Source organism: Maylandia zebra, linkage group LG4, assembly GCF_041146795.1.
Source record: "Maylandia zebra isolate NMK-2024a linkage group LG4, Mzebra_GT3a, whole genome shotgun sequence".
Classification (NCBI taxonomy): Eukaryota; Metazoa; Chordata; class Actinopteri; order Cichliformes; family Cichlidae; genus Maylandia; species Maylandia zebra.
In genome coordinates, this window is record NC_135170.1 from 494,602 (window position 1) to 566,690 (window position 72,089).

At 43.2% G+C, this 72,089-nt stretch overlaps 2 protein-coding genes across 2 annotated transcripts in view; one reads left to right on the forward strand and one right to left on the reverse strand.

Moving 5' to 3' along the window:
- Positions 1–1,537, reverse strand: part of LOC101475139 (uncharacterized) — a 16,620-nt gene extending 15,083 nt beyond the window's left edge. Inside the window, exon 1 of the mRNA XM_024802159.2 lies at positions 561–1,537. Within this exon, the coding sequence (XP_024657927.1) occupies positions 561–1,110 (550 nt within the window). The 5' untranslated portion in view covers positions 1,111–1,537. The remainder of the gene's footprint in view (positions 1–560) is intronic.
- A 23,243-nt stretch (positions 1,538–24,780) lies between these two features.
- zgc:86896 (actin-related protein 2/3 complex subunit 1A-A) lies at positions 24,781–47,038 on the forward strand. The gene is made up of 10 exons (XM_004573123.2): positions 24,781–24,893; positions 25,317–25,447; positions 26,891–26,995; positions 42,309–42,531; positions 42,644–42,751; positions 44,735–44,941; positions 45,092–45,167; positions 45,454–45,644; positions 46,268–46,358; positions 46,877–47,038. The coding sequence occupies exons 2-10, from the start codon at positions 25,384–25,386 to the stop codon at positions 46,880–46,882; spliced, it is 1,071 nt and encodes a 356-aa protein (XP_004573180.1). The 5' UTR covers positions 24,781–24,893; positions 25,317–25,383; the 3' UTR covers positions 46,883–47,038.
- The last annotated feature ends 25,051 nt before the right edge of the window (positions 47,039–72,089 follow it).

Consider the following 72,089-nt stretch of genomic DNA (forward strand, 5'->3'; position numbering starts at 1 on the left):
TACGAAGGACTTCGGACAGTTGGACTTCAGATGGGCCAGTTCAATTTCCCAAGAGTGCTCATAACTCTAGTTAAGCAGGGAAAAGAACACAGTGTCAGAGACAGCAAGGGAAATGGACAGCTGGAAAGAGGTGGAGGAGGCACTTTTATTACCAATGAGCTCTGAGACATTAAATAAATATGGACAAAGAGATGATCAGGTTGTAAGAATCTTAACAAGGGGAGTGGCTAACATTTTAGCTCCTCCCCTTTTGTACACTGTCCTGCACTGAACATGCAAACATTTGACCCCTGAAACATTGTGATAAGCACTACCTCTCAATGGCACTTAAATATTCAGTCTGCTTTGACTGGTGGCTACTTTGCTATTTTATTCCCCTGTTCTGACAATTTGTGTAGTCATTCGTAGCCTGAAAAAACTGTCTGAAAAGACAAGTCATAACAGGTAATGCTCAGATGGATTACAGTTTCCAGTATGTTACATGGGCAAATGGCTGCGTATATGAAAAATCAAAGCAATATGAGAACACACGTCCCCTAACTTCCATTAAAAAGACTGACCTTCATGATCGTCATCATCATCGTCGTCATCGTCGTCGTCATCGTCGTCGTCATCGTCATCATCGTCGTCGTCATCATCATCGTCGTCATCGTCATCGTCATCATCATCGTCATCATCATCATCATCATCATCATCATCATCATCGTCGTCATCATCATCGTCGTCGTCGTCATCATCATCGTCGTCATCATCATCGTCGTCATCATCATCGTCGTCATCATCATCGTCATCATCATCATCATCGTCGTCATCATCGTCGTCGTCATCGTCATCATCGTCGTCATCATCGTCGTCATCGTCGTCGTCATCATCGTCGTCGTCATCATCGTCGTCGTCATCATCGTCGTCATCATCGTCGTCATCATCATCGTCGTCGTCATCATCATCGTCGTCGTCGTCATCATCGTCGTCGTCATCATCGTCAGCCATCAGACCCTGCTCAGAAGGGAATGGCAGATCCTGTGCCTTGGCAGTAGGTGCCAGCGGGGTGTGGAAAGAGCAGAGCAGCGCCAACAACAGTGCAAGAATCAAACTTCTCAATGATGCCATGGTTACAGTTAAGAAAGAGCAAACTAAGGAGTAATTAACCTAGAATGACTGCAGGAGTCCACCGCTGAAGCTCTTTGCACCTGCTCACACAAGTTAATCAATTCAAACCCACTCTGACGTAGACACTTCAGACAGACTCTTGCAGTACGGAATGGACACCAGTAAAAATGGCATCCAATGGACACAGTCCAATGCAGAGAAGATATTCCAAAGTGAAATCCAAATACTTGTTCCCAAGTTGTGACAAAAATGATCCTTAGAAAAATTGGTGTCCTACCGTTTTAATCTGGGATCACAATAAGACTGTGTCTTTTAGTCCAATTGTAACACTTGTGTGAACAGTTAAGACTGCAGGAAAAAGTGGAGAGGAGTAAGTGGCCAATGCTGAAGGCACATTCAGAACTAATGTGTGAGCGACAGAAAAAGAGTGAGACTGACCTATGGGGTAAGCTGAGAGGTTGGAGGGTGGGGTGGGGGTGGCAGTCAGGGTGACTGACAGGGGCAAATGCTGGAGGTTAGGCCTGCACCATCCATAAGTTAAGTTCATGATGAAGAGGGGAATGACTGTAGGAGGTATATGAAACAAATGGAACGTATTTTCCATCATCAACTGTTCAACTGTAGAACAAATGTTAGAGAGACACATATGAGGAGAAAGTCTGGCCAATCATGACAATACACTGTGGCAGAAAGGAAGATGACACATTATGTTAGACCTGGCAGGATATTGACAATGTTGTTGTACACGGTACTGACTGACCCGGCTAGTTGGGAAGTTAGTGTGTTTGTACGTACACTGTGTACTAATACCACTCTGAGCTTTGGTAATAATTGTAATTGTAGGTACTTGATAAACTTTCTTCTAAAGTATTGGAGGGAAAATGTTTGCCACAGGCTCACCCTCTGATTGAGTTAAAATGAAACAAAAGACAACAGCAAAAAACAAACAAGCTGTGTGGTTAAACTTCACATCAATACACACTTTGCTTTCATTTAGCCCCCATTACGTTGAAGACAAGCTAAAATATTGTTGATTTATACCCTTAAATGCACAGTCTGACATGAAATTTGGATATGCCAAAGTTCATGTAGATCCATAACAATAATATCAGTAACTGAAACAATGATGTTACAAATGGTCACAGCTACTGCCAGAGTGGGGACCAAAATATAACATTGACTAAAAGGACTTTTATTTTTGTTTACATGTTGGTCTCTTTTAGTTTGTGGTCTAAAGCTTTGAGACATTATTTATTCATATTTGATACTTGGATAAATCCAATACTGTCTATGTGTTCTGATATATACACATATATAAATTAAGTATATATTGTCATATATATATTTTGTACATGGTTTCTGAGTGGAAGTAACATGAAAATGGGACCATTGTATTTCACTTCTAGTTCATCCTCAGTAATATTGTGTGAAGTGGTGTCTAGAGCACACTGATATCATTGCCATCCACCTTCCTACTCTCCTAACTGCACTGGACATAGCTACAGAACACTATTGTTGTTCTGTAAAATGGAAGAAATATCATTCTTAGAGCAAACGGCCTCATGATGATTGCCATAATCGTGTGTTTGATCTTGTGTAAATAAATCCATTGGTTTTTAATGACTCTATACCCTTACACTGCCCTCAGGAAATATTTTTAGCTCTGAGAATAGCTGAATCATCACATCAAAACATTTAATTGTGTAGGTGCTGCACACAAAAACTCATACTAATTGTTTTTAATTAATATTGTGTGTTATTGAGCCAGGATCAATGCATGTGGTTTGTTGAAAAATAATGTGTTATACCTCCAGATATACACAACTGACACTAAACTCTTAGCTCATCGATTTGCCTGTCCCTCCCCCTACATGCTGTCCCCAGAATAGATGGATTTCTGCAGGGAGGAGTTGACAGCCGTTCTATTTTAAAACACACACTGTAAGAGTCAGTGTAATGTGAGCCTTCCTGGCTCTGTTAGTGGTACCAAAACAGTTTCCCACATCCTCTGTCAATTCTCACCTCTACATGCATCAAGAAAGAGGTTGGTGACAGGAACCTCTGATATACCTCCTAAACTAAGCTTAAAGACGTGATTATAGTGAATAAATATACTTATTATACTCTTTTTGGCCACTGTTGTGATGCCGGTGACGCAGACAACACAAAAGCTGGTTGCATTTTTGGGAAGGTCTTTATACGTGTGTGTGTAATAAGAAAAGCAGGGCAGAAGACTGAATGAGCAAAGGTCAGTCTCTGCAGTGTGTCAGTGTTTTTAATATCAACATGTAATTTATAGATGGAAGTCATAGCATGCATGATGTTGGCAACAAATGTTGGCAACAAATCCCAGCCCTGCACACTCAATAAAAAGGAGAATTAACCTTAAAGCCTTGTAGAGAATCAAATGTACAGTAATCAGCAAAGTTTGAGAACAAGTTCCCATGAAGTTCTGAATACTGATTAGATCGTGGCAGTGAGAAACAGCTGAGCTGCAAAGAGTTAAGGACAGAATGAGCGAAGAGACCAAACTGAAATGAGGAGTGCAAAGTGGTTGAAAGTGGAGATGAGCTCAGACATACCAGAGACATTTCTTCTATCTTAGTTTGGCCCGTGGTTGTCGCTGCAGTGACCCATTTATACCTCAACTGTTAATTTTCTTATTCCCGTATTGTAATGAAAAAAAACCCTCAACTCAGTTCAGTTTTATTTATATTGCACTGAATCACAACAACAGCTGCCTCGATGCGTTTCAGTTATAAGACTGGAAAACACGCGTTGGACACTTCTTCCACAGAATGAGGCAGAGAGCACATACCGATCCAACAGGTCTTGGTAAAGGAAAAAAAAGGTGTTATTGGAGGTGTTGGGCAGGGAATAGCAGTGAATTAGAGAGGTGACAGTTAATACACTTCTTCTGCTCATTAATCACCTAGATATGACATTCCCCAGCTGGATTGATTTTCCTCTATGAATTTAGTCCAGTGCCAAATTCATCCCAAGCTCTTTCCATGTAAGGACTGTCTAAAGAAGGAAATCGGTTTCCATGATACAGTTACTGAAGGGGAGTGGTGCATGTGTATGTGGGTGTACGAGCGAAAGCTAAAATATTCAACTTAACACTTTAAAGCCTGAACTGTGAAATTAATTGACAGAACATTAAAATGTTTTGGAGAGGGAGTAATTATGGATCCTCACATTCAAATGACGTATCAGTGTCATCATTTATTCATTTATAGATTACATTTTTGCCAGTCATCTTTATAATTCTTGACCAATAGAAGGAAAATAGGAAAAAAGTGATATTTTTGAAGCAACTGGTATATAATGCGTGTATCTGAAGAACAGCATAGGACACTTCCCTGCAACTGTGCAACTGTCAAAAAATGAGCATTGCTTAAAGGAGTGAATAAATCTGGAGAAATGTGATGTTTATAGACTGCTATCCTCAGAGACTGGCTGAGACATTTTCTTCTCAAAGGTAAAAAACGTCTTAGATGCTACGAAAAATCTGTGACGGCCCTAGGAAGCCAGGTTCCTCCCTGACATGACATTTTGTTTAGTTTTGCTGAGTTCATTCTTTGTTTAAGCCATGTGTAGTTTAAAGTTACACATCTACACAGAGAGAAAAGAGAAAGCACAAAGCAGACGATGACGACCCCAGTTTAAACTACATATGTTTCCAGCCCGTTCTCACTCCCGAGGCGTAATATAATGACGATTTGTCACCTAGCTAAAAATGTTACGCTTTAGGAGTGAGAACGTGTTGAGGTTTCTGTTTTGCATTTGTGCACAGAAACATTTCCATTTTCATTCTTGGAGGCACAATGTTGTTTTCTCGCCGGAGAATATGATATGATACTGAAAGCAATATTTGCAGTCACGTGCTACATGTTTTAAAAGTTTCTCCTTAGCTAGCTAAGTGTAGACCTAATGCTAAATCTTTATTTAATGTGCAAGTCTCTTAACATGATGTTGTTCTGTGTTGTTTGGTGTCTTTCTTACATTCACTTCTATTTCAGCAGCTTAAAAAATCCCTTAACACATCATTCACTATGGCTTGTAAAACAGCAGGGCTGCTCGTTAACCCAAAAGGCGCTACCAAGTACTTGAAGTGACCAAGAGGCGTGTCGTATGCAGTTTAATACTCGTCCTCTTCGTGAATGTGGACGAGGTGGTAAGCAATGTGAAGATCAAGTTTGTGAACATGGTGGCGTAGTGGATGGGTTCAAAAGCTGAGTTTATTAGTGTCAAAGGATATATATGTTTTTACAGTGATGTCGTTTAGGCCTAGATAATCAATACATCCTTCTTCCCTAAGAACAAGAATTCAGCCTCAACTGGAGAAGAAGATAGCCAAATGATTCCTGCCACGAGAGACTCCCAAATGTAATCTCCAGTGCGGCCAGCATTCAGGTGAGCAAAAGGCAAACTGCAAACGTTGAGTATGATGAATCCGAAGAGATACTAGGAGCACAAGGAAAACAAGGTGAGGAAAAAGAAACAAAGCATGGAGAGTTAAGGCGGCCTATACTAACAGGGGTTTTGGACGAACTGGTGAAGAATAGTTGACAACCCTGGCCTTAAATACCGCTGGTTGATTACCAGCGGTATTTAAGGTCACCCACTCACCCAGCCCATGACAGGTGGTGGTGGTGAAGATGAAGCCTGAACCTTGAACAGAGCTCTAGCTAAGGTGCCTGAGGTGGAGATGGGGAGGAGGTAGGTTACATGAAGGACGGAGAGCACAGATTTACAGTGGGGCAAAAAAGTATTTAGTCAGCCACCGATTGTGCAAGTTCCCCCACTTAAAATGATGACAGAGGTCAGTAATTTGCACCAGAGGTACACTTCAACTGTGAGAGACAGAATGTGAAAAAAAAATCCATGAATCCACATGGTAGGATTTGTAAAGAATTTATTCGTAAATCAGGGTGGAAAATAAGTATTTGGTCATTAACAAAAATACAACTCAATACTTTGTAACATAACCTTTGTTGGCAATAACAGAGGTCAGTGCATATGAGAGCATGAGGGTGGGAATGGATGTTTGTATATGTGTGTGCCTGTATGTCTGTGTCTATATGTCAGGTTGGGTGTCAGACGCCACCTCTCTGGGGACATCTCAGGCCCTCCAAGGTTTGGAGGTCTATCTCCTCCCACCACCACTCCCCCTGCCAGTGGCGGACTCCCTCAGACATCGGTGCGTTGGTGGTTCTTTGTGTCTGGGGATGGGCGTCCAGTTACACACCGGCTCACTCCTTGGCGGCCGCTTATCGGGGCCTGGAGCCTGGGGCTCGCTCGGGCCACTTCGGAGGTGGGGTGCCCCCGGCCTCTCGGCCTGGGGCTCGGTCACTCAGGCACGGCTGGCTGCCGGCGGAGCTCACGGGCGCGTCACTGCAACCCCCCCTGGCTTCTGCTCCGCGGCTGCTGAGTGAGCCCTCATCTGGGACTCTCCTCAGCTCTTTCTGGGACAGTGGCGCGGCTGCCCCTCTGTTGGTCTTCCTTGGTCTCTTGTGTTCTGGGGGCCTCTGGATGTCTGGAGTTTTGATCTCCTCCATACCTGCTTCATGCCCTGGAGGATGGGGCTGTGGCCCCCCCACACCCTCTAGCAGATCATTACATGAAGGAACCTTTTAAAAACAAGCGCGTCCATGTTCACAGGTGTACACACTAGAGATGGACCGATCCGATATTACGTATCGGTATCGGTCCGATACTGACCTAAATTACTGGATCGGATATTGGAGAAAAATAAAAAATGTAATCCGATCCATTAAATATCACGAAAGCACCTCACAAAACTTGCAACACGCCGTAACTCACCTCAGAACGTTAGCACGTCGGAGCAGTATGCATCACGTGATAGAGCAGCTGTGGCATGCGGGACCTGTCGGTGGTCTGGATAGCATTTGGAGCTTCGCTAGCAACCCGGCATTTCATCTCCGACAAAGTTATCCCGAGAGAAGTAAAGCAAGTGTGTAAGTCCATCTCTGAATGTTTGTAAAGCATTCCTGCGTTAATCTTAACAAGCGACTGCCTCTCGCTCTCCGGCTGCTACTTCAATCGTGAAACTGCTTAACGATCAGCTGATCGGCTTTTCTGTCGCGAGTCCGTGTCTCTAGTTTGCTTTTGGCCCACTTTGCACCAGAAAGAGGAAACCAGTGGCTGAACAACAGCAGCACGTTTAAGCTTGATCAGCTGTTGTTAGAATTTATTTATTATTACTTTCTACTCGAGGATCTTTTTCTACGTAGCTGACGCTGGTAACTGTGCAGGGGCGGATCTAGCAAAGTTTAGCCAGGGGGGCTGATAGGGCATTAACAGGGAAAAGGGGGCACAAAGACATACTTTTCTTTCTTATTCTCATTTAAAATGTCGAGCTTTTAATAAATAATTATCTGACACCCAAAGTTTTAATTTGATGTAAAATGAATAGAAGTCAATTACTGTATATAGTGACTATTAACTCTAATATACCCTAGTAAGCTATAGTACTTTTTCCTTTGGGAAGGTACCATCTGTGCAGTCTGCAATTTTGTTGAGGAAAGATGTTGAATCTATTTAATATTTCTTGAAAAATAATTGATTTCTGTGCTTTTTTTTTTTCACACTTCATCAAATTAAGGTTGATTACGTTGATTAAGCATCATGAGGTGGAGCGTGAGGGGTGGTTCCCTATTTTTTATTTATTTATTTTTGTTGTTGCTGGGAGTTGGAACCCTATTAGTTAGGTTGCTTAATATTTACGCTAAGTACTCTTTAAAATACCAGAATAGGGAGGATGGTGTAGGTCTAAGTTTATTAGATTGATCAGTATTGCTGAACTATGAAATATTTTTTTTGTATACAGGTATAACAGAATAGCTTTAGTGTAGTTGTTGTTTTAAACTTGAGTATGAACTTGCAGACTTGCAAAATGCAGCAAGATATTTTAAAAAACAGTTTTGTTGATTAAAAAACACTATATCGGATTCATATCGGTATCGGCAGATATCCAAATTTATGATATCGGTATCGGTATCGGACATAAAAAAGTGGTATCGTGCCATCTCTAGTACACACGGGTGATCACACCCACAAACTACACCCTTTTTGGCTCCTACCTCAAAGCACACTGTGTTCTGTTGATCTTATGTGCTGCACAATAATGTTTAATATTTAGTATTTACTGTCATATTCCCATAGATCATTGTGATGTTGTTTATTCTGTTACTCTTGTTCTCTTCTGCTTGTTTTCTTTTTTCTTTCTCAGCAGGTGATCCAGGTGATCGATATATGCATTTTTTTTCTCTGCCCGTTCTGTTGGTTTTTGTCTTTTGCCCTTCTCCCCCGTCCCTCTTCTCAGCTGTTTCTCTTTCCCTCTTTCTTTCTCCCCTTCTTTCCCCCAGTCAAGTCTGTCCCGTATTCAGTAAGTGAAAATAAAATGAACAATAAAAGGTGAATCAAATGGACCATTACGGCAAAGCCGGGATGGTCAATTTGGTAAAGTAAATCCGTTGGGCATCTTTCTTTGCCTTTAGACAACAATTCTGATGGCAAAAGAGCCAAACGGGACAGGCAAAAAAATAAATAAAAAAAATAACAGAGGTTAAACGTTTACTATAGGTCTTTACCAGGTTTGCACACACAGTAGCTGGTATTTTGGCCCATTCCTCCATGCAGATCTTCTCGAGAGCAGTGATGTTTTGGGGCTGTCGCCGAGCAACACGGACTTTCAACTCCCGCCACAGATTTTCTATGGGGTTGAGGTCTGGAGACTGGCTAGGCCACTCCAGGACTTTCAAATGCTTCTTACGGAGCCACTCCTTTGTTGCCCGGGCGGTGTGTTTTGGATCATTGTCATGTTGGAAGACCCAGCCTCGTTTCATCTTCAAAGTTCTCACTGATGGAAGGAGGTTTTGGCTCAAAATCTCACGATACATGGCCCCATTCATTCTGTCGTTAACACGGATCAGTCGTCCTGTCCCCTTGGCAGAAAAACAGCCCCATAGCATGATGTTTCCACCCCCATGCTTCACAGTAGGTATGGTGTTCTTGGGATGCAACTCAGTATTCTTCTTCCTCCAAACATGACGAGTTGAGTTTATACCAAAAAGTTCTACTTTGGTTTCATCTGACCACATGACATTCTCCCAATCCTCTGCTGTATCATCCATGTGCTCTCTGGCAAACTTCAGACGGGCCTGGACATGCACTGGCTTCAGCAGCGGAACACGTCTGGCACTGCGGGATTTGATTCCCTGCCGTTGTAGTGTGTTACTGATGGTGACCTTTGTTACTTTGGTCCCAGCTCTCTGCAGGTCATTCACCAGGTCCCCCCGTGTGGTTCTGGGATCTTTGCTCACCGTTCTCATGATCATTTTGACCCCACGGGATGAGATCTTGCGTGGAGCCCCAGATCGAGGGAGATTATCAGTGGTCTTGTATGTCTTCCATTTTCTGATGATTGCTCCCACAGTTGATTTTTTCACACCAAGCTGCTTGCCTATTGTAGATTCACTCTTCCCAGTCTGGTGCAGGTCTACAATACTTTTCCTGGTGTCCTTCGAAAGCTCTTTGGTCTTGGCCATGGCGGAGTTTGGAGTCTGACTGTTTGAGGCTGTGGACAGGTGTCTTTTATACAGATGATGAGTTCAAACAGGTGCCATTCATACAGGTAACGAGTGGGGGACAGAAAAGCTTCTTACAGAAGACGTTACAGGTCTGTGAGAGCCAGAGATTTTCCTTGTTTGAGGTGACCAAATACTTATTTTCCACCCTGATTTACAAATAAATTCTTTACAAATCCTACCATGTGGATTCATGGATTTTTTTTCACATTCTGTCTCTCACAGTTGAAGTGTACCTCTGGTGCAAATTACTGACCTCTGTCATCATTTTAAGTGGGGGAACTTGCACAATCGGTGGCTGACTAAATACTTTTTTGCCCCACTGTACACCATGCAAAGCTGAGGCTGATTGGCTAGAAGAAGCCAAGCAAAAAGATGACTGGACAAGCGTAATGAAGTCAGTACTGAGACTTACAGCGTGGGTAGACATGTGGTAGACATGTTAAACAAAAAAGCAGATGAACACCAAAGAAAGCAGGCAGATGAGTGATTACCGATCTTCCTTACTGAACTTAGGCATAAGCTAAACAGCCCATGCAACAGCTTGGCCTTCCATGACGTTTCCTCTTCCTCATCATCATCTGTCTTCCACTTCTTGAGGCCCTCTTGGAGGAGATCATCTCTGAGATGCCATCTTCCTGATGTTTTCATGGGTGCTACTTCTTTCCTCCTAGATGGGGCCCCAAATGGCTGCCTCGGTACTTCGCTCTCCCCCACACACAGACCATCAGCATCAGCCTACCACAGGGATGTGTTCTCTCCCCACTGCTCTTCTTCCTCTACACTTCCTCCCCACGTCAGGGGAACCATCTGTAGAACTCCTGAAGTTCGCAGATGACATCACAGTCATTGGTCTGATCCACGAATAACGACGAGTCCGCACACAGAAACTTTGGATGTAAGGCTCTGTGCTCTGTGAGTAGTTTTCATGTTGTTGCATCACTGGCATCTACACTACCACTTAAAAGTTTAGAACACCCCAGTCAAGTCCAACGAATAGCTGGAAATGGTCCAAAAGTAAGGGAAAAAAACTGTCAAACGTGGAGGAAGAAGTGTGATGGTCTGGGGCTGTTTGCTGGATCCAGGGTCGATGACTCGTACACAGTCAGGTAACCTGAACCAAAACAACTATGACAGCATTCTGCAGCACCATGCAGTGCCCTCTGCTTGGTCAGGGGTTCATCCTACCGCAAGATAATGACCCCAAACATAAGTCAGAGTTATGCCAGAACTACCTCGGGAAAAAAGAACAAATGGTGAGCTTGAAAACATGGAGTGTCCAGCACAGTCTCCAGACTTAAACCCCATCGCGCTGGTTTGGGATAAACTGGACAGAAGAGTGAAAGCAAAGCAAACTACAAGGTCCACATTTATGGAACTTCTGCTACAGATATGGGAGAATACTTGATTTCTATTTTAGAAAGAATGCCACGGCTGTGTTCAGCTGTTATATCTGCCAAAGGGGGCGACTTTGATGGGTCAAAGTTTAGAATACATTTTGGTCCATGATTCCATTAATTCTTTTTTAACTCGAGTTTGTTATTTGTACTATGCTTTCATTTCAGATTGCAACAAGACATTAAACTGCATAGTTTTCAATAAAAAACTGGAAAATTGGGGTGTTCTAAAACTTTTGACTGGTAGTGTATGTCCTTCTGTGGCCATTTTATTATCTGTATCTGTATATGACCAGGAGGGCAGATGTATTGATAGCTCATTCCTACTGTTGAGCTGAGTTCTCAGCACCTGTCTTGCCTTCTGGTTATGTGGCTGTGGCTAATGCTTGTGGCCTATGAGAATACCCAGGTAATGGTAGCTATTCTGAGTGGCACCAGATCACCTCCTGGATCACCTTCTCTCACTTTGCAACCAATTGGCTGCATTTTCCAGTCCAAAACTGGAGATAATATCTGAAATTCAGGAAGGAGACCACACCTTCATACACACCCCTTCAAGTTCTCTGTCCATCCCGTCTCTATAGTCTGTTCGTTCTCATCTGTTCGGTCAGGACTTCTGTAAATATTTTTTCCGTTAAGGATTCAGATTGGACTGTAGCCCTTCTACAAAGGGGCACGCAAAAGAGAGTCATTTTATTTCACAGCTATTCTAACTGTATTTAGCTTCTTAAAACTCACATATTCAAACATCGAGCAGAAGCAAAGATAGCACCTGAAACAGCAAAGCTACTGCCTACCTTGGAGGTCCACACCCACCAGCACCAGGTAGAAGAGCAGAAGAGCCTCACTCAGGGCAACATAATAAGAAATCTGCCTTCACCCCACAGAGGGTATGTGTGTGTGTGTGTGGCTAGGCCTGGGTCTGGGGCTTACCGGGCCTTGATCCCTCTGGGACATTGTTATTAAGGGGGATTCTTCTCCCTGCTACTCCCCACTGGTTGTACAACACAGTCCAGTTCATGTGCTGGTGGGGTTGGGGCAGTCAGTGAAAAGGCAATAGTGGCGGTTCAGAGTTTTGTATGATTAGGGGTTGGGGGGTTCAGAGGGTAGAGATGAATGCAGGTCTGGAGTTGGTGTGTGTGAGAGCAGGGAGTGAATTCAGCATCCTGGCAGCCTGATGGATAAAGCTGTCTCTCAGTCTGCTGGTTCTGGCCCAGAGGCTCTTCAGTCTCCTTCCTGATAGCAGCAAACTGAAGAAGCTGTTGGACGGATGAGTGGAGTCACCTGTAATGCAGAGGGCTTTGGTTAGTGGGGTTTGCAGGGTGTGAGTTCTCCTGAAATCTGTGATGATCTCCTTTGTTTTCTCTACATTCAGGGACAGGTAGTTGTTGCTGCACTACTTGGTCAGATGTTTAGTCTGAGTCTGCAGAGGGTCCCAGTGCTGTGGAAGACGTCATGCGTCATTCCTGTACCAAAGACGCCACGTCCCACGGCCCCCTAGATTACAGGCCTGTGGGACTGATATCCCACGTCATGAAGACTCTGAAAAGACTCATCCTGGAATAGCTCCAACCCATAGTCAGACCACATCAGGTTCTCCTTCAGTTTGCTTACCAGCTCTGCCTCGGAGCTGAGGATGCCACCTGCTCAATCGTATCTACACCCATCTGGACCAGCCGGCGAGCACTGTGAGGGTCATGTTCTCTTACTTTTCCACTGTATTAAACACCATCAGGCCGACCTTCCTGGGTGATAAGCTAACAGTGATGCAAGTGGATGCGTCTCTGGTGTCCTGGATTGTTGATTACCTGACAGGAAGACCACAATACGTGCATCTTCCACAGTGTGTGTCTGAAAAGGTAATCAGCAACACAGGGGCACCACAAGGGACTGTCCTCTCCCCCTTCCTCTTCACTGTCTACACCACAGACTTCAGCCACCGCACAGAGACCTCCATCTTCAGAAGTTTTCTGTTAACTCTCCGGCATAGCCTTAAAACACAAACACTTAATTTGAAATAACAACTCTCCCTGAGCACAATAAACAAAAGAAAACGTTACTATGATGAGGGTAATGAACACGAATAGGGTGAACCACACTACGAGGACAAGATCCTGCGCGATGCGAGCAAAACACACTAAAACTTAACAGTCTGAAACAAGTGAAACAACCAGTTTTACTGAGTACTGGAAGGGGTCCGAGAGGGAGCCTTGGGGCTGTCGCAGTCGGGGAGGAGAACCCGACACTGGGTATGTTCCAGTGCAGGAACTCCGGGGAAGAGGGAAAGAGGTAAGGAAGTGTCACTATGAAGAGCAGGGAGAGAGTACTGATTAGCGGATTGTTCAAGTAAATGTCTACAAACTCACAGGATAATGCCACAGTCTTACTTTAGCATGAGCGGGGCTAAGCCAGAGGGGGGCAGTGGAGTAGCTGGATAGGGAGGCAGGCAGGTGAGCGTGGAAGTGGTAGAAGCGATCCAGCCTAATAATCCAAAAGGTCCTCAGAGAACAAATCCTGCCAGAGAGCTGAGCCAAACCGGCTTCACCTGAGACACATGGGACACCGGATGGACACGTAAGGCAGGCAGCAATGAAAGTTTGAGAGCAGTAGAACTGAGTACCTCTGTGATCTTGAATGGCCCGATGTAATGAGGAGATAGCTTATGAGAAACCGCCTGAAGGGGAATGTCCTTGGCAGTAAGCCAAGCCTCCTGACCAGCGGTGTACACCGGGGCCGGAGTCCGTCGCTGATTGGCGTAGTACTGCTGGCGAACAGGCGTCCTCGTCAACGCCTCCTGAGTCCTACTCCAAGTCCGCCGGCAACGTTGGAGATGGTGTCGCACCGAAGGCACCGCCAGCTCTGCCTCCTGCTCAGGGAACAATGGAGGCTGATATCCCACTGAGGCTTCAAATGGAGACAAACCAGTGGCAGAGGAAGTCAAGGTATTATGTGCGTACTCAAACCAAGGTAAGTAGGAGGCCCAGGTGGATGGAATGTGGGAGGTAACGCAGCGAAGTGTGGATTCTAACTCTTGGTTTAAACACTCAGTCTGTCCATCAGATTGAGGGTGGTAGCCTGAACTCAATGATGGTTTAGCCCCTAGGGCAGTACAAAAAGCCCTCCAAACTTGTGAAGTAAACTGAGGACCTCTGTCTGACACTATATCCGTGGGAATTCCGTGAAGTCTAAAAACATGTTCCACCAAAAGTTTAAAGGTCTCTGACACTGTGGGAAGCTTTTTCAGTGCCACAAAATGGGCTATCTTAGAGAATATGTCTATAATAGTGAGAATTACCGTGTTCCCCGAGGAATCAGGGAGCCCAGTGACAAAGTCCAAGGCGATGTGGGACCATGGACGGTGAGGTGTTAGCAAAGGATGTACAGTGGGGCAAAAAAGTATTTAGTCAGCCACCGATTGTGCAAGTTCCCCCACCTAAAATGATGACAGAGGTCAGTAATTTGCACCAGAGGTACACGTCAACTGTGAGAGACAGAATGTGAAAAAAAAATCCATGAATCCACATGGTAGGATTTGTAAAGAATTTATTCGTAAATCAGGGTGGAAAATAAGTATTTGGTCACCTCAAACAAGGAAAATCTCTGGCTCTCACAGACCTGTAACGTCTTCTGTAAGAAGCTTTTCTGTCCCCCACTCGTTACCTGTATGAATGGCACCTGTTTGAACTCATCATCTGTATAAAAGACACCTGTCCACAGCCTCAAACAGTCAGACTCCAAACTCCGCCATGGCCAAGACCAAAGAGCTTTCGAAGGACACCAGGAAAAGTATTGTAGACCTGCACCAGACTGGGAAGAGTGAATCTACAATAGGCAAGCAGCTTGGTGTATAAAAATCAACTGTGGGAGCAATCATCAGAAAATGGAAGACATACAAGACCACTGATAATCTCCCTCGATCTGGGGCTCCACGCAAGATCTCATCCCGTGGGGTCAAAATGATCATGAGAACGGTGAGCAAAGATCCCAGAACCACACGGGGGGACCTGGTGAATGACCTGCAGAGAGCTGGGACCAAAGTAACAAAGGTCACCATCAGTAACACACTACAACGGCAGGGAATCAAATCCCGCAGTGCCAGACGTGTTCCGCTGCTGAAGCCAGTGCATGTCCAGGCCCGTCTGAAGTTTGCCAGAGAGCACATGGATGATACAGCAGAGGATTGGGAGAATGTCATGTGGTCAGATGAAACCAAAGTAGAACTTTTTGGTATAAACTCAACTCGTCGTGTTTGGAGGAAGAAGAATACTGAGTTGCATCCCAAGAACACCATACCTACTGTGAAGCATGGGGGTGGAAACATCATGCTATGGGGCATTACCATAGCATGAGGTTTAATACTTGTAAATAAACGGTTAATCACACAAATCACTGTAACAGTAATAGTAAACATTGTTTAATGTTAATCCCTGGACCCCTCCTCTTGACTCATGGACACTCCCACGAGTCAACTCATCAAACCTGGATCCCTGTCATAAAGAAAAAGGTTAGCTAGACCATATCCCAGGCAACATCAGGGCATCTCCGCTGGAGTAGCCCCGTAACCCTGCAATAAAAGATGTTAGTGTGTTTTGCATATTAAATTTGCTTAACACCTGGCTCTCCCAGGAGCCTGCACACACACCATCATGGCCTGGAAAGCAAAATCTGGAAGTGAAATCAAACTTCACACTTGTAAACAATTATATCATAAGAGCAATAAGCATTCAACATCAGCAAGACAAGTGTCATGTGCAGATTTTCTCAAATCAGTAAACTACAACTATTACCCTAATTTGCCTCAGACATGGATAATCCCATGTACTCAGTCAACATTAATGTAATCGGTGACTGCTCTTAAGCAAAGTCACTCCGCTCATATATTACTATGGGCTCAAAAGTGGCCAGCTAATGAGCCCATATTCAACTTTTCCATAAACACTGCATCTCCTATTTGTTTTTCTCATGTCACTTGTCCGCTTCTGCCGAATCCTCTACACGCCTTCATAGAAAAACAAACATTAGCAACACACAGTGACCATTGGTGGTCAGACGCAGGTCGACAGGTTCCAGAGGTGCCATAAAAAGACCATAAAGTTAGCCATCTATAGCTGTGGGAAGAAGTGACACTAGTTTCCAACACAGGAAATTTCTCACATGTTATTCACATCATCAAAGTAACCTTCACATTTTCCCAAAAACACAGTGTAACAGCATCACCACTCATAACCTGTAAACACAGTTTCTTCACACACAAACCCAGAAATCCTGTAGTAGGAAAAAACATCAACCAGTTGTCCTGGTATAAATCGCATCATCAATTCACATGAAGAACTGGCATGCTGTAAGAATGTAAAAGAAATGCAAATGTTAGCGCTGCGCAGGCGTATGCATACTTTGTCACAGTTACCTCTGTAAACAACACAAGGTAGTGAATAACACCCCTGGTAGATGCACAGACACAGAAAGTGGCATTTAACAGGTTAAATCATCACGCAACCTCGAATGTGGCTGTCATCTTTCTGCTCCTGTAAAAGGAAACACACATAGATTCATCTGCACCTTTGTCAGGTGGGGGTTAACTTCGCACAGTCGTGTTACATCAGTAAAGTCTTGTCAACTTTTGTCAGCTTTTACCAGTCAGTCAGTTTTTTTCCTCTTTCATTCATTCATGCATTCATTTTTTCTTTGCTGATAGTGGAACCTGTCGTCGCATTTAGTTTCCACTCTCAGCAAAATGACGTCATTTCAAAAAGAAAAAGAAGAACTTTTAGATCGGATTTCCTCGCTGAATCCTTTTTAGGAAGGGACGCTCATCTAATAATTGTCCCAAATAAGCGGCTTTCTCCTGAGCCCATTTTAATGTGGAGAAACTCACTTGTAACAATTTCCTCGACGACGTGTCGTACAGCACTTTCTGTTCTAATCGTGCAGATCTGCTCAAACGACAGAGATTATCAAACAAAACTTTCAGTACACTGTGAAAGTATCAAAATAAAAAGGCCTTGTTAAGTCATGACACAAAATCATACCAGTAGCATGGTTCATCATACCATCATACTAATTGGCAGGCTCAACTTCACAACTAAAGAAGAATCATCAGTTAGATTCACTCCAAACCAACCATCAGCTGCACAACATAACCCTAATGTCATATTAGCTATGAGTTTAATCACCAGGCCTGTGCTCTTCACTCATTTAGGCCACAGATCTATTTTATTCAGTTTTCCTTTTTTATTTATTTATTTATTAACCTTTATTTAACCAGGAAGATCCCATTGAGATTAAAAACCTCTTTTTCAAGGGAGACCTGGCCAAGATAGGCAGCAGCAGATGTCTCACAGTTACAGAAATTACTCAAACACAGGCAGCAACAACACACATGCAACAATAAGTGAAAGAATACAAATAAAATAAAAATAAAATTCAATAAAATTCAAATAAAATAAAAAGTCAGTTAAAATGACAATCAATCTAATTGAAACAGTTGCATGTTATGGACTTGGCCTCAAGGATTCGTAGTTTAGATTTAAAATCACTTAATGAAATGAATTCAGTCATTTTCCATTCCTTCTGCAGTTTGTTCCAAGCAAAGGGTGCTAAATGGACAAAAGCTCTTTTACCAAGTTCAGTTCGGGCAAATGGAACAGAAAGCAACAAGTAACCATGCGGACGAAGAGAATACCGACCAGCATGTTTCATTACAAGCAGGGAACATATATAAGAAGGCAGCAACCCAAGTATCGCCTTATATATAAAACTGTATAAATGAGAGTTCCTCCGACTTACCAAAGCAGGCCATCCTACCTGAGAGTATAACTCACAGTGGTGAGTCTGAAATTTACAGTTAGTGATGAACCTCAGACAAGCATGATACACAGAATCAACCATTCGAAGACATTGAGCAGAAGCATTCATATATAGAATATCACCATAATCCAGCACAGGCAAGAATGTTGCAGCAACAAGCCGCTTCTTTGTATTAAAAGAGAAACACAACTTATTTTGAAAATAAAATCTCAGTTTTAACTTCAGGTTTTTCACAAGATTCTCTACATGTGGTTTGAAGGTAAGCGAGTCATCAATTAAGATTCCCAGATATTTATAGGTGTGAACCAACTCTATTTTATTACCTTCAAGAGTGGTTACTGATGGGATTGTTTGGGCTCGTCTCCTTGATTTAGAAAACAACATGAGCTTTGTTTTGTCTGCGTTGAGAACAAGTTTAAGCTGATGTAATGAGTGCTGGACAGCAGAAAAGGCTTTCTGCAAGGAGTCGATGGCTTGGACAAGAGTTGAACCACAGCTGTAAATAACTGTATCATCAGCATAGAAGTGCAAGTTTGCATCTGGCACATGTAGACTAAGATTGTTTACGTAAATGATAAATAGAAGGGGACCTAATACAGAACCCTGTGGCACTCCGCTGTGCACTGTAACAAAGTCAGAACATAGACCGTCAGATTTAATGCACTGAGTCCTGTTACTGAGGTAGTTTGAGAACCATGCCACTGCTCTCTCAGAGAGTCCTGACTGGAAGAGTCTAAGTTTTAAAATACAATGATCAACAGTGTCAAATGCTTTTGACAAATCAATTTCCCTTCATCATAAAACATGTGACATGTTGTCATGCACTTCACAAAAGAAGTTTGTTCTGACGTATTCAGAGTTGTGTATCTAGGTACAGGATTCACTCGCACATCAAAACAGGAAACTCAGTGTTTTAGAGTCTCCACTCAACACACAACAAACTCCAACACATCCCATTCACTCGTGCTAGAATTCAGTCACCTTTCCTTAATCTAAGAACGATCAACGATCAACTAATTTGCATATCAGCTATTAACCCACTAGGATGACAGGACGACAGAAATGCATGTTCAAAATGTTATCACAAAAATAGAATTTCCCTCATACAGTAAATTACTTGCTGCATCAATCAAGCAGGAAGCATCTCTCAATTTACTATATCAACAACTAAATTTATTGTCTGATCACTGGTTGGTCAAACCAGAATCTTTTTTCCCACAAAAGTTAAATTGTTGTCCTGCAACCTAGAGAGTCAATTTTTTGCATTGGATAAATTCAGTATTTGATAACAAGTGTCTGCTAAATTGACACTATTTTAACACTGATGAAAGATAAAAAGCTGATTTTCATTGCATGTGTGTTTGTGTTATTAGGCAGGTCTAATGCATGTCTGTGGAGCTGCATCTCCAGCAGAGCATGTTCTTAAAGCTGCCTTTCCTACACACTTCTCTACTATTGTTTGATCATTTCTTAACTAATGTGCTATGAGTCCACTGGTCTTTGCATCACACTAAGTGACTTGGATAAGATGATAAACAGACTCACACGCTTAAGATGTTGTCTAATCTTCATAAGCTCTTGTGTTTGGAAGTGTCAGTAGGGTTAATGCATGTTCTGCTTGTGTGTGTGATTTTGTATATGTTTCTATTTTCGCAGTGTTTCAGACTCCTTCACAATTTTCCAACTTAAGCAGTCAGTTTTCTTTTCCCCAGGTTTGCTAACCCAAATTTTGATTTCCCACATTTAAATAACAGCATTCCTCTGTGTTCTCACCACTCCTCTCTGTTGTCTGTTGTCCTCTCACTCTGTTGTCCTCTCCCACTTCAACAGTCCAATAGCCGGCAGTTCTCCTTCAGCTTTGTCCCACTGTCTCTTTTATTGCCATCTCGCTCCAAACATGGCAAATATCAAACTCAGACAGTCTTCTCAAAAGTCCTTCACACACAGTGAGGTTGCAGCTGGCTGGAAACGCATCTCCATCCATCCAATCTAGATGGTGGTTCTTCTCTTTCTGATGCCGTTTGCCCACAGCGCTGCTGGACCTCTCTGCTCAGGACTCTGGTATTGTCTCTTGGACTCCTGTCCACTGTTGATGTTCATGCTCGTGCTTCTGAAACTGCACTCGGTGTCTTCAGGGAGAGATTAGTTTCCTTGGAGCTTGCTTGTTCAGGATGAGGACGGGAAGCTGCAAAACAATTCAGCCAAAAAAATTCTGGCTGGGTGTTTCTATTTTTTCTAATGATTTCAACCTATAATTTTCTTCCGACTGCTGCCCGTGGAGAATTGATTCAGGTCTGCTTTTCACCTGAAAGTGACAAACTAAGACATGTTCATTATTATCATCACTGCTTAATCAACACACATCTCTCTCTCTCTCTGTGTGTGTTTGTGAACAATCCTTTCTTAAAAGCAGAAAATAAGATTGTAGTTGTTCTTGGCTGATCAACACAAAACCTTTTTCCTATAATTATTTTCCATCTACAATGTAAATTTTGTCTCTTTTTCACTCTTTTTTTTCTTTTCTTTACAATAGCTGGTGACCTGCAGAATTACCGCTCTCACAATCTGAGGCAATTACTTTTACACAGTGCACAAAAACACTGTGACGTCAAACACATTCACACTCACTTTTTCATCTGCATAAATAAATCATGTGGCTGGTGATATGTGCCATAGTAATCCATATGTCATGGTCCTGGGTCGTTGACCCAGCGTTTTGTGTTTATTCTGATTTGTATTAGTTTAGGGGTTAACCTGAAGTTTGGTGTATTGTCAGCCCTACCTGTGTCTGTCCTTGGTGCTCTGTTCATGTCCCCGTGTAGTGTTGTAAATCAGTCTGTGTTTCCTGTTTTACTTTGAAGGCTCATGTTCTGGATTTCCTGTTCCATTCTGAAGGTCTGTGTCTGTGTCATTGTGTTCAGCTTGTGTCCTCCAGTCATTACGTGTATTCAGATCAGCTGTTCTTCCCTCCTGTGTGCGATCACCCGATTACCGTGTGTGTGTGTGTATATATAGTGGGTGTCGGTCTGTGTTCGTTGTCGGCTCGTCTGCGTTCCTCCGTGTGTCTCTGCATTCATCTGCGTTCCATGGTGTCCTGTCTCTGCGTCTCTCTGCCCCGCACCCCTTTTGTATGGTCTCAGGTTTGCTTTTTAGTTTCTCCCAGTTTAGGTTTCCGTTTGTAATTGTTCATGCTGAGTTGCCTGTTTTTGCCACCACCACCTTGTAAATAAACATCACTCTGTCATCAGTTTGCTGCATCTTGGGTCCTCCTTCTTCCAACTCCACACGGCTCGCCTCGGCAGCCGTGACACCATAGGCATGACCACAAGTTTATTTAATTATTTTCGACCCAACAAAACAAATAACAAAAACATGATGCTGATGCTATGAACACTCTACACACATGAGTCAAGATGCAGGAAAACTGCTCACGGAAACGCTGCACATTCCAGTTATCACAGTTATCATAGCTCTGTTTCCCTTTCTTTGAGTAGTTCTCAGACAGCTCTCGATCTGATAATGTGTAGCTTGCTCATCAGCCCAGAAGAGACTGCAACGCAACATCACACAGTAGTTGCATGCTCTGCCCACAGCGGCAAAGTCTTACACTTTCATATTCAATTCAGCTTCTCCATCATGTACTTTTAGATGTTTCATACAGGGTTCAGCATATTAGTTGTTTTCACAGGTGTGCTGTATATCTCAACAATGGCTCATAATAAGACGACAGTCTTCCACACAGGTCAAGTGCCTCTATGCACTTCATTAGTTTAAATATTTGCCTATATCACTTCTCCTCATATGTCATTGTACTGAATTTGAGCAACCACAAGCTTAATGTAGATTACTTTTAACAACTATCCACCTCAATTAAATCTATGGTCTGGCACACAGGCTGCTGTCGATCAGGGCAAGTTAAAGAATAAACATTTTGTGTCAGCAAGGGGTGGAGGGAAAGCCATTCACCACAGCACATCTCAAGTGCTGCTGATGTGGCAGGCCTTCTCCACACGGTCTTCGAGGCTGGTGTGTTTTCTGAAAACTTCTAACATTTGAATCTCTTCCATTTATAAGCCTGCGATTGACCGCACGGCTCAGGTCCGCGTGAAACCCGCGCGACCGTGCTCGCGTGAACGCGCGCAGCTTTTGAGCCTTCGCTCTCTCACATTTTTATTTAAATACTTTGTGCTGCCAGGAGCAAAGTCCAGCACAAACGTCTGTCTCCCTCCGACTCACTCTTGGTTGCTAAGAAACCCATGATAACAACAACAGTCGGTGTCACAGACCACGTGTTCTGCTCCGCACACACTCACACAACAACAACGACGATGACAACAACGACAACAACACAAAATAGGCCTACTCCGGACTCACACCGGACCTCTCGGGACCCTGACCCAGTTGTGGGACGCTCACCCATTTTCAAATTTCAAAACCTCTTTTTCGGGACACTAACCCAGTTCTGCGGTTATAGAGTCGCTCTCTCAACTTACTCGACGTTGCTTAGCGTGTAATATAGCCTCGAATCCCGCCGATCGTCATTCATCGAGGAGAAAAGATAGACAGTTAATCCACAGGAACTTCCTGGCTGACGTCAGTCTTTCAGCGTGCCCGTTCTCGGTGAATGTTGACTCCAGGGATCCGACATCGAAGGACCAATTAATGATAGGTTTGTAGCTTGAACCTATCCGCTGGAACGTTGAAGACAATATAATTACACAGCAAAGCAAGACACGAGTAGGCACAGTTCTTCATGTTTCTCGTGCACGGGAGAGACCGGACAAACGCCGTTCTTTCGCTTGACCCCAGTTGCTCTCGTCCGTTCCCCCGTAACACTGCCCTTTTATTGAGGTCACATGAATATGCATCGGTTCATTAACATATGACATCTACATACAAACAAAGAGTACCTTGCGTGTGTGTGTGTGTGTGTGTGTGTGTGTGTGTGTGTGTGGTGTGATTTGTGTGAGGTCAAGATGTGACCCTGTGAAGACTCCCCAAAGCTGGTGCCAGGCGTCTAGCAGATCTATCTAAACAAAAGGCTCTTATACTTAAAGAGATATACGTGTGTTTGCTATACCATATATCAACAAAGAGAAGATAGGACCTCTCTGATGTTCCTAGACTGTGGGTGTGCATTCTAGTGTGGAATACACACCAAGCCTTTGCAGCCTGCTAAAGATCACAGTCCTATCACTACACAATTGATTATACACCTCTAAGCATATATGGTTCAATATTTCTAAGCATAAATGACAATCAACAATACAAAACCTAACATTTTCTCTTAGTATTTAAGTATGAACATGAAGTCAACTGCACAAAACAAAGATGAAAACCAGCACAAAGACAATTCAAAGTGATCGCATCATTGCACACCTGCCTACCGGTTATATATTTACAACAATCTTTAACAGTTATTACTTCTTCTAAGGGGTGCCTTCTTTGTTTATCTGCCCGAGAGCTGCCACCAGTCCCATCTGAAGCCTTCCCCACACCGCAGTCTCAATTCATGCTCAAGCCACCTGACATTATTTACTAGAAATGCTGTCAAACCTAAAATGAAAATGTGGTCCCAGTCTTAGTTATGAGCTGGCTTAGGGGCCTATACAGAGCAGCAATGGACACAGTGCATCACCTTGGTACATACTTGATGGTGACTTGTGTGATTGGCTTGGAGTTGGCCTCCATTGTTGTAATCCACAGTCCCTTTGAGTTCCTGATAAATGCTATTAACATGCTTTTAGCCGTGTACAGTGGACAAGCACTCCACTATCTGTGTCAGGGACATTCGGTCATAGTGGGTTTCTGAGGATGGTCTGCCTGATCTTGGAGTCCCAAACAACATCAGATTTGAATTGATGGTTGCACCAAATGATATACATCAGAGTAACATATGGTTAGATAATATAGGGTTAGGGTATAGGTAAATGACACATCGCCCAATTACCATCCCGAGCTGAAAAGAAGAACACGACTTACTAGAGTAAGTCATCTACTAATCAGGAGGTTGGAGATCCAATCCCCGGCTGCTCCAGTCTCCGGGTTGCATGCCCACTTAGGTATGTTCATTGAAGTATGACTTTGGGGCACTTTGCTTTCTTTCACTTTGAAGATGAATCTAATTCAGGAGTCGGATGAATCGGTTGAAATATAAAGTAGTGAAAAACAGTCAATGAAACCCTGGACCCCAGAGGGTCAATGCACATATTTGTAATTCATCCATTCATTCTGTACTATATAAACAAATTTAGAAGTGCTCAATAAAGCATTACATGTAAAGACCACAAAGGACCTAACAAAGAGGTTTACACTTTAGCTCATTTATTTGTTAAACATATTTACCTTAATCAAAAGTCCAAACAAAACAGGGGATAAAAAGTTACAGTTATTTGATACACCAGAGGTCACTAACAGGCGGACTGCGGTCTGGATCCAGACCCACAAGCTGTCCCATATGGACCTGGACCTGCAGCCAAAACACAAGGTTATGATCTAAGAGCTGAGGGGAGCTTTTAAAGCTGAAATCGATGAATGTGTACGTAAATGATCCCCATTATTCATATTTGGACATATGGATTTAAAATAGCTTTACTCGTGGTCAGATTTATAATAATGGCAGGATATAAAAATAACATTGAAAGTTTTCATTCAGTTTCATCCCCCAAAAATCAAAGTAAGTCCCAAAGAATGAATGAAGTAGATGTTTTTGTATGAAGCATTTAGTCAAACTGCTGATCACCAGCCTGTGCTGAGAGCGAATTGGAGACATTTGCTCCCAGCAAACTTCTGAGCAGGCAAGCTTGCTCAACAGCTATCAGTAGACACACCTACTGTTCTTTCACTCCCTTCAACAATAACACAGTCATATTCTTCACCAGGACACAGTGCACAGCTCCTGTCGTGCAGACAGTCTCATGAGTACAACTCTGAACGCTCTTCTACTACCTGACCACACAGACACAGGGTAAGTAATAATTTCAGCCCTAATTATTTTGTATCAAATCTGAGCAACTTGTTAAGTTTCAGATTGTTTAAACAGAACAAAAGTAGAAGCTGGAATTTAGGTGATATGTTATTGGGCTTAAAACTTTTTCAGTGTAGTCTGTTGTTGTGTATTCAGAAACAAACGCTGACAAGTCTGTCGTTCACCTCCAGATTTGTCTGCATTAGATCTGATAAAGTTGTTATCTCCCAGTCGTTATTCATTCAACTAACTATCAATTACACTAAAGCTATTCCAGAGTCCCTTCTTGAAACCTGATTTCTAATAAAACCCTCAAACAGAGAAAAGTATAAACAACGAACCATTTCTGCTTTATTTAAGAAAACTGTTTCTCAAACAAAGTGTACCCTGTTTTTTCTCTCCCTTTCATCCTGGAACATGCAGCAGCCCATCTTTACAACAACTGTGACAGCAGCAGCATTCCAGCAGTCTGTCTTGCCTCTGTTCAGACATGTCGCTGTACAGTTTTGGACTGGAGCCGCTGTCCTGCCATACCTGGAACAAAGATAGGACCCGTAGGTGAAATACCAGAAAAAATAGTCATGCTCCATTTCCATATATAGAGTAGCTCACACATAAATGCACATATATGGATTGCATTAATGTGGTTCAGAGAAACGTTGGCAATCTTATTATCAGTACAGGAAATTGACTCAGAGAGCTTTAATGCATACATGTATGTATACACCTGGAGGTGATCTGGGCCTTTGAATAACATTGCACTTCACTACCTTTTTTTTAATGTTATATAGAAAGCACTTGGGTGTAGAAGAAATTGCTTGTATGAATGGGTGTGAACAGGTGAATGAGGCATGTTATACAACGATCAAGTACCTGCAGAGGGTCAGGCAAGTCCTGAAGAGTCAGCTGAACGGCAAGTACAAGATCCAGGCTATCAACACCTACGCCCTGCCCGTGATCAGGTAGCCTGCTGGGGTAATAGGCTGGCCAAAGGGGGAGACAGAAACTACTGACATCAAGACCAGGAAGCTCCTGACCATGCATGGAGGGTTTCACCCCAAGTCCAGCACCCTGAGGCTGTACGCTAAACAGAAGGAAGGGGGCCGGGGACTGGTGAGTGTCAGCACCACAGTCCAGGATGAGACAACGAACATCCAAGAATACATTGGGAAGATGGCCCCAACTGACCGAGTGCTCAGTGAATACCTCAGGCAGCAGAAACCCAAGAAAGAGGAGGGAGACGAGGAACCATCATGGAAGGACAGGCCCCTGCACGGTATGTACCACCGGCAGATAGAGGAGGTGGCTGATATCCAGAAATCCTACCAGTGGCTGGACAAAGCTGGACTGAAAGACAGCACAGAGGCACTAATCATGGCAGCACAAGAACAAGCTCTGAGCACAAGATCCATAGAGGCTGGGGTCTATCACACCAGGCAAGACCCCAGGTGCAGGCTGTGTAAAGATGCCCCAGAGACAATCCAGCACATGGAAGAGCACAGGAAGAAGGAACACGAGAAGCTGGAGAGGTCCCAAGGCCTGGAGAACATGTGGAGGGTGAAGGTAACAGTGGTCCCAGGGTAATCGGAGCACTCAGTGCAGTGACTCCCAAGCGAGTGGCTCCAGCAGATCCCAGGAACAACATCGGAGATCTCTGTCCAGAAGAGCGCAGTCCTAGGAACAGCTAAGATACTGTGCGGGACCCTAAAGCTCCCAGGCCTCTGGTAGAGGACCCGAGCTTGAAGGATAAACCGCCCGCAGGGGCGAGAGGGAATAAAAAAAAAAAAAAGTATATATATATGTGTGTATATATATATATATATATATATATATATATACATATATGACAATGTATGTATGTGAAGCAAGAGAGAGGAATTTATATATATCTCTTTATATCTCTCTTAGATGTTTCTTACATAAATGCCTTTCTGTGGTTCATATTTCTTCATTATTGTTTGACTACTGAAACAAAGTGATGACATATTTGCTTCCAGAGATTGCTGTGAGTCCTAACAACAATGCGGTGAACATCTATGAAAAGAATGGCAAAGACTGGGTCAAGATCCATGAGCTGACTGAGCACAGCGGACGAATCACAGGTACCATATCTGTAATGGAAAGATTTAATCTGTTAAAATCCATTATGACTTTCAAAACGTTCCCATTTTCAAAGTATTAAAGAGGCTGGCTCAGAAGTACATCAGTTAATTATTAATGCCTAACCCCTCGTGTGCCTAAGCATTTGCTTTGCTCTTTATTTCAAGGTTAGCAAACAAAAGTGGAAAAGTCTGCCCATTGAAATTAGATCATTTTTAAAATATCTTCTTATAAAATGATCATCCTTGATAGCCTTTCATAAATATTTGATATGTATAATATTTCTATCCCGTTTTTGTGTTTTTAGTTAATGAGTTTTATTTTTGTTATTTTTATTCCATAATGTTGTTATTTTTTTCCCAATTAAAAAGATGTTCATTGTGTTAGCTTTAACCCTCTGGGCTCTATCCTGGCTATTTGTTCACTTTTCTTTTTTTAACCATTTTCGCTCTGTTAATGCAAATGGAATGAAACTTCCCAAAGGTCTATATTTTTTTAATTTTCAACATCAGCTCCTTAATAAGATCAATAATATTCACTATACACCAAATTGTTCCTCTTGACTCTATCGTGGCCATTTTTGGCCAATTGAAATCCATTATAACCACCTTTTTTGATTCCTTGTTATTGACAGTACTATATCGTGCGATTTAGGTAGAATTGCTTTCATTCTGAAGTCAACACATGAAAATTGTAGTTTTTAATGTTTTTTACCAAATTACATCATTTACCCATTTTTGGCCAAACAAGCAATTTCATGTAATATTCTGAGTTTCTAGTAGTGGCCTTTGATGGCCTACCTCACTCCAATGGACCAAAATAATGACACAATTTTGACACAGGTTTGATCTTAAGGATCTAATAGTTTGTGTTTGTGCATGACATTGCAGCACAAACATGTATTTGCAAGATAGACTGGAATAAATAATGATGCATCAAACATTACATAGGCTGCAGTGAGTTTCTGTGGATGCAGGCTGTTGAGCTTTGAGTTTCCCAGTCAAACTCAGCTTTGAAGCACATGTTAAAAGCACTTTTACTCTTGTATTTTTCATCAAAAGATACCATACCCAAAATATTAACTCTAGAAACAAAAACAAACCCAATCACAGGACATTTTGCAGAGTTCAAACCTGCAGCTGCAGCTGCAGCGCAAACAACAACAAACACTGTAAACGTGTCCTGGAGTTTCTGCAGGTGCAGACAGAGCTACTGCTGTAAGTAAGCCTAACAGCTTCCAGATCATTTATTCTGGCAATATGGCAAGAAGGTCATCACTGCTTCAAGCACTGTCTGTATGATCTGGTCAGAGAGCAAGGACAGCAGCAGTCCTCTGCCCTTGAAGAAAAGTCATCTGCCCAAGATGAAGAAACTTCCTCTCCAGAAGATGAGGGGCCAATCTCCAAAGAGGCTGACTGCATCACCACTGATGAAGAGTACTAGCCAGTGCCTGAATCCTCTTCTTTGGGGGAAGATTGGGGTTGGGGGGCATGGAGGTGGAGGCCGAGCAGCTGATGGAAAAGAACATAGGAGCATTTTCTGAAACCGAGGAGCCGGTGACTGAGTGGATCCCTCATGAAAGAAAAACCATGTGGGTCCCACCACTGAAGAGAGACTGCTCTACAATCCAGTACCCACTGGTATCAAACCAGGGCTCAGCCTGTATGCAGTTTCCTGCATTAGCAGCCTGAGATCTACTTTTGACTTTTTTATAACAAAGGACATCTTTTAGCTGCTGTGCACCTTACAAAGCTGCACGTGAAGCCAAGGTGTGAGGATTGGAGGATTATAGATGAAGTGAAGATGTGAGCCTAAACCAGAATAAAGCAATGCATAGCATGTTGGATGACAACACTGGAAGTTCTCAGGAAGTTAAAAAGGGAAAGGGGTTCAGACTCCAACTGACGGAGGAGCTCCGAGGACAACGTCTTTCCTTCGGGCACCTTGGCAGAGGAACTCCTCAGATGAAAACATGCACAGGGGAAACAACCCAGAGCTTCCCCCCCAGCTCCTCCAGTTGCAACAGAAGAAGATTTTGTTGTCTGTCTTTGGCTTCACCAAAACTACCATGGCAATATCCCACATGCCAAAGCAACAGAGGAATGTGCTTCTTTCTTTAAGCACATTTTCTAAGTGCTTTCTAACTAACATTCACACAGATTCATACTCCGATGGAGGCATCGAAAAACAATTTAGGGTTAGTATCTTGCCCAAGGATATTTGTCATGCAGTCTAGGGGAAGCCAGGAATCGAACCACCAACCTTCCAATCAGTAGATCTGCTCTACCACCTGAGCTACAGCCACCAACAGCTCTAGCGCAGTGTCTTTCACCTAGCAGAGTGGACAAACAAACTGATGTTTAAAGGGTTAAAATTTTAAAACAGTAATAAGTATTTTACATTTATGAAAAGACCTGAAGTTAGTTAAAACCTTTATGCAGAAAAAATGGCAAAAAACCCCATAAAAATAATAAAAATTACAGACCTAATCAATTGGTGGTCACTTTTGGCCACGAACAAGCTGAAAGTGTGGTGATTTTGAACAAACCCAAAGGGTTAATTATGGGGTTACAGGTTTAATAATCTTCCTCTAAAAATGTTGTACACGCACAAATGTTTGGGTGCTGTGAAGTGTATTATTATAATTAGGTCATGTACTTGTCACTTGTGTAAGTTAGTTAGTAAGCCTTGAGGCGACTTATGTTGTGATTTGGCGCTATATAAATAAAATTGAATTGAATTGAATTGAGTTAGAAGGGAACCCCTTCTAAAACGGCAACAGCAGCAGGGGATGATCACGGGAACAGAAAGAAATGTAAAATCTGGTAAAATATATACTTTATTTACAGCATAAAAATGTATCCGGAATCATTCGATCAATCAATTTTCCTGTAGACTCCTGGTGGAGCATAGGTCCGCAACATCACCACGCCAACGGACTCTGTTCTGGGCTGTTCTCTTCAGCTGGGTCCACGTCATTCCGGCGGCCGTCACTTCGCTCTCGACAGATCTTCTCCATGTCTGTTTGGGTCTCCCCACTTTCCTTTTTCCTTGTGGGTTCCAGTTCAGTGCTTGCCTTGTGACATTGTTGGATGGTTTTCGGAGTGTGTGGCCTATCCAGCCTGATTTTCTCCTCTTGATGCTTTGACCAACCGGGTTCTGGCTGGTTCTCTTCCACAGGTCTGTATTCGAGATCTTCTCAGGCCATTTGATGTTAAGGCTGTGTCGCAAGCACTTGTTGATGAAAATCTGCATCTTGCTGGTAATGGTGTTGGTCACCTGCCACGTCTCGGACCCATACAGGAGGACTGCTTTCATATTGGTGTTGAAGATGCGGATCTTGCTGCGCTGGGATAGGGGTTTGGAGTTCCAGATTGGTTGCAGGGAGTTGAATGCAAGCCTTGCTTTGTTGATCCGGCTCCTAATGTCTTCATCTGCGCCGCCATCTGTGTTGACTATGCTTCCTAGGTAGACGAAGAGGTCGGTTTCCACCAAGTAGCTGCAGTGGATGTTCTTGTCGGTTGTTCAGCTGCATCACCTCTGTTTTTCTGACGTTGATCTTCAGGCCGGTCTTTTCTGCCTCCTCAGCGAGCCGGGTGAGCTTGGACTGTGCATGTTGCTGCTTGTGGGACAGAAGGCTGATGCCTTCTGCAAAATCCAGGTCCTCCAGCTGTTTGGTGAAGGTCCACTGGATACCGGTGTTGCTCTGTGGTTCTTCTCATGATCCAGTCCATGATGATCAGGAAGATTGCTGACAGCAATGAGCCTTGCCTCATTGCAGTTTTCACTGCGAAGGAGTTGGTCAGTTTTCCATTGTTCAAATCAATTAAATTCAATTTTATTCAATTCAATTTTATTTATATAGCGCCAAATCACAACAAAAGTCACCTCAAGGCGCTTCATAGATACAGAGAAAAACCCAACAATCATATGACCCCCTATGAGCAAGCACTTTGGCGACAGTGGGAAGGAAAAACTCCCTTTTAACAGGAAGAAACCTCCAGCAGAACCAGGCTCAATCTGCTGTGATTGGTTGGGGTGAGAGAAGGAAGACAGGATAAAGACATGCTGTGGAAGAGAGACAGAGGTTAATAACAGATATGATTCAATGCAGAGAGGTCTATTAATACATAGTGAGTGAGAAAGGTGACTGGAAAGGAAAAACTCAATGCATCATGGGAATCCCCGGCAGCCTACGTCTATTGCAGCATAACTAAGGGAGGATTCAGGGTCACCTGGTCCAGCCCTAACTATATGCTTTAGCAAAAAGGAAAGTTTGAAGCCTAATCTTGAAAGTAGAGATAGTGTCTGTCTCCTGAATCCAAACTGGAAGCTGGTTCCACAGAAGAGGGGCCTGAAAACTGAAGGCTCTGCCTCCCATTCTACTTTTAAATACTCTAGGAACAACAAGTAGGCCTGCAGAGCGAGAGCGAAGTGCTCTAATAGGGTGATATGGTACTACAAGGTCATTTTATTTTTTTTATTTATTTATTTATTTATTTATTTTTTATACATTAAGATAAGATGGGGCCTGATTATTTAAGACCTTGTATGTGAGGAGCAGGATTTTGAATTCTGGATTTAACAGGAAGCCAATACAGGAGAAATCTGCTCTCTCTTTCTAGTCCCTGTCAGGACTCTTGCTGCAGCATTTTGGATCAGCTGAAGGCTTTTCAGGGAGTTTTTAGGACTTCCTGATAATAATGAATTACAGTCGTCCAGCCTGGAAGTAATAAATGCATGAACTAGTTTTTCAACGTCACTCTGAGACAGGATATTTCTAATTTTAGAGATGTTGCACAAATGGAAGAAAGCAGTCTTACATATTTGTTTAATATGTGCGTTGAAGGACATGTCCTGGTCAAAAATGACTCCAAGGTTCCTCACAGTGTTACTGGAGGCCAAGGTAATGCCATCCAGAGTAAGGATCTGCTTAGATACCATATTTCTAAGATTTTCAGGGCCGAGTCCAATAACCTCATTTTGATCTGAATGAAGAAGCAGAAAGTTAGCGGCCATCCAGGTCTTTATGTCTTTAAGACATTCCTGCAGTTTAACTCATTGGTGTGTGTCATCTGGCTTCATGGACAGATAGAGCTGGGTGTCATCTGCATAGCAGTGTAAATGTATGCTATGTCTTCTAATGATGCTGCCTAAGGGAAGCATGTATAATGTAAACAGAATTGGTCCTAGCACTGAACCCTGTGGAACTCCATAATTAACCTCAGTGTGTGAAGAGGACTCTTCATTTACATGCACAAACTGGAGTCTATTAGATAGATATGATACAAACCACTGCAGCACAGTACCTGTAATACCTACAGCATGTTCTAATCGCTCTAATAGGATATTATGGTCGACAGTATCGAACGCTGCACTGAGGTCTAGCAGGACAAGCACAGAGATGAGTCCACTGTCAGAGGCCATAAGAAGATCATTTGTAACCTTCACTAAAGCTGTTTCTGTGCTGTGATGAGCTCTGAAACCTGACTGAAACTCTTCAAATAAGCCATTCCTCTGCAGATGATCTGTTAGCTGTTTGACAACTACTCTTTCAAGGATGTTTGATATGAAAGGAAGGTTGGAGATTGGCCTATGATTAGCTAAGACTGCTGGGTCTAGAGATGCTTTTTGAGTAAAGGTTTAACTACAGCCAGCTTGAAGGCCTGTGGTACATAGCCGATCATTAGAGATAGGTTGATCATATTTAAGATCGAAGAATTAATTAATGGCAGGACTTCTTTGAGCAGTTTTGTAGGAATGGGGTCTAAAAGACACGTTGATAGTTTGGAGGAAGTAATTATTGAAGTTAACTCAGAAAGATCAATTGGAGAAAAAGAGTCTAACTTAACATCAATGGTACTGAAAGTAGCTGTAGATAATATTACAGTGGGGCAAAAAAGTATTTAGTCAGCCACCAATTGTGCAAGTTCCCCCACTTAAAATGATGACAGAGGTCAGTAATTTGCACCAGAGGTACACTTCAACTGTGAGAGACAGAATGTGAAAAAAAATCCATGAATCCACATGGTAGGATTTGTAAAGAATTTATTGGTAAATCAGGGTGGAAAATAAGTATTTGGTCACCTCAAACATGGAAAATCTCTGGCTCTCACAGACCTGTAACGTCTTCTGTAAGAAGCTTTTCTGCCCCCCACTCGTTACCTGTATGAATGGCACCTGTTTGAACTCATCATCTGTATAAAAGACACCTGTCCACAGCCTCAAACAGTCAGACTCCAAACTCCGCCATGGCCAAGACCAAAGAGCTTTGGAAGGACACCAGGAAAAGTATTGTAGACCTGCACCAGACTGGGAAGAGTGAATCTACAATAGGCAAGCAGCTTGGTGTGAAAAAATCAACTGTGGGAGCAATCATCAGAAAATGGAAGACATACAAGACCACTGATAATCTCCCTCGATCTGGGGCTCCACGCAAGATCTCATCCCGTGGGGTCAAAATGATCATGAGAACGGTGAGCAAAGATCCCAGAACCACACGGGGGGACCTGGTGAATGACCTGCAGAGAGCTGGGACCAAAGTAACAAAGGTCACCATCAGTAACACACTACAACGGCAGGGAATCAAATCCCGCAGTGCCAGACGTGTTCCGCTGCTGAAGCCAGTGCATGTCCAGGCCCGTCTGAAGTTTGCCAGAGAGCACATGGATGATACAGCAGAGGATTGGGAGAATGTCATGTGGTCAGATGAAACCAAAGTAGAACTTTTTGGTATAAACTCAACTCGTCGTGTTTGGAGGAAGAAGAATACTGAGTTGCATCCCAAGAACACCATACCTACTGTGAAGCATGGGGGTGGAAACATCATGCTATGGGGCTGTTTTTCTGCCAAGGGGACAGGACGACTGATCCGTGTTAAGGACAGAATGAATGGGGCCATGTACCGTGAGATTTTGAGCCAAAACCTCCTTCCATCAGTGAGAACTTTGAAGATGAAACGAGGCTGGGTCTTCCAACATGACAATGATCCAAAACACACCGCCCGGGCAACAAAGGAGTGGCTCCGTAAGAAGCATTTGAAAGTCCTGGAGTGGCCTAGCCAGTCTCCAGACCTCAACCCCATAGAAAATCTGTGGCGGGAGTTGAAAGTCCGTGTTGCTCGGCGACAGCCCCAAAACATCACTGCTCTCGAGAAGATCTGCATGGAGGAATGGGCCAAAATACCAGCTACTGTGTGTGCAAACCTGGTAAAGACCTATAGTAAACGTTTGACCTCTGTTATTGCCAACAAAGGTTATGTTACAAAGTATTGAGTTGTATTTTTGTTATTGACCAAATACTTATTTTCCACCCTGATTTACGAATAAATTCTTTACAAATCCTACCATGTGGATTCATGGATTTTTTTTTCACATTCTGTCTCTCACAGTTGAAGTGTACCTCTGGTGCAAATTACTGACCTCTGTCATCATTTTAGGTGGGGGAACTTGCACAATCGGTGGCTGACTAAATACTTTTTTGCCCCACTGTACATCTGTGGGATGATTATTGGTAATTTTTTCTCTAATGTTATTCGTGAAGAAGTTCATGAAGTCATTACTAGTTAATGTTAAAGGGATGGTTGGCTCAACAGAGCTCTGACCGTTTGTCAGCCTGGCTACAGAGCTGAAGAGAAACCTGGGGTTGTTCTTATTTTCTTCAATCAGTGATGAATAGTAAGATGTTCTGGCTTTGCGGAGGGCTTTCTTATAAAGCAGCAATCTATTTCTCTAGGCTAAATGATGATCCTGTAAATTTGTGACACGCCATTTCCTCTCCAGCTTACGAGTCATCTGCTTTAGGGTACGTGTTTGAGAATTATACCACGGAGTCAGGTACTTCTGATTAGAGACCTTAGTTTTCACAGGAGCTACAGTATCCAGAGTCGTACGTAGTGAGGAGGTAAAATTATTAACAAGATAATCGACCTCTGTTGGAGCAGCGTTCAGATAGCTGCTTTGCTCTGTGTTGGTACAGGGCATTGAAGATGATAACAGTCGGTGGATTATATTCTTAAACTTAGTTACAGCGCTTTCAGAAAGACATCTACTTTGATAAAGTCTACCCTCCACCGCTGTGTAATCAATTATTGTAAATGTAAATGTTATCAGGAAATGATCAGACAGGAGAGGGTTTTCAGGAAACACTGTTAAATGTTCAGTTTCTATGCCATATGTTAAAACAAGATCTAGAGTGTGATTAAAGTGGTGGGTGGGTTCTTTTACATTTCTGAGTCTTAGAAATCAGACAGAAACTCTGTGTAAGGCCCAGGTGGACGATAGGTGATAACAAGTAAGACTGGTTTCTGAGTTTTACAGCTCGGGTGGACGAGGCTAAGCATCAGGCTTTCAAATGAATTAAAAGTCTGTCTGGGTCTTTGGTTGATTAATAGGCTGGTGTGAAAAATTGCTGCCACACCGCCCCCTCGGCCTGTGCTTCGAGGTTTCTGGTAGTTAGAATGACTCGGGGGTGTTGATTCATTTAAACTAACATAATCATCCTGCTGCAACCAGGTTTCTGTAAGGCAGAGTAAATCGATTTGTTGATCAATTCATGTACTAACAGAGACTTGGAGGAGAGAGACCTAATATTTAATAATCCACATTTCACTGTTTTACTCTTTGGTTCTGATGTGGATACTGTATTGTTGTCAAAGGAGCTTGCAAAGAAAAGCATCTGGACTTCTTTAAGTTACTTGAAGACATTTCACCTCTCATCCGAGAAGCTTCTTCAGTTCTAAGGTCAAATGGTGGAGAGTCCCAGATATAAACCTAGTGGGAGTGACCCCCCACAGAGAGACAAAAGGACCCCCTGATGATCCTCTAATCGCCTGAGCCAAGGTGTGAAACTGGGTGTGGGTCCCAATCAGCCAGGGTTTCGGGTGAGTTCATTGTGAAACCTGGCCCCACCCTATCATGCGAATTCCTGAGGTCAGATGGCCCAGGATGTGAGTGGGCGTTAAGGCGTCTGGGAAGGGAACTCAAAACTGGATTATAGATGGCAGAGAGTTGGTGTCGTAAACCCCGCCTCTGTTCAAAGATGGTCGCTCACAGTGGACATAGATGCTTCTTTCACTCCTCTTTCAAACCATCTGTCGTCTCTGTCCAAAATGTGAACACTGGCATCCTCGATACTGTATTGTTCTTTCTTTGTGATTGTTTATGTTTAAGTTGTTTGTTGCTGGTTTTTAGTTTGTTTTTTGTCTTTTTGGAAGCTGACACAGTCTCTGTGGAGGTGGGTTTTTGGGGGGCGGTAGCAGGAGGAGAGAAGCTGCAGAGAGGCGTGTAAGACTGCAACTCTGCTTCCTGGTCCCAACTCTGGATAGTCATATTTTGGGGGGTTTAATAAATTTGTCCATATTTCTAGAAATGAGAGCTGCTCCATCCAAAGTGGGATGGATGCCGTCTCTGCTAACAAGACCAGGTTTCCTCCAGAAGGTTTGCCAATTATCTATGAAGCCCACATCGTTTCTGGGACACCACTCAGACAGCCAGCAATTTAAGGAGAACATGTGGCTAAACATGTCACTCCTGGTCTGATTGGGGAGGGGACCAGAGAAAACTACAGAGTCCAACATTGTTTTGGCAAAGTTACACATCGATTCAATATTGATTTTAGTGACCTCCGATTGGCGTAACCGGGTGTCATTACTGCCGACGTGAATTATGATTTTACTGAATTTACGTTTACCCTTAGCCAGCAGTTTTAAATTTCCTTCAATGTCGCCTGCTCTGGCCCCTGGAAGACAATTGACTATGGTTGTAGGTGTCTCTAGCTTCACATGTCTGAGAACAGAATCACCAATTACCAGAGTTTGACCCCCGGCGGGTGTGTCGCCGAGTGGGGAAAAACGGTTAGACACATGAACGGGTTGGTGGTGTACCTGGGGCTTCTGTTTAGGACTATGCTTCCTCCTCACTGTCACCCAGCCGCCCTCTTTCCCCTGCTGCTTGGGGTCTGCCAGGGAACAGCTAACGGGGCCTACGCTATCTTCGGCTGCACCAGCTACAGGGGCCTGGCTAGCTACGGGTGAATGAAGGGTGCGAAGCCGAGTCTCCAATTCAGTAATCCTGGCCTCCAGAGCTGCAAATATGCTACATTTGTTACAGATAACATTTGTACATATCATTACTGCTAAAGGAGGCCGAGGAGTAACTAAACATCTGACACAATGAGCAAGAAAGTGCAGGAGGGACAGGTGAAGTAGCCATGGTGCTAACGAGTCGGCTACGAGCTAAGCTAAGCTACAGAAACAGTACAGAGACAGTGAGTGAATACTTTGGCTATAAATTAGGTAGTGAGTACACAGAAATTGTGCTTCGGATGAAGCATGTGAAGATTATACTATGAAAAAAAGAATGTATTTAAAGTTTTTAATTAAATTGCTAAGCAGATAAGCTACTCAGAAACAACAATGTGTTTGAGCAGGAACAGGAAGTGATACTCTACCACAGAGCGAGTGAACACCAAGTGACAGCGCCACCAAGAGTCAGGATGATCTGGCAGGATGAGTCTTCGTATAGCTGTTGGATGATGTTGATGAGCTTCTGCGGGATTCCGTAGTGCTGCGTCAGTTTCCACATGGTCTCCCTGTCAACGCTGTCGAAGGCTTTTTCAAAGTCAACAAAGATTGTGTACAAGGGAGACTGCCATTCAATAGACTGCTTGATGATGTGGTCTGTACATGATCTGTCTTGTCTAAATCCTGCCTGCTCTGATCTCAGTCTCTTGTCCAGTGCCTTCGTCAGTCTCTGCAAGATCATTCTGGTCAACATCTTGCTGGGGAATGACAGCAGCATAATTCCTCACCAGTTGCTGCACTGGGATAGGTCGCCTTTCTTATGGAGCTTCATCAGGTACCCATGCTTCCAGTTCGCAGGCACTTGCTCCTGTTCACATATCTTCACTAGGAGAGGATGTAGCATCTCCCCTGCTGCTGCCGCGTCTGGCTTGAGAGCTTCTGGAGGGATGCCATCAGGCCCTGTGTCGGGAACTGTTTGCGGTGGTGGTGGATTCAGGATCTCTTCAAAATGTTCCACCTATCTTTCCTGACAAGGACACTCTCTTCATGTTGTTCTGCTTGGCTGCTGTTTCTGCCTCTTCTGTCATACTGTGCACAAATTGTCCTTTGTCCCGTCTGGCACTCTTCTTCACTTCTCGGTTCACCTCCCAATATTGTGCTCTGAGGTCTGTTTTCTCATGTTGATCCTGACATCTGTTAATTTTCTGCCTCACCTCCTTCCTCTTCCCTACCTTCTCCCATGTCTCTTTTGTCATCCACTCTTTCTGCCCCTTCTCCTTCTTCCCCCGGACTTTGGTGCAAACGGCCTTCCAGGTCTTCTGTATTTCTGTCCAGGAGTTCTCTATTGTCTCTTCGACCAGATCCCCAAGGGCTTCAAACCTGTTCCTGACTTCACAGTTGAACTCTTTTTCTTGCTTGCCCTCTTTCAAAAACTGTATGTTGAATTTCAGTTCAATTCAATTCAATTCAATTTTATTTATATTATATATATATAATTTGTGGGGTGGTCTTCCTGAAGAGTTGCATAAGGATCTCAATTTGGTCTTCAGTGTTGCCACTAGCAACTGATGGTCTGAGGCTGCATCAGCACCGCGCCTTGCTCTGACGTCCAGCATACTTCGTCTCCACTTCTGGTCGATGGTGAAGTGGTCGATCTGGTTGTCAGTCTTCCCATTTGGTGAAGTCGGAGTGGTCTTTTGGATCTTCCTGTGTGGGTAGATGGTGCCACCCATGGATAGGTCATAAAAGGAACAGAAGTCAGTGAACAGCTCTCCATTCTTGTTGCAGATGCCTATGCCGTGTCTACCCATGATGAGTTCTCTGTCTGTGTTGTCGCCTCCCACCTTGGCGTTCAAGTCACCCATGACGATGCACCCACTAACGCGCTGCATTAGTGGATGCATAACATTGGATGATAGTGGGTTCAACTGCCCTTGCAGACTTGCCAGCGAGCTGGCTTCCCAATGGCTTTCACTGGCACGCGTCATGGGCCCCACTGAAGAGGAGTCTACCTGTCCAGGCAGTTGTAGGGATGTATTTGTTGTTGCAGTTTCTGTAGCATGACTTTTTTTTTTAAGAGGATGGGGTTGCTAGACCCACGCCCAACCCTCCTCCTTTCTCATCCTGGACTTGACACCAGGCAATGGCGGAGTTGGAAAGAATCATTAAAAGAACATAAAACTAAAGACAATAAAGATCTGCAGTCTGGGAGCTGAAGCCCCCCTAAGAGTCCTGTAGCATCCAGTCGAACTGAGAAGGCCAGAACTGATGGTTGTTGAATGACCTTTATTATTCCTTGCCGTGTATCAGACAACGAACCAACGTAAGAGCTAGACAAACAAATAAAACAATTACCATGTTATTTATGTAACACCATTTTAACCGCCATTACGCTGGTCTAACCGTTTTCTATTAAACTATATAATACATATTATGCATTTCAGATTGCTCAAATTAAATCATGTACATTACAAACCTTGTTCCCCTGTCGACTGTAGCTAGAACCATTCGTTTTTGTACAATTTAACCATGTTTTTCTCTCCCTTTTCTCCGTTAGCATTAGTTTTCCGTTTTCTTCCGTCTTTTTTGGGGTGGCTGTAGCTCAGGTGGCAGAGCAGGTCAGCCACTAATCAGAAGGTCGGTGGTTCGATCCCAGGCTGCCTCCTGGCTGCATGTCAAATATCCTTGGGCAAGATACTAACCCCACCCTACTGGTGGTGGTCAGAGGGCCCGGTGGCGCCTGTGTCCGGCAGCCTCGCCTCTGTCAGTGCGCCCCAGGGCAGCTGTGGCTACAATGTAGCTGCCATCACCAGTGTGTGAATGTGTGTGTGAATGACTGAATGTAGTGTAAAGCGCTTTGGGGTCCTATGGACTAGAAAAGCGCTATACAAAAAATGCAGGCCATTTTTTGTACATCAAGTTGGTTACCGTTACATCATTCACTTCCGGTTACACGGGAAGTTACCAAAATAAAAGAACAAGCATTATATTACGTGTATATGAATTAGCTTTACATATCCGCTGTTACAGGTCCCAATCAGTCTCAGTCCACTGAACTCCACCAATGGGGCCAGGCCGTCAGCGTCCTCCAGTAGTGTCCTCCGCCACTCCGCTCTGCTTCCGCTAAACACAGTGAAGCAGGAGCACCCATCCTAATGTACCAGGGATGTCTCTATACATTTTTACAATGGGACTTACCCCACAAGTGCAGAGCTCTAAACCCCGCCTGCCGCTGCTCTGTGCCTAAAGCGTTTTAGCTGGCGTCTTGCTGCCACTTGGACAAAGTCTGCCATTGATGAACCGAAGGCCCTCTCTCCTTCTCCTGCGACTGCGGCCCCACCCTGCCGCCAGTTACTGTTCCACGGCTCGTGCTGCCTACGGCTGCGTCCTTTCGCACAGTCACCTCCTGTGGCTGCACCTCCCGCCACGCTCCTCCATGGCTCTCTCCTTCTCCTCTGCGTCCGGCCACACCTCTCTTCTCTGACCTGCCAGGCCCTCCTATTGGCTGCTGCCAACAAGGGAGGCCTGATTGATTTCTGTCCCCTGTGCCCTCCAGGTGTGTCTAATTAGGGAAAGCAGGGGGCGGAGTCTCTCTGAAAGAAGATCCAATTAATACAATAAAAGCACGCAACACTAAAATACACTCAACATTAAAACACAACAAAGCATGCAACACTAGAAAAGAAATCCTTCTTCCCCAGATGACATACTTCTCTCAGTACATAGACCCTTTAACAGCAGTGAACTTCTTTGTGTAGGACATAACGTTGAAGACAACATTTATTTACCAAATTAAAGCTGAAACATTTTGTTAGAATTCTAAGTGTGTTTACTGAAAATCAAAGTGTCAGTGAGTACAGTCTCCACCAATACGCACTCAGAAACTGGGGAAACTCACACAGGAAGTGGTCTGGCAGACCCAAAGCAACAACAGAATCAGAATACAGGTTTGTGAGAGTCAACAGCAGGTGTGATAGCTGGAGATTGCAGCTCAATAGTAGTTAAAGGGTGCAAGTCTTTGCTTCAGTTATACAGAGAAGACTGCAACATGTAGGTCTGACACGGTGAATTGCTAAGATGTCAGAAAGGGGGATTGTTTGGGCCATGAACCAAGGCCAGTGGACTAAAGAATACCTATAAGACCTATAAGACCTCTAATAAGTCCATAAGAAGGGTTTATAGACCAATGAAACAAAATCTAATTGACTGCAGATGAATTACACCAAAAGTATGTGCTTCATGAGATGTATGATTTCTATTTTATATTAGAGCTTTAAATGGAGTTGACTGCAAAGGTATAATTTGTGTTTTTAAATAAATCAAAAAATCCTTATGAAAGTAATTGGATAAATTCTAATGCACATTTTAAAGCTCTTATCCAGTCATGGTATGTTAGTTTCATGTGTTTGCAACAGATGTAGCACCTTTTGGGAGGTTTAAATGTCTGTATTTTGGCCAAGTATAACTGACTGTCAGTGAGTAGCTAAGTTCAAGTATCTGGTACCTCTGCTAGACCATAAATTCCAACACATGAATACCATTACAGACGGCGTCACCGACTATATAAATATCTGCAAGTATACCATCATATCAAGCAATGACCTGAAGGCGTACTGAATGATAAGAAGAGGGTCATTAGGTCAGGGAACAAAGGGGAGTTGCAAAAAATGAAGGTGGAGTATTAAGGGAGGAGTAAGGAGATGGAGTCCAGGGAGCTGGTGAGGAGGTCTGTGAAGCAATAAGTCAGAAATCACCTCCTTCTGAATGTCAGCAACATAAAAGAGATGGTAAAGAGAGGGGAAAAGAATGTGACTAGGCCCATTAGAATCATAGGTGAGGAGGTGGACAGCTACAGGTACCTGAGGTACACCTCATTTTATTTTCTCAGGAAGCTCAGATCCTGCAGCAACATCTTGGAGATCTTTTAGCAGTCTGTCGCAAATGCCATTTACTTTTCTGATCAATTCACAATGCTGGAACCATCACTGGCCAGAATCATTTTAGTCAGTGATGGACAAACCGCTTCCTATCATGTACAGCCCATCTCACCTGATCCATTCCACACTACTGACATAGTAGAGAGCCGTCTTCCTCAGACTTACTGAACTCCTCTGCCATAAAGAATGCTTCAGGAAATTATTTCTACCATTATCTATAAATCAATTCAATAAATCTGTTTTGTGTGTGATGGGTGAGGATACCTATCAACTATAAGATTCCATGCACATATTTCTGTGTTATACCTTCTTGCAGCTGTTTCTCAGATATATAGTGTCCATATCTGTCATCCATAGGCATAGACTGGGCCCCGCAGTCTAATCGCATAGTGACATGTGCCTCCGACCGCAATGCCTATGTGTGGACCCTGAAGGATGGTGTCTGGAAACCTACCTTAGTCTTGGTACGCATCAACCGTGCAGCCACATGTGTGAAGTGGTCCCCACTGGAGAACAAGTTTGCCCTGGGCAGTGGAGCCCGTCTTATCTCTATCTGCTACTTCGAGCAGGAAAATGACTGGTGAGCAATATAAGATCTCATTTAAAAGACTTGTGTTTGGTACATAAGACGTGATGATGTTGATTTTTGTTAGTATGATAGGAATGGTTCTAACATTCCTCCTCCACTTTAGGTGGCTGAGTAAGCACATCAAGAAGTCAATTTGCTCTACAGTGCTGAGTCTGGACTGGCATCCCAACAACATTCTCCTGGCAGCAGGGTCTGCAGACCTTCACTGCAGGTGAAACTACAACGAAACCTGTGGTCGATCTTTGCATGATGAAGACACACAATGACTGCATCTTTCTCACATATTTGCACTTCTTATTTCAGTATAAATTTGTTTTAGACAAATCTTCAAGCCACACTGTTGCACTGGATCTTGCTCCTTGATTAACACATACTAATACAGTGGAATTTATTTTGACTTAATCACACTTACAGTCTTCTGTTGCCCTCATCAGTGAGGGTTAGGATTTCCTTTGTGTAAATCTTAAGGGGTGGCTGTAGCTCAGGAGGTAGTGCACGTCATCTGCCAATCGGAAGGTTGGTGGGTCAATTACTGGCTCCCCCAGTCTGCATGCCAAATATCCTTGGGCAAGATACTAACCCCCATGCAACCATTGGAGTATGAATGTGCATGAGTGTGAGAGGCATAGAGTACTTGTGTGAATGGGTGAGTATGGGTGAATGCGGCGTGTTGTATAGAGCGCTTTGAGTACTCCAGGACAGTAGAAAAGCGCTATATAAGAATCAGTCCATTTACACAAAGTTTGACTAAGTCTAGAGTTAGCAGGTGTTGGGAATTTCAGTTTAAAGCCATGATCAGGATAAAGAAGACACATTACTTTCATAAGAAAGTGTGCCAAATCATCTCTGGCAGTGCCAGTTTGACTGTTGTTTGGTGTCATTCATTGAACTGGATCATTGAAGTCTGAATTACCATACATAGCCACAACAGCCTGTTACCTCCTCCTAATGCTGGTCACTGGCTTGGTCACACACTGCTGTGGATCGGCATCCCATTCTTCAACCAGCATTTGTCTCTCTTGCGCAAACATCGCATCCAAACTGATCCCGCAAATGTTCAATGTGGTTGTGGTCAGGACTGCAGGTAGGCCAATCGACCCACTCTCCTCCCGAGTTCTGGAGGTTTCTGGTAAACTGCGCTCTGTGGGGACGAGCACTGTCATCTTGGAGAATAGAGTTTGGTCCCGGACTGTGGAGATATGGGATTGCCTGGTGGCACAACCTCATCTCGATACCTCTCAGCATTGAAACTGCCTCCAGTGAGGAGAAGCCTCGCCACCACCATCGCACTGCCTCAACCAAAATCTCTGGCTGGTGAAGAAATCAGCTCAGTGTTCTTTGCGTCTTCACACTACCATACAATCCAACTGCTGTAGGCAGAATCTGGACTCATCGCTAATGTTCCTCCACATGTTCAAGTCCAGTGCATGTGTCGCCAGCACCACTGCAACTGGTCCTGACAGTGAAGGGCAGCCATAGCAGACCTCCTGGCTCGCCTGGCTGACAGGGTGAGGAAATGGTCTTCTTGTCGTGTCATCTTCTTGGCATGCCCACTTCACAGCCTATCTTCGACATCCTGCATTACATGGAGCTTGACCATCAGTTTATAGATGGTACTAGGGATCACGCGAAATAATGTTGCAGCTCGGTTTTGCAGAACACCAGCTTGAATTTGCCTGATCAGTCAAACATGGCATACTTGGATGAGAAGCAAACTGACTGTTGTAGCCAGTGTTGCTAGTCTGGTGTCGATTAATCACCTTATTGTCACCAGAAGCTCAAAACAAAAGTCAGTAGCAGAATAAGTTTTCAATGGCACAGCCCAAATACTCAACTCTGCTGCATAAGTCACACATTCTCCTTAAAGATGTAGCACCATTTAAGGAGAAATAAATAACTGCCATCAAGCATCAATCTGGTTTTTGTGCTAAGTTTAATTTTATACTATATTTGCTTTAACCTAATATTGATTTGTGTAAAAATGTTTAAATAATAAAAGTAAAAAGTCAGATATGTCAAGCATGAAAGGCAACCACAAGGTTTTATGTTATAAAATAATGTCAGTACACTTGAACCAAAGATGTCTTATTCATTTTGGTTATGGGCCATACAGGCTTTATGGGTAATGAAAAAGTAGACAAAACACACTGATTCACTATTTAAGAACTAACAAAGAGATATTTGTGTTTCCCAGGATTTTCTCAACCTACATCAAGGACATTGAGGAAAAGCCCGGGCCCACTGCCTGGGGGGCCAAGATGCCTTTTGGGGAGATGATGCTGGAGCATAAAGACTGTGGTGGGTGGGTACACAGTGTTTCCTTCTCTCCCAGTGGAGACCAGTTGGCCTGGGTGGCCCACAACAGCAGCATCAGTGTCGCTGATGCCACACAGGGGAAGGAGTAAGTATTGCTACCGAACCACTTACTTCATTAATATGAGGAGTATTATTTTATTCACTTAAACATATAGCCATTACTGTAAACCTTTCCTTGTATATAGGAGTGCCACAGGTGCATGACCTTATATCATTTCACCTGTTCGCCTGTTAGGGTAATCCAGCTGACCAGTGACAGCCTGCCACTGCTGAGCGTCCTCTATATCAGCCCTACTGAGATTGTTGCTGCGGTAACTATGCCCCGCTCCATGTGTTTGTCTGTGTAAATCAAAATTATTCAACTGTGTAAAGATGTAAAATCTCCATATTATCAATAGATTAAATGACTGTGAGTCATGTGAAAGGCATGTTCAAGACAGAAAGACAAAACTGAAGCCTTGACAAATAAAACAAAAAAAATTATACTAAATTGTGTCTGAGCTTTGCTGCTCCATGGCCATTGGTCACGCAATATCACATTGAAAAACCGAATATCCGAAATGATCAGATATTATTTTGTGCTTTTTCTGCACCCAGGGACATGACTGTTGCCCCTACCAGTACACGTATAAGGGCCCACGCTCTCTGGAGTTTGTGAAGAAGCTTGATATCCCAAAGCAGACCTCCAAAGGGAATATGTCAGCAATGCAACACTTTCGCAACCTGGACAAAAAGGCCACTGACGAGGAAATCGGTGACCTGGACGCACTTCATCAAAACAGCATCACGTGAGGAATACTGCTTTTTAATTTGAAAAGGCACAATAACCTTTGCTGAGGAGGTTCTGTTCTTAAACAACTGAGTGAAGGAAGCATGTTTTAAATATTTTATACTATTTGTCATCCTACAGCTCTCACCCACTTTATTTTCTGCCAACATTTCCAAAGCTGAGTGTTTCTTCTTCACTCACTATGTGTTGATAGACCTCTCTCTGTTTAATCATTAGTTATTATTAATCTCTGGCTCCCCAACCAATCACAGCAGATGGCCCCGCCCCTCCCTGAGCCTGGTTCTGCTGGAGGTTTCTTCCTGTTAAAAGGGAGTTTTTCCTTCCCACTGTCGCCAAAGTGCTTGCTCATAGGGGGTCATATGATTGTTGTGGTTTCTCTCTATTATTTACAAAGTAAAGTGTGCTGAGGTGACTGTTGTTGTGATTTGGTGCTATGTAAATACAATTCAAGTGAACTGACAAATTAAAATGGAAACTGATTTTAAAACCATCATTAATACCCGTTGATCTCACTTTGCTCACAGAAGAGCATCTGTTAGTACGCGTCAGACATTTTGTCTGTCCAAATATTTTCACCTATGTTGTCATTTCCTTTCTTAGCTGTTACTTTGTGCTCTGCAGGCAGCTGCGTATTGTATCACTGGACAAAGCCAAAGTTGTGCAGTACAGCAGCGTGGGTCTGGATGGAGCTATGGTGATCTGGGATTTTAAGGTACTGTCTTCAGTAAAAATACAAAAAGATGAAGTGGATGTAGTAATTATTTTTGAAACAATCTTTTTTGAATCGCTCTGATGATGAGAAACTGAGCAAGCTCAGCTCACTGAAGTCGGGCTTCTCGATGAAGTAAAAGTAGGATGCACACATTTAGTGCAAATTTACCAATGTTTCTTAAATATCTCACATTACAGGCTCAGACCAGTTTTCTGATTTCAGATCTCCAAAACACTCAAAGTGATTTGTCGCTGCACTTGAATGTAAATTTGAATTGTTAAATTTGTTACTAAGAGTTATATAAACCTTAGAAGGCTGGGAAATATGAATTTCATGCCTGAGAGTATTAATGGAGATCCACACTGATAATACACTCAGGTGTATTGGATCTCTGTGCTCAGTGTTAGCCATCAGCTATAATAGAACAAGAAACACATAATTTGATGATCCTTGTGTGTCATTCACATCTTAAAGGCTCATATGTTCTAATATGCTTTTGTTTTTGCTCTCCTTTGCAGCCCTGACTCCACATTTGTCCTTGAGCTGAGTCAGAGATCAAACACATCCTTGGTTCATTCATTCATCTGTGTTTTCCAGTAACTGGGAAATGCTGTTAGCACATGTGATTTGTGATATTTGACAAAAAACTAATTGTTTACTAAAATAAATGGGTAATGTATTGCCTGTTGTGGATCCACTGTGCTTTACATAACTTACTCTGCCAGTACATATGGAGGCCAGTGTAGCTAATCCTGTGTTACGGCTGGTTTCCTTGACTTTAGGGTTTTAGACCTGCGGTCATGTATTTGGCGCAAACTGGACTTTAAATTCAGACCCAGCACACCAGAAGTTTAAAAGCTTTATTTACAGACTAAGTGTAACTTACTGAGAACAAACAGGAGACTGGTATGGCAAAACTGACTGTGGGAACTAAAGCAGAAGCTCATTTGAGTGAGGAGAAACAATGGTAGCTGGGACTGGGAAAAGTGTGGAAGACTTGCTAAACTGTTTTGGGTACATCTGGTTATCTCACTCGAGGGAGTTCCAGAACAGAAACTTCGGAGGGATCTGAGGAGAGCCCACAGGTTTCCAGACAGGGAGAGTGAATAAGCTGTTGAGTTATAGGTAATACGGTTATTAAGGCCCCATAATACTGGCTGGACTCTCGTTGCATGGGACCATCAAGCTTGCTGTGTTGTGGGTGTCTCACACCAATGTTGACATCACATCATGTGTCGCGTGATTAGAAAATTACCTTCACTCTAGTTGGATACCTTCAAGTGGGGATGTTCTGGTGACTAATTTCTAACCATGGAAAAGAATGAGACTAAATGACAGGTCTTTGGTAAACGGCCTGTATTTATATAGCGCTTTACTAGTCCCTAAGGACCCCAAAGCGCTTTACATATCCAGTCATCCACCCATTCACACACACATCCACACACTGGTGATGGCAGCTACATTGTAGCCACAGCCACCCTGGGGCGCACTGACAGAGGCGAGGCTGCCGGACACTGGCGCCACCGGGCCCTCTGACCACCACCAGTAGGCAACGGGTGAAGTGTCTTGCCCAAGGACACAACGACCGAGACTGTCCAAGCCGGGGCTCGAACCAGCAACCTTCCGATTACAAGGCGAGCTCCCAACTCTTGAGCCACGATCGCCCAGGTCTATAACTAAGAGACACTCAGATATGAAGTTAAATTTGAGAACTGTTTAATTGGAGATAAATTATCTGAATTTCAGGAGTGGGACCACGCCTCCAAACAGGCCCCTTCCGTGTCTTATCTATATATGGTTGATTTCATTGGTTTAGATGTCCACTTGGTCAAAAAACAAACAATGATCTTAGTCTCACTATCAGCCAATAGTAAGAGGCAGATAAACCTTTGACCTTAGCCCCGAACTGTTCTTATTTTACGTCTTTGTGGGAGGGTTTTTCTTCTCCATGGTCTGGATGACCGACCTCTGAAATACCTGCAATAAAACTGAAATTAAAGTTATTTCTAATGGAGAAAGCCATCGCCTTTGATTTGGGTACTCATCCACACATTAACAGCTCCATATTTCTTCCAAATTGGAGCATTCTTCTACCCTACCAACATCTGGTGACAAATGACCAGGCCTCCAGTCCAAGTCCAAGGAAGAGAAGGAGGCCTCTGGACATGAGGATGGAGACCACTGTTCCCCTGGAGTTCTTCAAATTCTTATAACCAAAGGACAAACCAGCTTTTCCAACACTTCTTAACATGTCATAAGGCTGTGTTACCTGAGTCACACTTTGAGGACCATTTACAGTGCATGGAAAAAAGACAGAAGTCTTTTCCATGCACTGTCTTAGAGTCTTAGTCCTTCCCTGCAGTGGTGTGAGGAGAAGCATGAGGACACTCCAGGTGAGAGGAGTTAATGCAACAGGTATTTAAAAGAAATGAGACATTCTTGACGAGTCATTGTAATGTAATGTTAAACAGGTCACCTTGTTGTATTTTATGATGTTAGGTGGTCAAATTCTCTAAAAGGCAGAATAACAACAGTACAACGCAGTAAAAGAGACATATGAGTTGTAATTTGTACCTTGAAAGAATGTGATGTATAAGAGAGCTACTGTAAATTCAACAAGCTATGGAGACATTAGACACCTTTATTATTGGACTGTATGCCTTGGCTGAAAACAGCAACTATAGTGCTTTGCATGACAAATTTATCAGACATCATACAGTGGTAGGACTGAAGTAAACCTGCCTATCTGAGCTGCTGGATAAAGACTTAACTCTGCAGTCCAAAGCTGTCAACACAGCAAGGCAGTCTGAAGCCATTAAAAGTCAGCAAACTGACCTGACGGTGGATAATAACTGGGACACTGATCCAGTGACCATTACGCAGAAGATGTAAAAGCAATCACCACACAAAACCCTACATCAAACACCTGCTGAATGACGGCATGCTACAGATGTGCCAGCTTCCCCAACTATTGGAAATCAAGTAATGAGGTGACAAGATATAACTGCAGCAAGAGAGGACGCTACAGGAAAGTGTGTCCATGCTAAATGGACTGGTTCTTATAGAACTCTTTTCTACTCTGAGCTTTACATTTTACACAATCCCTCAGTCGCCTATTCCCTCAAGCACTTTTTTTTCTATGCTCTTTCTATGTAGGTGCTTCTATGTACCATTCACACACATGCATACTCCGATAGAAGCATCAGAGAGCATGTTGGGGTTAGTATCTTGCCCACTGAGACTGGTGCACGCAGGCAAATCGAACCACCTGCTCTACCATCTGAGCTACAGTCACCACAGAGCCAAATCTTCTGCTTCATCGCAAAAACAAGAATGTCCCCCCCCCCCTCCTCTCTGGACATACAATCACTTGATGTCCAGCCCAATGGCGTGTCCAGCGGGGTGGCCTGGGGGGGCACAGGCCACCCCCCAAACCAGACTGGCCACCCCAGGTGCCACCCCAAAGGCAAAACAATAAAATTCAATCAAATATCAAATGTCCGATTATGTTTTCACGGTGACGCTCAGATATCCGAGTGTAAGTGAATGCAGCATCGCTTCTGCGCTATGTGCATCACGTTAGCAAAGGTAGGAGAGCCAAGCGCGAAAGATGGCACTGCAGGAAACAATTTTTCGGTGAAAGAAAATGAGGACAGAATAAATGTCCCGGTAAGTAATATTAAGTTTGAGTTTAGTAAACTTCGGTGAAATTAGAATACCAAGGAAAAAATTACACTTAAAGAATTATTGGAATATTTCAGACAGTATGCTACTGAGGGCAGCTAACATAAGAGTTATGAGTTATAAGATGTAATCTAAGTCGTAACATTGCTGTATGGAGCTGCAAATTTGGTTGCAGGTTAACATAGCTGGACTGGCCATCGGGCTTATTTGACTTATTTTTTATTTTTTTTGTAATGGCATGAACAATGAGAGGTGGTGGATTGGCCAGATGCAGGTCGATGTGTAGAAATAACTCCGTTGTTTGGTGGTGGCTATGGCGGGGCTTCCACAGAGGCAGCAGGTGGATGAGGGAAGGGGAGGCAGGAGGAGAGCCCCGAGGCAGCCGCCAGTCCGAGTGTCAGGTGAACTGAACTTCAGGTAAGAAGTTATGACCTGCAGTCTATCTGGGTCAGATATAAACCAAGTTTAGGTGGAGTTTATTTTCATGTTGCTGACTTTTTACTGTCAGTTGCAATAACTCATACTGCGTTCTAGCCAGCTTGGAGTTTTTATACAGCTGGGTGGGTGCTATGATGTTACTGATAGTGAACTTTATTTTATTCATAAGGTTAGTAGAGTTGCCAGCGGCTCCTTAAAAAAATGGAATGGTCCCTCAATCAGAGAAAATATTACACGTTTCGTATTGAGCTGAGAAGAGACGCGGTTTGTCCCGAACTTTAGCTAGAATGGAAAAAGACACAAAGCTGGATTTATTCTGTCGTTACGTTGCACAGCTGCCTCTTCTCTCATTCTCCCCCCTCCCTCTGCTGTTGCTACTTCAGTCATGAAACTGATCAATGATCAGCTGATCGTCTCTCTCGTTTGTTTATCGCTCACTTTGCGCCAGAAAGAGGAAACCAGCAGATGTCGCGCTAAACAACAGCAGCACGTTTAAGCTTGATCAGCTGTTGTTAGAATTTATTTAATATTAATTTCTAGTATCAGCTGATGTTTGCTGGAGCCACAGCTGTAAAGCTGCTGGTCATGATGTCGGTTTGGATATGTGGTGAGAGGGAAACATGAAACCAGGAGATGTCCTTACTGAATCATCAGAGCTGAACAGGTGATGGAGAAACAGGTTTACATTTTAGGTGACATGAATGAGTTGAAGTTATGAACTGTTTCTGAGAGACAAATAACACCAGGATCCTTTTTTATGTAGCTGACAGCTGGTAACTGTGCAGGGGCGGGTCTAGCAAAGTTTTGCCAGGGGGCAGGTAGGGCATTAACAGGGAGAGGGGGGCACAAAGAAATACTTTTCTTTCTTATTCTCATTTAAAATACCTAGTTTTTATTAAATAATTATCTAAATCTTACAACCAAAGTTTTTATCTGACGTAAAATGTATAGAAATCATACATATACCAACAAGACTGTACATCACTGTCACAACAGCATTTGTTGTCATTCAAAGTCTTTATGGCTTTAATACCTGGTGGGCCAATCTGTAGTGAAAATGCCCAATTTTTTTGTCCCAGTCCAGCCCTGCAGGTTATACTGGCAGTGTCACCATGCCAGCTGACTGTATTTCATCATCAGCCAGTGTTGTTCTTTATCAATATTACCAAAGTTTACCATAAGGCAGCAGAGAAAGTATTTACTTGCTTTCAGGTTTTATTCAAATGTTAGTCTTTTCAGTTGTTTCTCCACTTTTTTTCTGTTTCAAAATCAAACACCAGTTTGTGAGAAGATTATCTTCTTTTTTTTAACAGGCAGATAAAGTTTTGCATTGGCATTGGCTAATTTGTCAATTGTTTGTTACAAATGTTCATATTTTAATTTTCAAAAATGTTTTTGCCCAAAACATATGTGCACTATATGTCAGTAAAAATACTATGTAAATATTGATGTCCTTGAATGCTGAGTAAACACTGACAAAGCACTGATTGTATCTCTTGTACTTTATCAACGCAGTATCTAAAAACTTTGCACCGTAGTGGTTAAAATCTCATTCTAATAAGAGTTAAAAGTGCATTTGGTTATTAGGTTTATAGGATTATTGAATTATGGTTAAGGGTTGGTAGAATTTTTTTTTTAAACATTATCTGCCAATTAAATCTGCCACCCTTCTCCAAATCTGTGCCCCTACCTGGCCCCCCCAACAAAAATTTTCTAGACACGCCACTGGTCCAGCCACACCTTATTACCTTCTCCTTCTCCCACTTTTTCACATAAACACTTTAAGAAAAGTTTTAACATATCATTCCATTTCCGTCTTTTCTATGCTGTACTTAAATATGACTGGCAGGGCGTGGTCTGCGGCGCCACTGCATGGCATCTACAGTCACGCCTCACCGGCATAAAAAGTTTTGCTTTTTGTCTGTCGTGGTTGTTGTTGGTATGTTGAGCTGGCAGGGGGTTGGCTGCAGCTGTGGTGTGAACAGCAACTGTGTGAGATTTAATAAACGATGCATAAAAGCATAAAAATGTCACCGGGTCTGCCGTGGTTTGTTACAATGACATGTCAATAATTCCAGTACATATGAGTATATCGTGTGTTTCATTCAGTTTATGCAATTTCACTTCAATTAGATTTATTATTAGCTCACATGACCATTTCAGCATAACCTCTTTTTAAAACAGTGAAATACTTCATCTCACATTTTTGTTCAACACTCTGTGTTTTGTCATTTACAATATACCGAATCCATTTTCTTCTATTGAATCATACATGTTAGCCGTTCTTGAAATCAAATGCAACAGGTGTGAATTTATGAAAATGGTGAGGAAATCAAAAAGCACAAGCGTAGATCAAAAAATTAAATGTCTTAACCAGATGGATGGTGGCAGAAGTGTCCCTAGCGGGACTGTCTATTGAGGACATCAAAGACATCTACCTATTCTGAACCATGATAACTGGGTTCGTGCTGATTGGAACTGGCTTGGCCCTGGCTAATTGGAAATTGAAGAAAGCAGTTACAGCTGTTCAAAACCCCACAAGGCTAGCTGCAATGATCGAAGGGCTGGGACGAGCTGTGAGTACTAACACCGTTCTTATGCAACGCAATGTGGGAAAGATCCTGGCGTAGCTCACGGCTCTTCAACAGGAAATTGATACACCTGCGAACCAGTGATGGATATTCTGTTCGTCCTAAACAACATGACCACCATGATCATCTCACTGTGGCAGGCAACTGCAAGTGACAAATAAAGGGTTTAATCAATCAATCATGCTGCTTGCAAAAATTAAGTCTTGAAAATGAACAAACTCCATGCTCGGATATCCAAGCTAAAAGACATTCAGGAGTGCTCCATACTGTGTTTCTGTGAAACCTGGCCGGGGGAGAGGACACCTGATACGGCAATATCACCAGATGGCTATATGGTGTTCAGAGCGGACCAAAGCTGTACGGGCACCGGCAAGAGCCGCAGCGGAGGAATTGCCGCCCTCGTCAAGCAATCATGGTGTACTGACTGTAAGATAACTTCAAAATCCTGCCCTGAAAATGTGGAATTTCTGACTGTGAGGTTAAGGCCTTTTTACTTGCCTGGAGAACTGGAGTGCATCATTGTGAGTGTTGGATATAAGGAGGCTGAGATGAGGGGGCTGCACGACATGATAAATGAGCATGAAAATTAACATGTTGACTTGGCCCTGGCTGAATTGTTCTGGGAGACTTTTATCGTTGTCATTTCCAGAAAAATATGCCTGAACTGCATCAGTTTGTAACCTTTCCACCAGGGGAAATAAATCACATCTACAACGAAAAGCTGAAGACGAAGCCCGTCACAGTCAGGACTATTAACAACTGGACTGACAGTGCAAAAGCCAGCCTGCGGGGCTGCTTAGAGGCTACAGGCTGGAGCATCTTCAAAGGAACAGCTAACGACATCCACGAGTACACAGAGACTGTGAGCGACTACACAAACTGGTGTACGTCTGTTTGTGCCCCTCCCAGGACTGTGCGTAGGGTCCCCAACCAAAACCCTGGTTTAATGGAGACATTAAACTGAAAATCAGGGAGAGGAGGGAGGGCTTCAAGGCAGGAAATCAGGTGGAGTAAAAGAGAGCCTGCTACTAACTGCAAAAACCATCAGAGCAGCAAAGAGGCCCACTCAGAAAAGCTTAAAGGCTAATACCTCAACAACAACATACGCAGCATGTGGCAGGGAATTCAAGCTGTCACAACCTACAGGGGAACCACAACAACCACAGACCCCTGAGACACCACCCTTCCAGACAGCCTCAACACCTTCTGTGCCAGGTTTGACAGAGTGAACACAGACGCTCCATCAAAGACCTCCTGTGACCCCACAGATAGCGTCTTTCAGGTGACACACACACAGGTCCTGAAAGCTCTGAATAAGGGGAATCCCTGCAAGGCTGTGGGACCCTGGGAGTTCCTCCCAGAGTACTGAAGGCCTGTGGGGAACAACTAGCTGGTGTGTACTCTGACATCTTCAACCTGTCACTTTCCCACGTATTTTTAAATCCTCTATCATCATACCAGTTCCCAAAAGACCAGACACCTCCACTCTGAATGACTTCAGGCCAGTGGCACTCACACCAGTCGTCACATCAATCACATGGTCCCAGACACTATACACCCCCTCCAGTTTGCATACTGTCCCCATCGATCAGTGGATGATGCAACAGCAATAGCCCTGAAACACGTTTGGCTCTCGGCGAAGGCGGTCGCACTTTTCTCCTCTCCTCCTTCCCCTTAGCTTCCCTGCTTAGCCTCTTGTGTCCTTGTCTTGTCTTGTGTTTTTACTTTCCCTGGAACAATCTCTCACAGTCGGTCTCTAAAACCTAAAAGAGAATTATGGATTTGATCAGCTGGTCTCTGAATGCTATTGACACCCTTTTCTCAACAAGAAGTCTGGGCTCAGGAGAGCTTTCTAAGAAAGCCCTCCACAAAGCCAGAACATCTTACTATTCGTCACTGATTGAAGAAAATAAGAACAACCCCAGGTTTCTCTTCAGCTCTGTAGCCAGGCTGACAAACAGTCAGAGCTCTGTTGAGCCAACCATCCCTTTAACGTTAACTAGTAATGACTTCATGAACTTCTTCACAAATAACATTTTTATCATTAGAGAAAAAATTACCAATAATCATCCCACAGATGTATTATTATCTACAGCTACTCTTAGTACCATTGATGTTAAGTTAGACTCTTTTTCTCTAATTGATCTTTCTGAGTTAACTTCAATAATTACTTCCTCCAAACCATCAACGTGTCTTTTAGACCCCATTCCTACAAAACTGCTCAAAGAAGTCCTGCCATTAATTAATTCTTCGATCTTAAATATGATCAACCTATCTCTAATGATCAGCTATGTACCACAGGCCTTCAAGCTAGCTGTAGTTAAACCTTTACTCAAAAAGCATCTCTAGACCCAGCAGTCTTAGCTAATTATAGGCCAATCTCCAACCTTCCTTTCATATCGAACATCCTTGAAAGAGTAGTTGTCAAACAGCTAACAGATCATCTGCAGAGGTTTATTTGAAGAGTTTCAGTCTTGGTCTCGTCATGTTTGATTACTCCCTGCTATATTCCCCTATTGTTTCCCATTCCCCCATTATCCCTCTGTGTCTATTTGTAGGTGCTCCCAGTTTAGGTTTAGTTTAGTTTTTGCCATGTTCTGTTTTTGTTTTCTGTCCCCACCGCAGATGAAAGCTTATTCACAGTTAAGTTTGTTGTCAGTGTCTGCACTTGGGTCCTATTTCTCTCCACACCTTTCCCTTACAGCCTCTTGATGTGATTTGGTGGTATATAAATAAAACTGAACTGAATTAAAACATTTATTTTCCTTCTTCCTTTCTTCAGTGACCATTGGTCTTCAGTTACTTACTGTCACCCGGTTGCAAGGAAACTTTGTTGTAATTGGGGTAATTCATTCTTTTGTTACCGCTCGCAGAGACTATTGTAATTCTTTATATGTTGGCTCTGTTCAGTCATTACTTTGTTGAATGCAGGTCATACAAAGAGAAGCAGCTCAACTTTTCACAGGAAGGAAATGTTAAACTGTATCTTATAATGAACTGGAAGCCAGTGTAAAAAGTCAAATTTACACGTATGTGAACACACAGTTTAACATTTTATTCCTTGTTTTTAAGAATCTGAGAGGTTTAGGCTTAGGAGATTTAACAGACCTCTCTGCATTGAATCATATCTGTTATTAACCTCTGTCTCTCTTCCACAGCATGTCTTTATCCTGTCTTCCTTCTCTCACCCCAACCAATCACAGCAGATGGCCCCACCCCTCCCTGAGCCTGGTTCTGCTGGAGGTTTCTTCCTGTTAAAAGGGAGTTTTTCCTTCCCACTGTCGCCAAAGTGCTGCTCATAGGGGGTCATATGATTGTTGGGTTTTGCTCTGTATCTATTATTGTAGGATCTACTGTACAGTATAAAGCACCTTGAGGCGACTGTTGTTGTGATTTGGTGTTGTTTACATAAAATTGAATTGAATTAAATTGAATTGAATTTAGGCTCCACCTTACTTTACTGAATTTTTGCAACCCTGCACTCCAACCAGAGAACCTAGGTCTATGAACCAACTTCTATCCTAGATATCTCCTCCAGCTTATCTGGGAGAACACAAGGCGTTTACAGATGAGCTGAGAGATATAACCTCTCCAGTATGTCCTGGGTCTGCCCCAGGGCCTCCTTTCAGTGGGATATGTCCGGAAATGTAGAGAAGTGTGGGGATCGGTCTGCCAGGGACTCCACCCTTGGCGGCCACCAGACACAGCAGTAGGCCGCCCTTCTGTAGGCCTACTGCACCTGTAGGCCTACAGAAGGGCGGGACCATGTCTACTCTTCAGGCTGACAGGTCAAACAATGTAAAGCATCTCAAAGGTCAGGAAAAAAAACACACATTGAAACAAATGCTTAATTCTTAAACTCTTGCAAATTAATAATCCACACAAATCAGGCAACCACACATTCTGTATAAGCAAAATGTACTTATTTGTTATGTATGTTGTATTTTCATAATTAATTGATTGCAACAGATTTTTTTCTCACAACATTTTTAAGGGAGTGGTGCTGTAGCGCCCTCTATTGATGAGCCAGCACCAGTAAAGTAGCTTAACTGCACATTTAATCCCCAGATAGCTCAATATGAGAATAAGAAATGCAATGACAAAACTATATGTAAATGGCCTGTATTTATATAGCGCTTTACTAGTCCCTAAGGACCCCAAAGCGCTTTACATATCCAGTCATCCACCCATTCACACACTGGTGATGGCAGCTACATTGTAGCCACAGCCACCCTGGGGCGCACTGACAGAGGCGAGGCTGCCGGACACTGGCGCCACCGGGCCCTCTGACCACCACCAGTAGGCAACGGGTGAAGTATCTTGCCCAAGGACACAACGACCGAGACTGTCGGAGCCGGGGCTCGAACCAGTAACCTTCCGATTACAAGGCGAACTCCCAACTCTTGAGCCACGATCGCCCCATGTCTCAGTTTATCTGCATGATAAAGAAATGCTGCTGTGGTTAATGAAAGAAATCTGTTTGCTCTTTGAACTTAAAATATAAGAAATTAATATATAAAATCACTGATAATTCTGGTAGCTCATTACCCAGACTGCCCCATAAATATAAAGTGGAACGTTTGTTTTTAATTCACAGAGAATGTCCTATTATATGTTTTTATTTTGATGTGGATACATTGTAAAGAAAATCCTGACATTTCTAAATTTAAAAAGATTACATGTCGTTCATGCAACGTCCTTAAGTGTAAGAGGAGTCATATGGGGATGCTGTGATCCTGTGGTCCTTGTCTGCATTTTGTAGGACATTCACCTAAACTGAACTTGCTTCCAGAACAAAGGCCACCTGAGCAAAGGCATCAATATTGTTTTCTCTAATAATCTCTAAGTTCTGAGAATTTGCTCCTTCTTCTTTCTGTGTTTGTTTTTCTGACACTTTTCAGAAATAATACTGACTGAGGTCTCAGAGTGTCCTGAAATATATTATAACAGTATACTATTACAGGCCATTGTTAATGGGTCTAGGGTGAACTGTTAATAAAAATAAAGATTGTGTTGTAACTTAGGTACAGTGTAGTATATAGTATTCTAACAGGTATGACTAAGCAGTTGTGATACTGTAAGATAAGCCACATGATACTGTGATAATAATCCACTGTTGCAGAGTACACTGTGCACTCACAGAAGTGAACTCTATGGTTTCCTCTGGTAGCTATAACTCTGCCTCTGGCTTCGTTGAAACTATAGTATGTCAGCTGAGATCTCTATTATGTGGACTCAAACAAAGAAGGTCTCTTTCTCTGGATTTTCTTACAGTACAGCCAGTTCCAGTTCATTTAAACAGCATTTCATGACTCAGATTTTCATGCACAAAAAAAGTGCAGATATTTTTAAGGGGTCTTTGAAACATGGATGATCTTCTATTGTCAATATGTAGATTCACTACTTTTATCGAATATTCCTTGTGTCATTTCAAATGACTGTGACAGTGACCCCAGCTCCTGACAGTCCTCTGGCAGCTCTCGCTGTTGTATAACGCTGTGGCAGGCAGGAGTAGGACCCAAATACAGGACTCACGAGCAACAAAGGGATGAACTCAGGGAGGCAGCTTTAATGCTATATCAAAACTCAAATAATACGAACAGGGGAAAAGAAAAGAAAACCTAAACAGCTAGAAACTGGCAAACTAAGAACCTAGCAGGGTGCGCTGACTTCTGGTGGAGATGGAGCTGGACCACGCGATGTGGACACCTCTGGCACAGACAGAGCTAGCTGTAGCTGTGCAGGACGCACAGCCGGCTCAGGATACTTCTGAGGCACTGACAGTAATGAGGAGTCTGTAGCTGGCTGGATAAGCTCGCCCGAGCTCCCAGCAGATGATGCAGGAGGCTAGGTTGGCTCACCTGAGCTCCCAGTGGAGACAGGTGGCTGGGACGGCTCTGCTGAGCTCTCAGCAGTGGCAGATGATGACTGGACAGGCTGCAAAACCTGCGGGGGTCCAGAGGCCCCAGGTTCAGCCTCTGGGTAGGCTGCTTCTCCGAAACACTGTTTACACCGTCCGAGCTGCTAATCAGTCCCTGTAGTGATAACTCGCTCAGAAGGAGCAGGATGATTGCCCCTCTGTTGGTCTTCCTTGGTCTCTGGAGTCTTGTTCTCCTCCATACCAGCTTCATGCCCTGGAGGACGGGGCTGTGGCCCCCCCACACCCTTTTTGGCTCCTACCTCAAAGCACACTGTGCGCTGTCGATCTTACATGCTGCACAATAATGTTTAATATTTAGTATTTACTGTTATATTCACATAGATCATCGCGATTATGTTGTTTATTGTATTGCTCTCATTTTCTGCTTGTTTTCTCTTTTTTCTTTCTCAACCGGTGATCCAGCTGATTGATAGATGTATTTTTTGTCTGTTTTTGTTTTTTGCCCTTTATCACCGTTCCTCTTCCCCGCTGTTTTTCTTTCCCCCTGTCATGTCTGTCCCGTGTGTAGCAAGTGAAAATAAAATCAAATAAACAATAAAAGCAAAGGTCAATCAAATGGACCAATGCGGCAAGGCTGGGATGGTCCGTTTGGTAAAGTAAATCCGTTGGGCATCTTTCTTTGCCTTTAGACAATAATTCTGATGCAAAAGAGCCAAACGGGACAGGCAGGAAAAGAAAAAGAAAAGAGAAAGAAGAAGGAGCAGGATGAAAACAGTCTATAATGTCATTAAACGTGGTATAAACAGTCTCTGTAGAAATAATTCCAAGCTTGGAAACACCAGGAAGAAAGGTGTCTTTTATGTAGGCTGAAGAGCAGAATACAAAAGCTTACGCAAAGGAAAAACACAACTTACTGAAAACCAGAACAATAGTATATAAACTAGGGGTATGAAACACTGGACCAGGAGAAGTGACTTAACGCTGTGACAAAGAGAGACTGAGATAATGAGAGAGCTGGGAACACAGCAGGGACGAATCAGGATTAACAAGACAGGGGATTTTCGGCAGGGCACTGAAATTCGTAATTCTCGGGAGGGTTGGCATGTATGGTCTGCTCTGACACCTGGGACTGCACAGGGCTGGAAGAGTACACCAACAGAGACTGTTAGGATCATACATGCCAACCCTCCCAATTTCAGTGCCCCTCCCAAAAATCTCCCGGCGCCACCATTCTCCTGAATTTCTCCCAATTTTCCACCCGGACAACAAAATTGAAACACAATATCCCAGAATTCATAGCACGGCTCAGCCAATTCCAGTTTCCAACAATGGCGTCAGCTACTTAGTTTTAACATTAGTCTTATTTCTCTTTCTGGGTCGCAAAATAAACTTTTAACATGTTTTCAGGCGAGAATGTAGCTGTGAGAACAGCGAACTCCCGGCACATCGTTTTCAAACCCCCCAAGGTTAAACATGATAAGTCATTTAGATAAAAATGTTTTGTTTGTTTTGTTTTTTAGCTTTTTTCAGTGTTTTATTTGTTTGTGAATAAATCGGTTTGGCGCAGATTAAAGTTATTAGATTAGATTAAATAAAACTTTATTAATCCCTCGGGAGGGTTCCTCCGGGGTTTTCACACAGCTGAATAAACTGGTCATATTTTAGATAGCCAGGAGCAGACGGCAGAGTTTCACTCCAAAGACAGCTCGTGATGTAATTCCTAAGGCTAGACTGCCCAATTTTACAGTCGCTCACTTCCGGCTTTCGGAGGACCCGGCCCACTACATTGTGGAGGCCGATAAGTGTTTATCCGATAAATAAACACTGTAAAACTCAAGTTTTTTGTATATGTATGTATATGTATATCCCCCCCCCCCCCCCCCCCCCCCCCCCAACAGTCCTTTTGAATGTCTCCCTAATTCTGAGGTCTGAAGGTTTTCAAGTATTGTTGCATTGGATGAAACTTTATTAATCCCTCGGGTGGCTTCCCCCAGTAGCACAGCACCGACAGAAGTTGCATGTTACAGATACAATAAGGGGAATGAGAGTAAGGATGTGCGCACAAATACACCATATATACACACAGAGGTCCTATTCCTCTGTGGGACAACCTGCATATGGCCAATAAAGCATTCATTCATTCATATACACATATATAAAAACAGAATATATAATATGGATAAATAGGATTGCACATTCGAGTGAGTATATTGCACAGTGATTATTGCACAGTCGAATATAAGAAAAAACTAATCTTGCACAGTGTAAAAAAGCACTACAACTCAGTTGTTCCCGCCCTCCCTTGTCCTCCTGTCTCCCCTCCCCCTCCCCTCCAGGGAGGAGTTAAACAGTCTGATGGTGTGTGGGACAAAGGAGTTTTTAAGTCTGTTGGTTCTTGACTTTGGTAGAAGCTGAACAGGCTCCTCTGATTGTTTACGACCATGTGCAGAGGATTCCCAGCATCGTCCATAACGTCCAGCAGTTTCTTTAGTGTCCTTTTCTCTGCCACTGTCACCAGAGTGTCCAGCTTCATGGCGACCACAGAGCCCGCCTTCCTGATTAGTTTCTCCAGCCTGGATGAGTCCTTCCTGTTACGATTTTATGAATAATTAATACAAAGTACATACATGTAATTATAAGTTCATTGATTGTGTTTGCCCGCAACTCGTCACATATTTGATTTCCTTTGTCTGAGAACTGCAAGTGTCCAGGACAGACTGATAAACCCCCTGCTGTAAATCATCTGTGGGAGGGCTGCTGGGACAGGAACAGGACTAGAAAGAGACAGCAAGCAGTAGCTGAGACACGGAGAACAGGGGAGAATGGGCTGATCTCCCTTTCTCTTTCCATCTAAAACAACTTGATCAGCAAAGTGGGACTTTTTCAATGTTGGAGAAAGTACTCAGATCTTTATAGTAAAAAGTATGAAGGGCGGTGTGTACGTGTCAGATCCAGAATGTAAATAAATGAAATAAATGTCAGGATTTGTTTTCTGCAGTTATATGAAACATGGTGTGTTTTGGATTAAAGTTACTGCTACATCTGACTTAAGACAGTTATGACAATATTTTCTCACTTCATAAAAGGAATATTGAATTATTCTACTTTTTATTTTCTTAGAAACACTAATGCACTTCCTGCTATCTCCACTTCCTCTTTTGGGAGGAAATGGAGGCAGCTTATTCTACTAGTCACTACCCAGAGCTCATAACCACAGGTGATGGTAGGTGATGGTAGGAACGAGTAAATCCACTTCCATGTTCAGCACTCTCTCACAAAAATTAGGTGCAGGATCCACATCACTGTGGATTTAGGAGTTTCTTACATTTTTCACACCATCAGTCAATCTCACATTTCACTCTACGCCCACTCATGAACAAGACCCAGAGACACTTGAAGTCCCAGGCTTGGAGTGGTTACTTATCTCTGACCTGGAATGGGCACCCCTCCCTTTTCTGGCTGAGAACTGTGGTCTCTGACGGGGAGACTTCCTGACACTTCACACTTACTACAAACCAAAAATAAAATGAGTCTGAGTTACTGCCGGCAGTACTACGGGTGGGGACTGAATGGCCTATAACAATGGGCAAGAACCCCATACTTCTTAAGCACCTCCCCACAGGACACAGTTACATGCCTTCTCCAAATCCACGCTGGAAAACCACAATGTTCCTCATAAATCTGAGGTTCGACTAAAGGACTCTCTCTCCTCTCTAGTATTCTGGCATAGACTTTTCTGGGGAGGCTGGGAAGTGTGATCCGCCTATAGTTGGAGCACACCCTTGAAACCAACAGGGAAACATACATTTGGGTACACCCGTTCTGCCCAACATCTTCTCCTACCATCTAAACCAAGTCACCACCAGAAGGTGGCAGACAGTTTTGGAAACTGTGGCTCGGCATGTCAGGGCCTCTACCCCCCCTCAAGAAATACACTGAGCAAATAAATGTTAGGTAGCTAAAAAGGTGGACTCAGATAGCAGAACACACAGACGCACCACTGCACGGGAGTTGCAGTGAAGTGTATTTATAGATCCGGGGCATGCTGGAAAGACTGGCAGCGAACTTGATCAATCTAAGTGAGGAGGACAGAACAGTGAAAACATTTGCATAAATGAGAGTTGGAAAGCTTACTTGGCATAAACTGAAATACGGGTGGAGGTTTCCCGTAATCGGAGGTGGAGGCACGTAACGCGAAGGCGGAGTGTGGTACAGGTGGGTGAGACAGATCTCCGTTCTGACCGAGGACGGGAACAATCTCCAGGGGCTCAGACAGGGGGGCGGGCAGTATGGCAGGTTGATGGAAAGGAAATCAGGCAAGGAAATGAATCATGAATAATGGGCAGGTCGTTGGCTCCAAGCTTGAGAGTTTACAAACACTTAACCACTCGTGGAAGTGACAATACTCTGACGCCAGGCGTCGGCCACGCAGCTCCTTAAACACTCCTGATGATGACACCTGATTCACCGCAGGTGTGCCGGGATCCTGTGAATCATCACCCCACCGGACTGTGCCGAAAAAGGAAAGCAAACACAAAACACCACACATACACACCCCAGCTCCTAATAACATAACACGAGGGCTAGAGGAACGTTTTTCAGCACAAGCTATAATTTATTTGAATAACATCCTCAGGCCTAATATTGCTCATGTGACACATCGCGGACATCCTCTCAGTTCTGTACATATTATTTGTATTGCACTTCGGTTTTTTGCAAACGGGAGCTTTCTGTATAATATTGGTGACGCTGAGCACGTTTCCAAGGCTACCGTCTGTCGGGCAGTCAGGAATGTTACAGTTGCACTGAAACGTCTCCTGTACTCGTCTGTGGTGTTCCCCGGTCATAGACCCACAAGATTTATCAAAGAGGGATGCCACAAAATTGCAGGTATCAGGATGAACGAAACTTAATTCATGATGTGGTGATACTTGAACTACTACTTAAATTTTACATTTATTCTCACGGTTCCCAGGCGTGATTGGCTGTACAGATGGCACTCACATTCCAATCATTGCTCCTTCAGTAAATGAAGGAGACTATGTGAACAGGAAGTCTTTCCACAGCATTAATGTACAGGTACATAGTTCCCTGTAGCATTTCAAACTAACAAATCATTTCATTATAGTAATGGATGCTAATTTGTGTTCTCTGCACTGTGAAGATCATATGTGATGCTGCCAACATTATCACAAATGTGGAAGCCAACTGCTCAGCCTCTGTGAGTGGTGGTGGTGGAGGACCCCCACCTGTTTTTCGGGCCTCCACTTTTTTTCTAGTGGCTATAACGGGTCACATTTGAGCATACAGAGTAAGCAAATATGTACTTGTAATGTGCTCAGATAATTTCAATAAGTGCTTACAGAGGGGAAATTAATGTAGCCTCTAACTGCAATTGATTTACATCGGACAAACAGACCAAGCACTATGGCTCATAATACAATTACACCTTACCTGTTTGGACTAGAGATGGCACGATACCACTTTTTTATGTCCGATACCGATATCATAAATTTGGATATCTGCCGATACCGATATGAATCCGATATAATGTTTTTTGATAAACAAAACTGTTTTTTAAAATATCTTGCTGCATTTTGTATAAGTTCATACTCAAGTTTAAAACAACAACTACACTAAAGCTATTCTGTTATACCTGTATACAAAAAAAATATTTCATAGTTCAGCAATACTGATCAATCTAATAAACTTAGACCTACACCATCCTCCCTATTCTGGTATTTTAAAGAGCACTTAGCGTAAATATTAAGCAACCTAACTAATAGGGTTCCAACTCCCAGCAACAACAAAAATAAAAAATAGGGAACCACCCCTCACGCTCCACCTCATGATGCTTAATCGACGTAATCAACCTTAATTTGATGCAGTGTGAAAAAAATGCACAGAAATCAATTATTTTTCAAGAAATATTAAATAGATTCAACATCTTTCTTCAACAAAATTGCAGACTGCACAGATGGTACCTTCCCAAAGGAAAATGTACTATAGCTTACTAGGGTATATATATTAGACTTAATAGTTACTATATACAGTAATTGACTTCTATTCATTTTACATCAAATTAAAACTTTGTGTGTCAGATAATTATTTATTAAAAGCTCGACATTTTAAATGAGAATAAGAAAGAAAAGTATGTCTTTGTGCCCCCTTTTCCCTGTTAATGCCCTATCGGCCCCCCTGGCTAAACTTTGCTAGATCCGCCCCTGCACAGTTACCAGCGTCAGCTACGTAGAAAAAGATCCTGGTGTAGAAAGTAATAATAAATAAATTCTAACAACAGCTGATCAAGCTTAAACGTGCTGCTGTTGTTCAGCCGCTGGTTTGCTCTTTCTGGCGCAAAGTGGACCAAAAACAAACGAGAGACACGGACTCGTGACAGAAAAGCCGATCAGCTGATCATTTAAGCAGTTTCACGATTGAAGTAGCAGCCGGAGAGCGAGAGGCAGTCGCTTGTTAAGCTTAACGTGGGAATGCTTTACAAACATTCAGAGATGGACTTACACACTTGCTTTACTTCTCTCGGGGATAACTTTGTCGGAGATGAAATGCCAGGTTGCTAGCGAAGCTCCACATGCTATCCAGACCACCGACAGGTCCTGCATGCCACAGCTGCTCTATCACGTGATGCATACTGCTCCGACGTGCTAACGTTCTGAGGTGAGTTACGGCGTGTTGCAAGTTTTGTGAGGTGCTTTCGTGATATTTAATGGATCGGATTACATTTTTTATTTTTCTCCGATATCCGATCCAGTAATTTAGGTCAGTATCGGACCGATACCGATATGTAATATCGGATCGGTCCATCTCTAGTTTGGACTATATTTTTATATTTCATTTTTACTTGCTGCCAGGAACGTTTGGGGCCTGTTGGGTTGCACCTGCGCTCAAATCACAGCACAAAATAAAATGTATAAAATAAAAAATAAAATATAATGAAATAACGTGTTAAATGGGTGGAAATCCCTAGATCAATGTTTAAATTAACACTCACGCATTGACTCTGTCGGCTATGTTTTGCCGTGCATGCTCACTTTCTTTTGCAGCTGTGGCTGTGTTACTTTTTTTCCGCAAAATTTGCATGTTATCAGCATATGCTGCCATCAGAATTTCGGCCTCAAGCGCTGTAAGATACATTGACCGCGCCTTCTTTCCCTTCGTCTCCATGGTGACTCGCTTAATCTGTGCTCCACTAATCAGGGCTTTATGTATCCTCGTGCGCGCGCTTAACTTGGGGTTAAAGCAACTCCGCGTTGACTGAACTAATTGTTATCAGCCTTTCTGAAACCGAATATTCCGAGTTGGACAGTTCGGGGTTACTCAACCCCGTGTATCATTTTTAACTTTGAGTTTTCTAAACCGGCTTCCTGAAATAGGGCCCAGAAGGCAGGTTTAGCTAACAACGCCAAATTTGTTGACCGTGAGATGTGGGAGAGACCGGTGAGTACACAGCTGAACATAATCTGGCTAATGACACAAGACGAGCTGACACAGGTAAAGCAGGAAGTGAGAACATGGAAGTGGAAAAATAAACTGAACATGAACAAAACTGAAAACACTGGGTCACCGATCCAGGAACCCTGACACATGTATGTATGCATGCATGCATGCATGTATGCATGTGTGCACGTATGCACGTATGTATGCATGTATGTATGCATGTATGTATGTATGTATGCATGTATGCACGTATGCACGTATGTATGCATGTATGTATGCATGTATGTATGTATGTATGCATGTATGCACGTATGCACGTATGTATGCATGTATGTATGCATGTATGTATGTATGCATGTATGTATGTATGTATGTATGCATGTATGCACGTATGTATGCATGTATGCACGTATGCACGTATGTATGCATGTATGTATGCATGTATGCATGTATGCATGCATGCGCCTCTTCACCCGATTCCAGCGCTGGGTGAGCCGTTTGAGAGAGTTCTGTTGGACTGTGTGGGCCCGTTGCCAAAAACAAAATCAGGCCACCAGTACATGTTAACGGTAATGTGCGCTTCCACTCGTTTTCCAGAGGCAATTCCATTACGTACATTAAAGGCAAAGAACGTTGTGAAAGCCCTCACAAAATTCTTTTCAACCTTTGGTTACCCAGAGTTGTTCAAACTGATCAGGGAACAAACTTTATGTCAAAGGTGTTTGCCCAGGTTTTGAAGGAGTTAAAAATTAAACATCAAACGTCCAGCCTTTATCACCCAGAGAGTCAAGGTGCACTGGAACGATTTCATCAAACCCTAAACACCATGTTGCGCAAATACTGCCTTGAATCCGGTAAAGAATGGGATGAGGGACTTCCACTTTTGCTTTTTGCTGTTAGAGAAACCACTCAGGAATCCCTTGGATTTAGTCCGGCTGACTTAGTTTTTGGACACACTGTGCGGGGTCCCCTGCGACTACTTATAGAAAAGTGATTATCCGAGTCGCAGCAAGCCGAACATAACGTGTTAGATTATGTTTGCAGTTTTAGAGAGCGTCTTTTCCGTGCATGTCAGTTGGCCCATGACAATTTGGAACAAACTCAAGGCAACATGAAAGCCCAGTATGACAAAAAGATAAAAAGATGGTGGTCCGACATTTTGCTCCTGGTGAAAAAGTTCTGGTGTTTCTTCCTTTAGTTGGGTCTAACCTCCATGCTCAGTTTTCCGGTCCTTATGAGGTGGACAAAAAGACAAGTGACACTAGCTATGCAATAAAAACTCCTGATGAAAGAGAAAACTGAGGGTTTGCCACGTTAACATGCTTAAACGCTATGTTTCCAGAGAGGATGTGGCAGCTGAAAAAACCTCTCCCATTGCGCCTGTCTCTGTGTGTTCGGCACCACCATTGTATGTTTTGCAAGATGATGACTTGATTGACAAGAGCAGTTGTATGCCGTTGGCCCGTTTGCGAAACTCAGAAGTGTTAGAGAACTTAGAATCGTTTCTGTCGCATCTGTCAGACTCCGCCCGCAAAGATATCCTTGATCTGATTGAAGCTAATTTGCTGCTTTTCTCTGACCATCCTCAGCAGATCATCTGCGCTCTTTCATGATGTCGTTGTGGAAGTTGATAAGCCAATAAAGCAACATGCTTATTGAGTAAATCCAACCAAGCAGATTTTAATGCAACAGGAAGTCGAATACCTGGATAAACATGGGTTAGCTGAGCCCAGTAACAGTGTGTGGAGTTCACCCTGTATTTTGGTGCCTAAACCAGATGACACCCCACGTTTCTGTACCGATTTCAGAAAGGTTAATGCAGTCACAAAACCGGATTCTTTCCCTCTCCCCAGAATGGAGGACTGCATTGATCGTGTCGGCTCAGCTACATACGTCACTACATTAGACCTGTTAAAAGGGTATTGGCAAGTCCCGTTAACCCCCAGAGCTTCTGAAGTCTCCGCGTTTGTAACTCCAGATCATTTCCTCCAATACACTGTAATGCCCTTCGGGTTGTGAAACGCACCTGCAACATTTCAACGTCTGATGCAGAAGGTATTGTTTGGAGTGAAGAACTGTGAGGCATACTTGGATGACATTGTCATTTATTCTCCAACATGGTCAGAACATCTGGAAACGCTCTCTGAGGTGTTCAGATGTTTTTGTGAATCTTCTCTCACATTAAACCTCTCTAAGTGTGAGTTTGGTAAAGCCACCATTATTTATTTAGGGAAACAGGTCGGACAGGGGCAAGTGCGCCCTGTTGCTGCGAAAGTACAGGCCATTGTTGATTTTCCTGTCCCGCAGACAAAAAGAGCTCTGCGTCGTTTTTTAGGAATGGCCGGTTTTTATTGAGGGTTTTGCAGAAATTTTTCTGATGTGGTTAGTCCCCTAACTGATCTTGTTAGCCCCTTAAAGCCTTTTATTTGGTCTCCAGCGTGTCAGGTGGCATTCGAATCTGCCAAAGCATTGTTGTGCAGTGCACCAGTGCTAGCTGCGCCGAATTTTGAGCGCCCTTTTAAACTAGAAGTTGATGCCAGCTCGTGTGGTGCAGGCGCTGTTCTGTTACAGGAAGATGGTCACGGCGTAGATCATCCCGTCTGCTACTTTTCAAAAAAATTTAACAGACACCAGGCCCATTATAACACCATTGAAAAAGAGGCTCTTGCCTTACTCCTTGCATTTTGAGGTCTATGTCGGGTCAAGTGTGCTGCCTGTGCAGGTGTTTATCGATCACAACCCACTAGTGTTTCTTTCCCAGATGTGCAACTCCAACCAAAGACTTATGCGCTGGTCCTTGTTATTGCAACATTTTAACTTGGAGATCAATTACAAGAAAGGGAAAGAGAATGTGTTGGCTGATACTCTGTCTAGAGGCTTTCTCCTTGAATGAAACATTTTGGGGGTAATGTTAATTCTTGGGAAAGGGCATGTTACGACTGTGATCATAATCATATGTAAATTTGAGTGTGCAGGTGCTCCTCCGTGGTTGGTGCATCCAGGGTGGATGGCTCGCACCGATTGGCTGAGGACCGGGAGGCAGCGGATAAGAAGAGAGCGCCGGGGACTGCCACTTCATTCATCCTCAGCCCAACCCAACCAGCAGACCCTTCACTGTGTCACTATGTTACCATGTTGGTTAATGTAAGAGCATGTAGGGGTGGGCCGCCTTTTTGTTTGATCAGTTTTCTCCTGTTTTTGTTAGGCAGGGAGGAAAGTGATTGTTGTTTGGTTTAGTTCTTTTGAGAAGGTAAGTTGTGTTTATTCCTGAGATAGGTTACTTTTGTTTGTTGTTTTGGCCTTGGGTTCACCCTGAAGTTATGATGCCCCCTTCCTTTGTTTAACTGCACTTATTGTAAATAAATCACTGTCACAAAATATTAAGTGTGTGACGTGCTGCTTGGGGCTGGACGGGGATGGATCACCCTTTATGTTGTGGTCTGGCCGCACCTAGACGGGCCATAACAGTATGTATGCATGTATGTATGTATGTATGTATGTGTTAGTAATGTTTTAAATCCAGCCTGCAGACAGTCTGTGCTCTAAAGATTTCATCTTAAAATATGTTTGCAGATTGAGGACACATTTGGGATGGTGTCTGAAATTATGTCTTGACATACTTAATTCGACAGCACAAAGACTGAGAGGGGACAATAGAGAGTGAGAGAAATGGAGAGAGCTGTATGAAGACAGCAAACAGAGAGAGATTATAAAGAAACAGGTACCTTTATGGTCACAGTCAACAAACGAGGAAAGACAGTTATTCCAGACCATGAGTTTGCCACAGGGCCTGTTGTTAGTTTGGACGACTAGAAAAAGTTTTCTCCTGTGAGTTGTTGCCTCCTCTGAAAATGGCTGTGTGATCATGTAATGACTGACACTTGAGCTTGAAATGTTCTTTAGATGACAAGTCACGGACTTCAGACTTGCCTTAACTGTCATCTGAGGATGATGAATGATAGCAATAAAACTCACTTTGTCAGTTTTATTCTAGATAACAGCAGCAGTGTAATCCAAAGAGCATGCAATAATTATCCTTTTATGAAGAACACAATGAAAATATAGAATATAGAGTATAAAGTAGACCACAAAAACTGACTGGGTCAAATCAAAAACACATTTAAAAACATACCTCCTAAAGCATCAGCAGATAAGCTTATCTGACAGCTGGCTTATCCCACTAAGGTAAACTCATTAGCTCAGTGGAGCTACTCTGTGGAGAATTAACCAATGCCTGTTTGCTTTTTGGGAGCACATTTTTAGTGAAGGTGGACAGGTCTCGTTTAGAAAACTACCATGTGTATTCACATGTGTATTCACATGGTATTATGTGGATTAATTGGTGCCACGATGGGATTCATGGTTTTGAAGAGAGCTGAACATGAAAGCAAACAGAAAAAACAGATAAGCAAGACTTTGTACTACTGTGCATTTTTAAATCAAGGCCTTAGAGCAGGGGTGTCAAACTCAAATACACAGTGGGCCAAAATTCAAAACTGGAACAAGGTCGCGGGCTAACATTAATATTTATTAAATATATTTATTCCTCCAGATATAAGAATGAATCTTTTCTTATGGACACGTTTTGCTGAAAAACTGAATATGGAACAAGCAAAGCTTAATACTAAACAATAGTAGCTGTATAATACCAGTAGGCCAGCTCTAATAGTAATTTGGTATGGCTTCGTGGGCCAAATGTAATTAGGCCGCGGGCTAAATTTGGCCCGCGGGCCAGAGTTTGACACCTATGCCTTAGAGTCTGGACAAAGAGTGGAATCCAAGATCTTTGAAGTCCAGTGAGACGTTTCTGATGATTTGGAGTCCTATGTCATTTGCTTGTGTTGGTAGTGATTGGTCAGCACTTCCATCTGCTGACAGGATTTATGGAGATGCCAGCAGGATTAGCACCTGCCCATGGTGCCAAAAGTATTTATGAATGTTCTGCCAACTCACCTGGGCTCAATGCCATCAAAGACCTATGAGGTATTGTGAAGAGGAAGATGGGAAGCACAAATGCCAATATACAAAGCCGCGTCATATAACGTCATATAACGTGCGGAGGGCGGTGAAAGAGGCTAAGCAGCGCTACGGGAGGAAACTAGAGTCACAACTCCAACAGAGTGACTCTAGGAGCCTGTGGCGGGGACCAAGGACAATAACGGACTATAAAGCACCAACAACCGGTATGACGAACGCGGCCGTGACTCTGGCAGACGAGCTGAACACTTTCTATGCTCGCTTCGAGGCTGCAGCTAAGGTCTCCAACAATGCTAGTGTTAGCGGCGCTAACGGCTGCAGACAGGAAGATACTGCCAGCACCGGAAACGTGCTCGTCATCTCCGAGCATGAAGTAAGGAGAGCCTTCCAGAGAGTGAACACCAGGAAAGCAGCAGGACCAGACGGCATCCCAGGTCGTATCCTAAGAGACTGCGCATACCAGCTAGCTCCTGTGTTCACTGAGATATTCAACATCTCTTTATCTCAGTCGGTGATCCCCACATGCTTCAAAGAGTCCATCATTGTTCCTGTCCCGAAGAAACCCCACCCTGCTTCTCTCAATGACTATCGCCCTGTAGCCCTCACCTCTGTAGTGATGAAGTGCTTTGAACGCCTGGTCAGAGACTTCATCATTTCTTCACTACCAGACACACTGGACCCACTACAGTTCGCTTACCGTCC

Bases quoted from the DNA above. Each gene is read 5' to 3' on its own strand.
- zgc:86896 (XM_004573123.2), top strand. From the start codon at position 25,384: ATGTCGCTGTACAGTTTTGGACTGGAGCCGCTGTCCTGCCATACCTGG. The intron at 25,448-26,890 runs GTAGGTGAAATA...ATTTGCTTCCAG, and splicing joins CTGGAACAAAGATAGGACCC to AGATTGCTGTGAGTCCTAAC. The intron at 45,168-45,453 runs GTAACTATGCCC...TTCTGCACCCAG, and splicing joins CTACTGAGATTGTTGCTGCG to GGACATGACTGTTGCCCCTA.